Below are 72,089 nucleotides of genomic sequence, written 5' to 3' on the forward strand. Positions count from 1 at the left end.
AATATGAATTAACCGAGTAGTATCTACCATTATTTAATTCATTCATAATAGCTTAGTACGAACAGATTTATTATGGTTTAAAAATTTATATATATAAGATATACATATAAATCTTTCGGTGGAAATGAGTTAATACTTCATAACTCGCTAATACAATATACCCGTTGTTGATTCGTAATGATTTCCACGGTGATTCCTGAACTCACGGAGTTTGTGATGTTACAGGTGCTGCTGATTCTGACGATGCTGACGGCACTGACTGTGCTGGTGAGGCTAAGGGTACTGTTGATGCTGTTGGTAAAACAAGTCTAACTTGTACCTTACGCACAATTCTTATCAGGGTTTCTACTCTTCCTTCTATCATTTTGGTTCACTCATCTGATTTATGTTTAGGGCTAGACTAAATAATCTCTAAGACTTTAGAGATTACATAATCGCTACATAATGTTTCTCCAATGAAGTTATAGATTAATACTTCATCGGTTTTTGTTGTTGGTACTCCTTGGTATCTATGGTGCGTGTGATGTTGATATCCGAGGTACAGATTGTGATGTTGAGCGTGTGATGGGGATGTTGTTGTTGGTGGTGGTAATGGTACTGTTGATGTTGACGATGGTGGTACTGTTGATGCCGGTGCCGCTGATGGTGTTTGTAACCTTTGCACCATATTCTCCAAAGCCAGTACCCAGCGCGAAGCTCGTTGACTTCTTCTATTACACCGGGGTGGTTGTCGGTTCGAACGAGCGGATGAATAAAATCTAGAATCTGAGATAGTATATAATCATGACGAGATACTCTGGAAATGAGAGAGAAAATGGTATTACGAACAGGTTCGCCAGTAAGTGCTTTAGGTTCTTCGCCAAGAGGGGAATATGGTGGATGGAAGGGATCGCCTTCTTCTTGTATCCAATGACTAAGTAGGCTACGAACTCATCCCCAATTCATCCAGAATAGATGATGGCTAATAGGTTGATCCATTCCGGTCACACTGCTTTTGAAGCTTGAGTGGAATTCCATATCGGAATCCGAGGGACTTGAACTAGTAGCGAGTTCCATTTCGTATGATTGAATAAAGGATTTTTCGATATGAAATGATTTTCCGGCTATCGGGTGGTATTCTAATTATATAGAATATCCATATATATAGAACAAAAGATCTCATAGATTACGGAGGAATTAATGGAATATGTCAGGCAAAGTTTACAGTAACAGATACGCTAAGATATGAATTGGCAGATACGCTAAGATATGAATTTTGTCTATACACTATTCATGCAATCAATGCAGTAAGATGTGTCTAGACTAAGAATGATAAGCAGGTAATTTCCTAAGGATGATAAGCAGGTAATTTTCGGCAAAAATAACAAGTAAAACTTTTGACATGCAGACCAGGTTCAAGTCCAGACTCATTAATGTAACCTAACAACTACTAGGTCGAAGTCCAGACTCACTAATGCATCCTAACAACTACCTGTTAGACACACTAATGCAGACCTGGTTCGCTAAGACCACCGCTCTGATACCACATGTGATGACCCGTCCCAAACCATAAGGACGAATACGATAACATATGATTACATTGCGAGGTATTGACTTCTATATGATACATTTTTACAAACATTGCATTCATTTTTTTTTTAAAACAAACTTTCATTTCATCGAAAGTTGACGGGTATGCATACCATTTCATAATATCCAAATTATAAATGACCTAATCTGTCATTTACTTAATAATAATCTCTATTGTACTTCAACGACTCGAATGCAACGTCTTTTGAAATATGTCATGAATGACTCCAAGTAATATCTTTAAAATGAGCAAATGCACAGTGGAATATTTCTTTCAAACCTGAGAATAAACATGCTTTCAAGTGTCAACCAAAAGGTTGGTGAGTTCATTAGTTTATCATAATCGATCATTTTCATAATTTTAATAGACCACAAGATTTTCATTTTTCAATTCTCATAAATACACATCTCATATCAGGCATTTCGCAAACTGCATAGAGATAAAAATCATTCATATGGTGAACACCTGGTAACCGACATTAACAAGATGCATATAGAATATCCTCATCATTCCGGGACACCCATTGAAATGTCCCGTTCTTATTGATTAAAAACGTTCCATATTAATTGATTTCGTTGCGAGGTTTTGACCTCTATATGAGACGTTTTTCAAAGACTGCATTCATTTTTAAAACAAACCATAACCTTTATTTCATAGATAAAGGTTTTAAAAAGCTTTACGTAGATTATCAAATAATGATAATCAAAAAAATCCTGTTTACACACGACCATTACATAATGGTTTACAATACAAATATGTTACAACAAAATAAGTTTCTTGAATGCAGTTTTTACACAATATCATACAAGCATGGACTCCAAATCTCGTCCTTATTTAAGTATGCGACAGCGGAAGCTCTTAATAATCACCTGAGAATAAACATGCTTAAAACGTCAACAAAAATGTTGGTGAGTTATAGGTTTAACCTATATATATCAAATCATAATAATAGACCACAAGATTTCATATTTCAATACACATCCCATACATAGAGATAAAAATCATTCATATGGTGAACACCTGGTAACCGACATTAACAAGATGCATATATAAGAATATCCCCATCATTCCGGGACACCCTTCGGATATGATATAAATTTCGAAGTACTAAAGCATCTGGTACTTTGGATGGGGTTTGTTAGGCCCAATAGATCTATCTTTAGGATTCGCGTCAATTAGGGTGTCTGTTCCCTAATTCTTAGATTACCAGACTTAATAAAAAGGGGCATATTCGATTTCGATAATTCAACCATAGAATGTAGTTTCACGTACTTGTGTCTATTTTGTAAATCATTTATAAAACCTGCATGTATTCTCATCCCAAAAATATTAGATTTTAAAAGTGGGACTATAACTCACTTTCACAGATTTTTACTTCGTCGGGAAGTAAGACTTGGCCACTGGTTGATTCACGAACCTATAACAATATATACATATATATCAAAGTATGTTCAAAATATATTTACAACACTTTTAATATATTTTGATGTTTTAAGTTTATTAATTCAGCTGTCCTCGTTAGTAACCTACAACTAGTTGTCCACAGTTAGATGTACAGAAATAAATCGATAAATATTATCTTGAATCAATCCACGACCCAGTGTATACATATCTCAGTATTGATCACAACTCAAACTATATATATTTTGGAATCAACCTCAACCCTGTATAGCTAACTCCAACATTCACATATAGAGTGTCTATGGTTGTTCCGAAATATATATAGATGTGTCGACATGATAGGTCGAAACATTGTATACGTGTCTATGGTATCTCAAGATTACATAATATACAATACAAGTTGATTAAGTTATGGTTGGAATAGATTTGTTACCAATTTTCACGTAGCTAAAATGAGAAAAATTATCCAATCTTGTTTTACCCATAACTTCTTCATTTTAAATCCGTTTTGAGTGAATCAAATTGCTATGGTTTCATATTGAACTCTATTTTATGAATCTAAACAGAAAAAGTATAGGTTTATAGTCGGAAAAATAAGTTACAAGTCGTTTTTGTAAAGGTAGTCATTTCAGTCGAAAGAACGACGTCTAGATGACCATTTTAGAAAACATACTTCCACCTTGAGTTTAACCATAATTTTTGGATATAGTTTCATGTTCATAATAAAAATCATTTTCTCAGAATAACAACTTTTAAATCAAAGTTTATCATAGTTTTTAATTAACTAACCCAAAACAGCCCGCGGTGTTACTACGACGGCGTAAATCCGGTTTTACGGTGTTTTTCGTGTTTCCAGGTTTTAAATCATTAAGTTAGCATATCATATAGATATAGAACATGTGTTTAGTTGATTTTAAAATTCAAGTTAGAAGGATTAACTTTTGTTTGCGAACAAGTTTAGAATTAACTAAACTATGTTCTAGTGATTACAAGTTTAAACCTTCGAATAAGATAGCTTTATATGTATGAATCGAATGATGTTATGAACATCATTACTACCTTAAGTTCCTTGGATAAACCTACTGGAAAAGAGAAAGATAGATCTAGCTTCAACGGATCCTTGGATGGCTCGAAGTTCTTGAAGCAGAATCATGACACGAAAACAAGTTCAAGTAAGATCATCACTTGAAATAAGATTGTTATAGTTATAGAAATTGAACCAAAGTTTGAATATGACTATTACCTTGTATTAGAATGATAACCTACTGTAAGAAACAAAGATTTCTTGAGGTTGGATGATCACCTTACAAGATTGGAAGTGAGCTAGCAAACTTGAAAGTATTCTTGATTTTATGTAACTAGAACTTGTAAAATATATGAAGAACACTTAGAACTTGAAGATAGAACTTGAGAGAGATCAATTAGATGAAGAAAATTGAAGAATGAAAGTGTTTGTAGGTGTTTTTGGTCGTTGGTGTATGGATTAGATATAAAGGATATGTAATTTTGTTTTCATGTAAATAAGTCATGAATGATTACTCATATTTTTGTAATTTTATGAGATATTTCATGCTAGTTGCCAAATGATGGTTCCCACATGTGTTAGGTGACTCACATGGGCTGCTAAGAGCTGATCATTGGAGTGTATATACCAATAGTACATACATCTAAAAGCTGTGTATTGTACGAGTACGAATACGGGTGCATACGAGTAGAATTGTTGATGAAACTGAACGAGGATGTAATTGTAAGCGTTTTTGTTAAGTAGAAGTATTTTGATAAGTGTCTTGAAGTCTTTCAAAAGTGTATGAATACATATTAAAACACAACATGTATATACATTTTAACTGAGTCGTTAAGTCATCGATAGTCGTTACATGTAAATGTTGTTTTGAAACCTTTAGGTTAACGATCTTGTTGAATGTTGTTAACCCATTGTTTATTATAACAAATGAGATGTTAAATTGTTATATTATCGTGATATTATGATATATAATATATCTCAGTATGATGTATATACAGTTAAATGTCGTTACAACGATAATCATTACATATATGTCTCGTTTCGAAATCATTAAGTTAGTAGTCTTATTTTTACATATGTATTTCATTGTTAATACACTTAATAATATATTTACTTATAATTTAACATAATTAACCAAGTGTATCAATATCTTAATATGATTCATATGTACCTAGTAAGACGTTGTTATAACGATAATCGTTATATATATCGTTTTCGAGTTTCTTAAATTAATAGTCTCATTTTTATGTATATAACTCATTGTTAAAATACCTAATGAGATACATACATATAATAAAAACATGTTAACTATATATATAACCATATATATGTCATCGTATAGTTTTTACAAGTTTTAACGTTCGTGAATCACCGGTCAACTTGGGTGGTCAATTGTCTATATGAAACATATTTCAATTAATCAAGTCTTAACAAGTTTGATTGCTTAACATGTTGGAAACATTTAATCATGTAAATATCAATCTCAATTAATAAATATAAACATGGAAAAGTCCGGGTCACTACAGTACCTACCCGTTAAATAAATTTCGTCCCGAAATTTTAAGCTGTTGAAGGTGTTGACGAATCTTCTGGAAATAGATGCGGGTATTTCTTCTTCATCTGATCTTCACGCTCCCAGGTGAACTCGGGTCCTCTACGAGCATTCCATCGAACCTTAACAATTGGTATCTTGTTTTGCTTAAGTCTTTTAACCTCACGATCCATTATTTCGACGGGTTCTTCGATGAATTGAAGTTTTTCGTTGATTTGGATTTCATCTAACGGAATAGTGAGATCTTCTTTAGCAAAACATTTCTTCAAATTCGAGACGTGGAAAGTGTTATGTACAGCTGCGAGTTGTTGAGGTAACTCAAGTCGGTAAGCTACTGGTCCAACACGATCAATAATCTTGAATGGTCCAATATACCTTGGATTTAATTTCCCTCGTTTACCAAATCGAACAACGCCTTTCCAAGGTGCAACTTTAAGCATGACCATCTCTCCAATTTCAAATTCTATATCTTTTCTTTTAATGTCAGCGTAGCTCTTTTGTCGCCTTTGGGCGGTTTTCAACCGTTGTTGAATTTGGATGATCTTCTCGGTAGTTTCTTGTATAATCTCTGGACCCGTAATCTGTCTATCCCCCACTTCACTCCAACAAATCGGAGACCTGCACTTTCTACCATAAAGTGCTTTAAACGGCGCCATCTCAATGCTTGAATGGTAGCTGTTGTTGTAGGAAAATTCTGCTAACGGTAGATGTCGATCCCAACTATTTCCGAAATCAATAACACATGCTCGTAGCATGTCTTCAAGCGTTTGTATCGTCCTTTCGCTCTGCCCATCAGTTTGTGGATGATAGGCAGTACTCATGTCTAGACGAGTTCCTAATGCTTGCTGTAATGTCTGCCAGAATCTTGAAATAAATCTGCCATCCCTATCAGAGATAATAGAGATTGGTATTCCATGTCTGGAGACGACTTCCTTCAAATACAGTCGTGCTAACTTCTCCATCTTGTCATCTTCTCTTATTGGCAGGAAGTGTGCTGATTTGGTGAGACGATCAACTATTACCCAAATAGTATCAAAACCACTTGCAGTCCTTGGCAATTTAGTGATGAAATCCATGGTAATGTTTTCCCATTTCCATTCTGGGATTTCTGGTTGTTGAAGTAGACCTGATGGTTTCTGATGCTCAGCTTTGACCTTAGAACACGTCAAACATTCTCCTACGTATTTAGCAACATCGGCTTTCATACCCGGCCACCAAAAATATTTCTTGAGATCCTTGTACATCTTCCCCGTTCCAGGATGTATTGAGTATCTGGTTTTATGAGCTTCTCTAAGTACCATTTCTCTCATATCTCCAAATTTTGGTACCCAAATCCTTTCAGCCCAATACCGGGTTCTGTCTTCCCGAATATTAAGATGCTTCTCCGATCCTTTGGGTATTTCATCCTTTAAATTTCCCTCTTTTAAAACTCCTTGTTGTGCCTCCTTTATTTGAGTAGTAAGGTTATTATGAATCATTATATTCATAGATTTTACTCGAATGGGTTCTCTGTCCTTCCTGCTCAAGGCATCGGCTACCACATTTGCCTTCCCCGGGTGGTAACGAATCTCAAAGTCGTAATCATTCAACAATTCAATCCACCTACGCTGCCTCATATTCAGTTGTTTCTGATTAAATATGTGTTGAAGACTTTTGTGGTCGGTATATATAATACTTTTGACCCCATATAAGTAGTGCCTCCAAGTCTTTAATGCAAAAACAACCGCGCCTAATTCCAAATCATGCGTCGTATAATTTTGCTCGTGAATCTTCAATTGTCTAGAGGCATAAGCAATCACCTTCGTTCGTTGCATTAATACACAACCGAGACCTTGCTTTGATGCGTCACTATAAATCACAAAATCATCATTCCCTTCAGGCAATGACAATATAGGTGCCGTAGTTAGCTTCTTCTTCAATAACTGAAACGCTTTCTCTTGTTCATCCTTCCATTCAAATTTCTTCCCTTTATGCGTTAATGCAGTCAAGGGTTTTGCTATTCTGGAAAAGTCTTGGATGAACCTTCTGTAGTAACCAGCTAGTCCTAAAAACTGGCGTATGTGTTTCGGAGTTTTCGGGGTTTCCCACTTTTCAACAGTTTCTATCTTTGCCGGATCCACCTTAATACCTTCTTTGTTCACTATGTGACCGAGGAATTGAACTTCTTCCAACCAAAATGCACACTTTGAAAACTTAGCGTACAATTCTTCCTTCCTCAATACTTCTAACACCTTTCTCAAATGTTCACCATGTTCTTGGTCATTCTTTGAGTAAATAAGTATGTCATCAATGAAAACAATGACAAACTTGTCAAGGTATGGTCCACACACTCGGTTCATAAGGTCCATGAACATAGCTGGTGCATTAGTTAAACCAAACGGCATGACCATAAACTCGTAATGACCGTAACGTGTTCTGAAAGCAGTCTTTGGAATATCATCTTCTTTCACCCGCATTTGATGATACCCGAAACGTAAGTCAATCTTTGAATAAACAGACGAGCCTTGTAGTTGATCAAATAAGTCTTCGATTCTCGGTAGTGGGTAGCGGTTCTTGATGGTAAGTTTGTTCAACTCTCGGTAGTCGATACACAACCTGAATGTACCATCTTTCTTCTTGACAAACAAAACAGGAGCTCCCCACGGTGATGTGCTTGGTCGAATGAAACCACGCTCTAAAAGTTCTTGTAATTGGCTTTGCAGTTCTTTCATCTCGCTGGGTGCGAGTCTGTAAGGAGCACGAGCTATTGGTGCAGCTCCTGGTACAAGATCTATTTGAAATTCAATGGATCGATGTGGGGGTAATCCCGGTAATTCTTTCGGAAATACATCGGGAAATTCTTTTGTAATGGGAACATCATTGATGCTCTTTTCTTCAGTTTGTACTTTCTCGACGTGTGCTAGAACAGCATAGCAACCTTTTCTTATTAGTTTTTATGCCTTCAAATTACTAATAAGATGTAGCTTCGTGTTGCCCTTTTCTCCGTACACCATTAAGGGTTTTCCTTTTTCTCGTATAATGCGAATTGCATTTTTGTAACAGACGATCTCTGCTTTCACTTCTTTCAACCAGTCCATACCGATTATCACATCAAAACTTCCTAACTCTACTGGTATCAAATCAATCTTAAATGTTTCGCTAACCAGTTTAATTTCTCGATTCCGACATATATTATCTGCTGAAATTAATTTACCATTTGCTAATTCGAGTAAAAATTTACTATCCAAAGGCGTCAATGGACAACTTAATTTAGCACAAAAATCTCTACTCATATAGCTTCTATCCGCACCCGAATCAAATAAAACGTAAGCAGATTTATTGTCAATAAGAAACGTACCCGTAACAAGCTCCGGGTCTTCCTGTGCCTCTGCCGCATTAATATTGAAAACTCTTCCGCGGCCTTGTCCATTCGTGTTCTCCTGGTTCGGGCAATTTCTAATAATGTGGCCCGGTTTTCCACATTTATAACAAACTACATTGGCATAACTTGCTCCGACACTACTTGCTCCACCATTACTCGTTCCGACACCATTTGTTCCTTTCGTTCTATTAACCCCTGGTCCGTAGACCTCACACTTCGCCGCGCTATGACCATTTCTTTTACACTTGTTGCAAAATTTGGTGCAGAACCCCGAGTGATACTTTTCACACCTTTGGCATAGCTGCTTCTGATTGTTGTTGTTGTTGCGGTTATTATTGTTGTTTGGATGATTGTTGTAGTTGCTGTTGCTGTTGTTGTTGTTGTTGTTGATGTTGTTGGGCCGTTTGTTGTAGTTGCGATTGATGTTGCGATTGTTGGGATAATTGTTGCGATTATTGTTGTAATTGCTGTTGTTGTTGTATTGGTGATTCTTATCACCGTTTTCCTCCCACTTTCTTTTGACTTGCTTCACATTGGCCTCTTCAGCAGTCTATTCTTTAATTCTTTCTTCAATCTGGTTCACTAGTTTGTAAGCCATTCTACATGCCTGTTGTATAGAGGCGGGCTCGTGTGAACTTATATCTTCTTGGATTCTTTCCGGTAATCCTTTCACAGATGCGTCGATCTTCTCTTCCTCATCTTTGAATGCTCTCGGACACAATAGGCACAATTCTGTGAATCGTCTTTCGTACGTGGTAATATCAAATCCTTGGGTTCGTAACCCTCTAAGTTCTGTCTTGAGCTTATTGACCTCGGTTCTGGGACGGTACTTCTCGTTCATCAAGTGCTTGAATGCTGACCACGGTAGTGCGTACGCATCGTCTTGTCCCACTTGCTCTAGATAGGTATTCCACCATGTTAACGCAGAACCTGTGAAGGTATACGTAGCGTACTTCACTTTGTCCTCTTCAGTACACTTACTTATGGCAAACACCGATTCGACCTTCTCGGTCCACCGTTTCAATCCGATCGGTCCTTCGGTTCCATCAAATTCCAAAGGTTTGCAGGCAGTGAATTCTTTGTAGGTGCATCCTACACGATTTCCTGTACTGCTAGATCCAAGGTTATTGTTGGTATGTAGCGCAGCCTGTACTGCGGCTATGTTTGAAGCTAGAAAAGTACGGAATTCCTCTTCATTCATATTCACGGTGTGTCGAGTAGTCGGTGCCATTTCCTTCAAAATAGTCAAATGGAACAAGTTAATCATACAGAATATTAAGAGTAGTTAATAGTATTTCGTAGCATAATATGAACTCATTTATAAAAGCTTTTTCTTCATATTAGCGTTTTATAAGTTTAAATTTGGGTAGTACCTACCCGTTAAGTTCATACTTAGTAGCTAATATACAATTCAACTACTACAATTCTATATGAAAAACTGATTATAATAATATTTCGCGTTCAAACTTTTATACAATATTTTACAAACTTACAATACCGCTTATTTTACATAAAGCATGAAATATAGCACACAATAACTTTGATACAAGATAGTTGTGAAGATAATTCTAGCTAGTACACAAGTCGTTCAGCAAAGGCAATAAAGACACGTAATTCATACGTCCAAAAACAAGTCATGCATTCTGGTTTTACTAGGACTACTTCCCATCCTTGGTCTTGTGGAACATAACCGTTATGGCCGTTGATAAGACAGCGTGTTGTAACGTCATCAAAGGGACGAGGGTTACGTAATGTCCAACAGTCCCGTAATAATCTAAAAACCTCATTTCTTACCCCAATTACCGACTCCGTCACTTGTGGAAACGTTTTGTTTAATAGTTGTAGCCCGATGTTCTTGTTCTCACTTTGGTGAGAAGCGAACATTACTAATCCGTAAGCATAACATGCTTCTTTATGTTGCATGTTAGCCGCTTTTTCTAAATCACGAAGTCCAATATTCGGATATATTGAGTCAAAATAATTTCTTAACCCGTTGCGTAAAATAGCATTTGGGTTCCCCGCAATATATGCGTCAAAGTAAACACATCGTAACTTATGGGTTTCCCAATGTGATATCCCCATCTTTCAAACAAAAGTCTCTTATAAACCAAGACATTCTTGGAACGTTCTTCGAATGTCTTACAAACTGATCTCGCCTTAAATAGTTGTGCCGAGGAATTCTGGCCGACTCTAGACAAGATTTCATCAATCATGTCTCCGGGTAGGTCTCTTAAAATATTGGGTTGTCTATCCATTTTGTGTTTTTAAACTGTAAAATAGACAAGAGTTAGATTCATAAAAAAATACTTATTAATACAAGCAATTTTTACATATATCATAAAGCATAAGAACACTATATTACATATATTACACCACACGAATACAACTATCTTATTCCGACTCGCTCGTTTCTTCTTCTTCAGTTTTGGTTCGTTTTGCCAAGTTTCTAGGGATATATGATGTTCCCCTAATACTAACTGTCGTTTTCCACAACGGTTTAGAAAAACCTGGTGGTTTAGAGGTTCCCGGGTCATTGTTACAACTTAAGGACTTCGGGGGTTGACGATACATATAAAGTTCATCGGGGTTGGAATTAGATTTCTCTATTTTTATGCCCTTTCCCTTATTATTTTCTTTTGCCTTTTTAAATTCAGTTGGGGTAATTTCTATAACATCATCGGAATTCTCGTCGGAATCCGATTCATCGGAGAATTGGTAATCCTCCCAATATTTTGCTTCCTTGGCGGAAACACCATTGACCATAATTAACCTTGGTCGGTTGGTTGAGGATTTTCTTTTACTTAACCGTTTTATTATTTCCCCCACCGGTTCTACTTCTTCATCCGGTTCTGATTCTTCTTCCATTTCCGATTCTTCTTCCGGTTCCGACTCTTCTTCCGATTCCTCTTCGGGAACTTGTGAATCAGTCCACGAATCATTCCAATTTACATTTGACTCTTCATTATTATTAGGTGAGTCAATGGAACTTGTTCTAGAGGTAGACATCTATCACATAATATCAAACGCGTTAAGATATTAATATATCACATAATATTCACTTGTTAAAAATATATAGTTTCCAACAAAATTTGTTAAGCAATCATTTTTAAAGTAAACACGGTCGAAGTCCAGACTCAATAATGCATCCTAACAAACTCGATAAGACACACTAATGCAAAATTCTGGTTCTCTAAGACCAACGCTCGGATACCAACTGAAATGTCCCGTTCTTATTGATTAAAAATGTTCCATATTAATTGATTTCGTTGCGAGGTTTTGACCTCTATATGAGACATTTTTCAAAGACTGCATTCATTTTTAAAACAAATCATAACCTTTATTTCATAGATAAAGGTTTTAAAAAGCTTTACGTAGATTATCAAATAATGATAATCAAAAAAATCCTGTTTACACACGACCATTACATAATGGTTTACAATACAAATATGTTACAACAAAATAAGTTTCTTGAATGCAGTTTTTACACAATATCATACAAGCATGGACTCCAAATCTCGTCCTTATTTAAGTATGCGACAGCGGAAGCTCTTAATAATCACCTGAGAATAAACATGCTTAAAACGTCAACAAAAATGTTGGTGAGTTATAGGTTTAACCTATATATATCAAATCATAATAATAGACCACAAGATTTCATATTTCAATACACATCCCATACATAGAGATAAAAATCATTCATATGGTGAACACCTGGTAACCGACATTAACAAGATACATATATAAGAATATCCCCATCATTCCGGGACACCCTTCGGATATGATATAAATTTCGAAGTACTAAAGCATCCGGTACTTTGGATGGGGTTTGTTAGGCCCAATAGATCTATCTTTAGGATTCGCGTCAATTAGGGTGTCTGTTACCTAATTCTTAGATTACCAGACTTAATAAAAAGGGGCATATTCGATTTCGATAATTCAACCATAGATTGTAGTTTCACGTACTTGTGTCTATTTTGTAAATCATTTATAAAACCAGCATGTATTCTCATCCCAAAAATATTAGATTTTAAAAGTGGGACTATAACTCACTTTCACAGATTTTTACTTCGTCGGGAAGTAAGACTTGGCCACTGGTTGATTCACGAACCTATAACAATATATATATATATATATATATATATATATATATATATATATATATATATATATATATATATATATATATATATATATATATATATATATATATATATATATATATATATATATATATATATATATATATCAAAGTATGTTCAAAATATATTTACAACACTTTTAATATATTTTGATGTTTTAAGTTTATTAAGTCAGCTGTCCTCGTTAGTAACCTACAACTAGTTGTCCACAGTTAGATGTACAGAAATAAATCGATAAATATTATCTTGAATCAATCCACGACCCAGTGTATACGTATCTAAGTATTGATCACAACTCAACCCTGTATAGCTAACTCCAACATTCACATATAGAGTGTCTATGGTTGTTCCGAAATATATATAGATGTGTCGACATGATAGGTCGAAACATTGTATACGTGTCTATGGTATCTCAAGATTACATAATATACAATACAAGTTGATTAAGTTATGGTTGGAATAGATTTGTTACCAATTTTCACGTAGCTAAAATGAGAAAAATTATCCAATCTTGTTTTACCCATAACTTCTTCATTTTAAATCCGTTTTGAGTGAATCAAATTGCTATGGTTTCATATTGAACTCTATTTTATGAATATAAATAGAAAAAGTATAGGTTTATAGTCGGAAAAATAAGTTACAAGTCATTTTTGTAAAGGTAGTCATTTCAGTCGAAAGAACGACGTCTAGATGACCATTTTAGAAAACATACTTCCACTTTGAGTTTAACCATAATTTTTGGATATAGTTTCATGTTCATAATAAAAATCATTTTCTCAGAATAACAACTTTTAAATCAAAGTTTATCATAGTTTTTAATTAACTAACCCAAAACAGCCCGCGGTGTTACTACGACGGCGTAAATCCGGTTTTACGGTGTTTTTCGTGTTTCCAGGTTTTAAATCATTAAGTTAGCATATCATATAGATATAGAACATGTGTTTAGTTGATTTTAAAATTCAAGTTAGAAGGATTAACTTTTGTTTGCGAACAAGTTTAGAATTAACTAAACTATGTTCTAGTGATTACAAGTTTAAACCTTCGAATAAGATAGCTTTATATGTATGAATCGAATGATGTTATGAACATCATTACTACCTTAAGTTCCTTGGATAAACCTACTGGAAAAGAGAAAGATGGATCTAGCTTCAACGGATCCTTGGATGGCTCGAAGTTCTTGAAGCAGAATCATGACACGAAAACAAGTTCAAGTAAGATCATCACTTGAAATAAGATTGTTATAGTTATAGAAATTGAACCAAAGTTTGAATATGATTATTACCTTGTATTAGAATGATAACCTACTGTAAGAAACAAAGATTTCTTGAGGTTGGATGATCACCTTACAAGATTGGAAGTGAGCTAGCAAACTTGAAAGTATTCTTGATTTTATGTAACTAGAACTTGTAAAATATATGAAGAACACTTAGAACTTGAAGATAGAACTTGAGAGAGATCAATTAGATGAAGAAAATTGAAGAATGAAAGTGTTTGTAGGTGTTTTTGGTCGTTGGTGTATGGATTAGATATAAAGGATATGTAATTTTGTTTTCATGTAAATAAGTCATGAATGATTACTCATATTTTTGTAATTTTATGAGATATTTCATGTTAGTTGCCAAATGATGGTTCCCACATGTGTTAGGTGACTCACATGGGCTGCTAAGAGCTAATCATTGGAGTGTATATACCAATAGTACATACATCTAAAAGCTGTGTATTGTATGAGTACGGATACGGGTGCATACGAGTAGAATTGTTGATGAAACTGAACGAGGATGTAATTGTAAGTGTTTTTGTTAAGTAGAAGTATTTTGATAAGTGTCTTGAAGTCTTTCAAAAGTGTATGAATACATATTAAAACACTACATGTATATACATTTTAACTGAGTCGTTAAGTCATCGTTAGTCGTTACATGTAAATGTTGTTTTGAAACCTTTAGGTTAACGATCTTGTTGAATGTTGTTAACCCATTGTTTATTATAACAAATGAGATGTTAAATTGTTATATTATCATGATATTATGATATATAATATATCTCAGTATGATGTATATACAGTTAAATGTCGTTACAACGATAATCGTTACATATATGTCTCGTTTCGAAATCATTAAGTTAGTAGTCTTATTTTTACATATGTATTTCATTGTTAATACACTTAATAATATATTTACTTATCATTTAACATAATTAACCAAGTGTATCAATATCTTAATATGATTCATATGTACCTAGTAAGACGTTGTTATAACGATAATCGTTATATATATCGTTTTCGAGTTTCTTAAATTAATAGTCTCATTTTTATGTATATAACTCATTGTTAAAATACCTAATGAGATACATACATATAATAAAAACATGTTAACTATATATATAACCATATATATGTCATCGTATAGTTTTTACAAGTTTTAACGTTCGTGAATCACCGGTCAACTTGGGTGGTCAATTGTCTATATGAAACATATTTCAATTAATCAAGTCTTAACAAGTTTGATTGCTTAACATGTTGGAAACATTTAATCATGTAAATATCAATCTCAATTAATATATATAAACATGGAAAAGTTCGGGTCACTACACCCATCGGACATGATAATTTCGAAGTACTAAAGCATCTGCAACAACGGATGGGGCTTGTTGGGCCCGATAGATCTATCTTTAGGATTCGCGTCAATTAGTAGACTGGTTTACTAATTCTTAGGCTACCAAGTTAAAAGGGGCATATCCGGCTTCAATACATTCAACCATATAATGTAGTTTTAATTACTTGTGTCTATTTCGTAAAACGGTTATAAAAGCAGCGCATGTATTCTCAGTCCCAAAAATATATATTGCAAAAAGGGAGCAAATGAAACTTACACTACTGTATTTCGTAGTAAAAATACATATTACGGCATTGAACAAGTGTAGGGTTGGCCTCGGATTCACGAACCTATATCGGTTATATATATTAAAACACTTAACCACAATCAAACAAGTTTATATATTAATACTTTAAAAATTTTTATGTCATGTTAATAAATAGTTTAATTGTAACTACTTTATATATATTATATATTAAATTTTTATTAAATTTTATTAAATTATTTTTTGTTTGTATGTATGCCTATTTGTGATTAAATGGTTATGTGCTCTATATGATCCATGCTATTTGCCATACTGTTGTGCATTACTGCTATATGTGTTTTCTTTTTTTTGGTTACTATGTATGATTGCATCTAGCTAGGTACACATAACTCTTACAGGTACGTATCATTTACCCTATCTATTTCGTTTTTATGAGCATTTCTGGCCAGAGGTCCTTTTGGAAGCAATCTCTTTTACTCTAGAGTAGAGGGAGGGACGACCTTATCTAGGCGCGGGTTCTATACCCGCGGGTGGAGTAGTGACTTCCTTCTAATCTAGGGTACGAGGAATGATTGTCTACACCAACATCTCCCATACCCCACTTTTGTGGGATTGGGTATTGTTGTTGTTGTTGTTGTTGTTGTATTTTAATGTATATTATTTATTACAAATATAATATAATGTTCTAAAGTTAATATTTACCTCTATGATTATATATACCCAAAAATATATTTATATATGTTATGTAAATTAATTAATGTTAGATAATTATAAATAATAACATTTTAAAGAAAATAACATGTAATATTAATATAGTCATGATACATGTAGTAAAATATATTTTTATATAATTATCTTTTGTTTGTTAAAATAATAACTATAATAATACTAAAATAATGATAATACTAATAATAAAATGTTATATGTTAATTCCTATAATAATAATAATAATGATAATAATGATAATAATAATAATAATAATAATAATAATAATAATAATAATAATAATAATAATAATAATAATAATAATAACAATAATAATAATAATAATAATAATAATAATAATAATAATAATAATAATAATAATAATAATAATAATAATAATAATAATAATAATAATAATAATAATAATAAGATGATAATATTAATAGAATGAATGGATAAGTAACTACCTCGAAGGAGTAGTTCTAAAAAAAATGCCCAAGTCCGGGTTTGAACCCGCGACGTCCCGATAACATCCTTAACCATTTACATACCATAATCATCATCATACTTCATGATCATCAACATCATACATCATATCTCACTCATCATCACAGCATCTTCATCACAACACCATCGTTCACGTACCCATAATCATCAACTTAATTGTATCGTTATCAACAACTAATCTATAAACCGTATCATTATTATACTCTATAAATTGTATCATTATCACGAAATCATGTAACAATACCATATAACATCTCGGCCCAACAAACTCTTGGATCTCAGCCCAAAGCAAGAGAATTAGTTCATTAGTTTAAAAAGTAGCCCAATTAATTAATTAAATAGGCCCATGATCAATTCGAGTTTGTTCAGTTTACAGATTAACCGATTATATCCATGTACAGCTCGTCACACGTTCTCAGACCCTACCATAAACGAGTCATCCGACTAATATATAATCTAATGATTAACATAGTACACTTTAGCTTTAACCTTTAAAAGTTCATGACTTGTAAATTTTAGCTTTAACCATGAAGATAGTAGCATCGGCAGAGAATTTTGTTTGCGATTAAGACTTGACAAAAAAAATAACACGGCCTGCAGTAGCAGCAAAATATAGTAGCAGTTACGTGTAGTACATGGGTTGGTTTGAGGTGACGAATAAGCTGTACTTCAGCAACTATTTCGGTGATGGTAATGGTTGTTTTAAGGTTGTAACAGATGAGAAACAGCAATATATTACCGGCTATAACAGAAACAATGGTTGGTGATGGTTTGTTGTTGTTGTAGCTCAAACAAAAACAGTAACGGAAAAGGAGCTCGGTTATGGTGATTTTAATTTAAGAGAGAGATGAGAGATAGAGGTTATCAATGGTGGTTTATGGCAGTGAAACATGAACAAGAAATTAGAAACGAGTATGTAGCAGTAAATTTGACAAGTTGATGATCGTTACCTATGGTGATGATCTTCAATGGTGTTTGGATCTTTGAACAAGAAATAATGTAAACAAGTAACAATGATGGTTGAATAGTGATAAATAGAGGTGGTGACCGATAGTTGTATGAGGGTGAGGTGACGGTTTGTAATGGTTTCAAGATGGTTATCGTTGATTATAGGTAATCATGGGTTGTGGTTAAGGTATTGTTCATGGTGGCGATGAGTGGTGATGAGGGTTTCGATGGTTAGTAATTAGAGCCAAAGAAGAATAGGAGAAGAATAATAAGTGTGGTTATGTATTCATAATCATCTATCATGTAAATATATTAGAGAATGAGAGGTATGATTCAAAAAGCAAACATTGAAATAGTAATATAATTGAACACCCGTGATATATAATTGTATGTATATATATGTAATGAAAAGAGTTGAAAAGAATTTAAAAGAAAAGCATCATATAACAACCCGTGGATATAATTTGGATGTTTGCTACCGACAGTTTTCACGGACTGTGTATCGTGCGAAATCAGTGGCGGATAAAAGTGTTCAGAAAAATTCCATATTTTTAAATTAACTATATTTATTTATTTTGGTCATTATGGTATAAAATTTGATCATTTATTTATTAAATAAAAATTACATCAACTGTCCCTCTCAATTCTAGGTAAAATATAAAGAGTGTTAAAATTTAATAACTAGATCCTAAATGCATTTTTAGTAAGCCTAAAATTTATAGAACTCATTTTTGGATCACCGTTTATTTTAGTTTGAATATTAACTTATCGAGAGATACGAGACAATCATTGTAAATCATGCATTGAAAGTCAAGCAGGAATCTCCACTAACATTTGTCTGGTTCTCGTTAATTGACACTTTCGTTCTTTCATGTAAATCACTTTACCATTTTCCGAATATTGTTAAAAAGAAACGATTTCTCAAATCAACGTGGGCCTCGTAACAGAGACTCGTAATAATAACATGATCTATAAGGGACTTTGTAAATATATTTTAATCTCATCAATAAATATAATAAACTTATATTGAAACAAAACACGTTCATGTAAAGTATTATATATCTAATACTTTGTTAACGTTTTCAATTAATAAGTATATATTATATATACATATCTATATACACATAAATGTTCGTGAATCGTTGGGGTTTGGTCGAGGTTAAATGAATGTATGAACATAGTTTAAAATCCTTGAGATTTAACTTAACAAACTTTGCTTATCGTGTCGGAAACATATAAAGATTAAAGTTTAAATTTGATCGGAAATTTTCGGGTTGTCACATTAAGTATGATAATTATCCAAAGAATATGTTTTGATGATGACACATACATATGCATAAGTGATGATTGACATCTTAATATAGAACACGCAAGATCACTAATCCATACTTTATCTTGCAAACGACCAAGTCAAACATAGGTTAAAGAATGAAATTAAAAGTTCAGCTAAACGCACGGTCGAGGTACGGTCGACCGCATAGTCAACCGTGAAACCCCAAACTGAATTGCAATGCAGTTTTATGAAAACAAGTTGCACGGTCGCCACCACGGTCAACCGCAGTGCGACCACAATTTTCTCTATTACCGTTTTGACCAAAAGTTTGACTAATTCCCGATATCTATAATTCATGAAACCTTTCCCAACATGCTTACAATAGATGCTTCTCTATACTCAATTGAGTTTTGGTCATAAAAACACTAATTGTGATTAATTATGTCTAATGACATCTTAATGAAAAATTAACCAAGATTAGACATAACACATGATTGTTAATACACAACTTGTGATCTTAATTCTTATCTAGATATCCTTAGTATGATCATCAAGTACCAACACACTTAAGCCAATATCACTAGAACAATAATTGTTATTAGAAATGACTTAATGATTAATTAAGACTAAGTGAAGAACAATGCTCTCAAGCTTAAACTAGAAATGACTTGTAATCCTAAAACACACTTAGATACATTTAGGATGGTCACCAAGTCCCAACTAGAGATTGCTCTTCCCTTGTGCATGTGTTAGACATTAATGTGTGCTTACACATTAATCAAGCAATATGTTATATTGCAATTAAACTTGTTAAGAGCTTGAATTAAAAGTTGTGCAAGTATCTATATGATTGATATCTATATGATTGATCCTAGAATAACTATCTTTTGCTATGTGAGTATTACTTACTACTTGACAATATTCTTAATACCCATAAACTTGTCAACTTGATTAATATGTTTGCTATGTGCTCACTAGTTAGGGTTCAAGTAACTAACTTACTCCAATAGATTAAGTGTAAAATGGTTCACAATGAAAGTATAGTCAATTGTCTATTTACTCTAGTCTAAGTAACTAAGTGTGATTGCTTATTCAAGAATGACTTAACCTTAATGTCTCTAGATACTTCATGATTATCTTATAGAGACATTATTCAATTAATCTCTAACAAAACTCAAAAAGAACATGACTTGTGATTAATTGAAACTAGGAAGTTAATGACATAGTGACTAGTCTTTAGAATTGAACCAAGGGCATTAAAGTAACTAACTAAGTCTTGACCAAACTGAGATTTCCCTAAATATCAATCAAGACACTTCTCCAAGAATGTTGGGTTTGCCACTTTTGGAATGATTAGTCACTTTCATGCAATAAGACCAAATCTCACACATTTAATGCATATAGTACTTGTATAGGATGTTTGGTTTCTTTTGCAGGTGCTAGAAGGAGTAAAGGTGCCAAAATGTGGTGTTCAAATTTGAGTCAAACGGCTATACAACGGATACCAATTTTAGACTGGAGCACGCACGGTCGTACCATGGTCGACCGTGCAGGAAACCGTGTGTCAACGGCTATTTTTTGAATCCCACTATAAAAGGCAAACATTTAAGAGCATTTGAAGCTGACCCTCTTGCATATTTTAAAGGCTTATTTCCAGAGATCACAAGGGCTCTAATTACTACTCAATTGTGATCAAGCAAGAGAAGATTCTACTCCGTATAATCTTAGAGATATAGAATTTGGTTGTTGTAAACTTACTAATCAAAATTATTAATCTTGTGAGTTTACTTATTGTGATGTATGTCCTAGTATTGTGTTAGGATCATCATTGCAAAGTGTATAAGTCTTATAACTTCACTTAGTAGAAGCATAGGCTAGCTTAGTGATGTACTTCCTTAAAGGGACTTAGGAAGTTGATTAATCTTATTTGGAGATTAATACTTGTCCAAGGTGAAGACAAGTTGATCTAGGTTAGAGTTGATCTTTCAAAGGGATAGAAAGATTAGGTTTGTTGTCTACCAAAGAAGTTGAAGACTTGTAAATCGGATCTCCACCGGGTTTGGTGAAAAGTGCTTAGTGAAGCAACAAATCCCGATTAGTGTAATAGGGGAGTGGATTAAGGTGGATTAGTTAACATCCACCCGAACCACTATAAATCCTTGTGTCTATGTTCTTTACATTATTTCACTTATCATTTTGAACATATACACTACACACATCAAGTTTGAGTTGAATTGGTTGATCAAAGTTAATCGAATTGGTGATCAATCGAAAAAGTGTTAAAAACATATTAAGTAAATATTCACCCCCCTCTAGTTACTTACAGATTTCAATAGAAACTATAGATAATAAAAAACATAAAATGCAAACAAATAAAAAAATACAAAAATTTAAAATATATAAAACTATTAAAAAACAAAAAAGCATAATATTTACCCTCATGTGCAAAGCACATGACCGAAGACAAGGTTCAGGGACCAACTGTGTAATTTTCCTCTCCGGCACAAAACAGAGCTCAACCACATGCGTGCCAAAAACTCGTTCGCTGGTTACCTTTATTTCAGAGAAGAATATATCATTGAAGAACACAATACAGTACGCGGAAAGTTCAAAAGTGAACGCACGGTTGTTCAAGTTTTGTTGTTTTGTACATGGGCTAGACTTATAAACATACAATGGATGGATATGTTAAATCATGGGCCTCTTAAAAATATAGGCTCTGTGACATGGCACCACTTGCACTTGCCATTAGCGGAGCTCGTAGGTACCCGTATCCGTGTCCGTTTCCATGGTGACGGGTCATGTCAACCTTTATTATTAAGGTCCTGAAAGAGAACCCTTGAGATATTAAACTTTTCGCATTTCCTTGCACCATCAAGATGCTATACACAACAAGATCCGAATTATGCTTTCTATCACCCAATAACTTGAAAAGAGAGTGCATCTTCTACCCGATTGTTGCTGCAAAGACCCTTTAAGATTATTCCATTTTAGATATGGATCGCTGTATCGGTCATGTCATATCCACATCCATATTCACCTATTTTTTCTAAATCCGTATCCATTTAATTTCACTCAATGTATGCTGCTGCTAGAGAAGTTTGAACATAATATTTTGAAAAATCAAACACACACTACCCACCGAACCTTTGAGCTATTTTGAACCCAAAGATAATTAATCTTTATGACTCGGATATAGATGGTCTAACCAGTATTATCGTGACGATTTATAGATTCTCTCTAATTTCCTAAGATATGGGATGGTAACCCTCCAAAAATTCAACCCATGCATATATTTTCTAAAACCTTCACAAACCTTACTATCAGAATATGGCTCCTATAATAACAAACATACAATGAATATGATACGTACCACATGCATAGTTGGACTTGGTACATAGCCTATTCAAAAGGTACAATTATTTATAATTAAAGCATGTGAAAATGCTTCGAATATTTTGGTGGATATTAGCAGCAACATATTCGTCAATGAGCCAAAACTTTAGTTTCACTGCAAGTTTGATTAGAAATTATAAATTATAAGATAAATAAACTTAACACAATTTTTTAGCAGGATAAAAAAATAATCTACTATTTCATCAATCAGCACATTCAATATGCCACTTTCAATCACCACACCTTCTTCTAAACCTTCACCTTCAAAATCCAACCATTTACCCGTTCCACGACTCATATCCATTTCCACCAAATCTTCAATATTTTTCCAACCACACATATCTTTCTGTATTTCATCTGCCAAAAAGTCCTTCTTGTTGACCATTTTGACCATTCTTCATAGCTGCCATTGAAGGCACGTTCATGTCTACCTTCTAAACACAAACTCACAAAATGAAATAAAGCCTTCCTTTTTAGCTTCGCGAACGGGTCCATATATTTGTTCTAGTTCTCGAGTTGATTAAATAGATGGAGACTTATGACATTTTAAGTTTGGCCCTAACAAACTCCTCTAATGCAAACTTTGCATTGTTTATGATTTTTTTTGGTATATTCCAACTCCCATTGTGGTGAGCATCTAGCCATTGATGTGAATTCGAATATGGGGTTGGGAATAAATGTAACAGAATCTTGTAATTCTATCTATTCTGCTAAAAGTTTCATGTTTCTTGCAGACATATATGTGTTGTTTCCTATAAAATAATAAAATAATAACTAAATCATGGCATTACATATTGCCAAACTGACATTACATATTGTTTGATTTTGATACTAGATTTCAACAATATGCCCTAAAAATTGCAAAACGAGTATAGTATAAATCAGGTAATACATAATCATGACATCGATCAATTATGATTATAAAACGATATTAATAAAAGCACCAAAAATATTATGAAAAATGATTTAGGTGTTACTTTGCATTTTAGATACTTTAAATGAGCATTCCAGTTAGAGGCAAGTATAGCGCAGATTGAACCTTTTATCTATTAGAAAGCTATTTTTTGCCACCTCATTAATGCACTATGGCAGATTAGGGTTAACAAATAATCATCATCAGATATTACACAAACAGCAATAAGCCATCGTTGGTCAACGGTCGAGTTAACTCGGTGAACGGCCAAAAAATCGTTGAAAATCGGAACAAATCGAGAAAAATCGGAAAAAAGGTATTTAAAAAATCGGAAAATCGGGGATAAACTCGGTCAACTGAAAGCTGCGATATTTATTTGAATTTAACTTTTAAACCCTTGTACTTACCAAACTAACCCTCTATCTATTTAAATATACACTTTTTACCCTTTATTTTAATTTATTTAATGTTTTCATTAAATAGATACACTTTATACCATATATTTTTTTTTTTTTTTTTTGAAAAGCAATATATATTATATACGAATTATATATAGTTACATTCTAGTTCACGAAACCTACCACGATATATACAAGTGAAATCAAGGTTGTCTACTTATACTACAAACTCGTTTGCAAATCTAGTTTGGCTTGTTGGCCCAGCGTTTACCCCGGATCGAAGTTAACAGGTGATACAAGATTGATTGGGTCAAGAGAGCCAATCTTTGTGAAGTTTTCTCGAACGGTTACCGATCCACTCGAAGGTTTTGACTTGGATCTCACTTATGATTTTTGCCGAACACCAGGAGTCATCGTTGAACACTTTTTGGTTGCTATTTTTCCATAGCATATATGATGTCGTCCACATGATTGCTTGCCAGGTTTTCCAGGATCGCGTTGGTAGGCTGCTGTAGTTTGTGCTTGCAAGTGCCATTTTCAAATCGAACCCAGCTGGCATGTTGATCTTCCACCATTTGTGAATTCCTGTCCAAACTTCATTGGAAAGTTTACACGATAATAAGGCGTGGTCAATTGATTCGGGGGTGTCCTTACAGATTGGACAAAGTAATGAACCCGAATCAATACCCCGCTTTGCTAGTTCCACTTTCACCGCTATTCTACCATTTAGGACCCGCCATACAAAGATTCCAACTTTTTGTGGGATCAAATTGTTGCGAATTGTTGCATTGCCCACGTTTGTTCTTGGAAGAATGATGCTGTCGATTTTGTTTGCCATAGCCTTTGAGGAGTACACGTTGCGACTGTTGAGAGAACACTTCCATGAGGATTAACCCGAACCAATCGAACCATGTTGAGAGATCAGATTTGTGATTGCTTCTACTTCCCCGTTTAGTCTGCCCGTGAGTTGTCTGCACCACGACCATCGAAAGGCCCAAATCCCGTCTGTTTTTGAAACCCTGTCAGCTACGGTACACGTTTGATTGGAATCAAGTCTGAATAGTTGAGGGAACCGTAGCCTAAGTAAGCTGTTACCGACCCATTGCTCATCCCATAAACTAATGTCTTCGCCTGACCCAATATCATGTGTAAAGACGTCTTCAAGGTTGATGCCGTTCTTGAGGAAATCGTGACCCAGATTGATGATGTTTCTCCATGTTGTGACCTATCTCGAAACAATATTCTGATTAGAAGTACCCAGCCCCCAGTCCCTCCCGTAAATACTCTTAATAACATTGACCCAAAGTGAGTTGCTTTCGGTGCGGAAACGCCACCATCATTTCTCCAAAAGTGCCCAATTTTTGGATTTGAGAGAACAAATATTAAGCCCGCCCTCGTTGTAAGGTAATAGTATAGTATCCCATTTCACCCAAGAAAGTTTAGTATCAATCCCCGACCCGCCCCAAAAAAACTTACGGCGCATATTCTCGAGAAGATGGACGACCGATGAGGGTGCACGAAACAACGAGAAGAAATAAAGAGGAAGACTACTAAGGATTGATTTAATGAGCGTTAACCTACCCCCGAACGACATTGTTCTAGCTTTCCAAGAAGACAATCTTTTTTGAAATTTCTCAAGAATCGGGTTCCATGCTTCTTTTTTGTGCATTTTTTGACCGATTGGCATCCCAAGATAGGTGAAGGGAAGGCACCCAGAAAGACATCCAATGTTGCTAGCCATATCATCCACCAATGTTTTAGCCACCCCTACGCCATATAAGATGATTTTCTTAAAGTTGATACGAAGGCCAGAGAGTTTCTCAAAACACAGTAGCGTTTTATGAACATTTTTGATATTGCGCTTATTCCAATCTCCAAAAAAGATAGTGTCGTCCGCAAATTGGAGATGTGAGATCAACACATTGTTTTCCCCAAGTTCTACCCCACGTATGATTTTATCCCGAACCGCAATCTTAGTTAGGATGTTCAAACCCTCGCTAGCAATGATGAAAAGGAACGGGGAGAGCGGGTCACCTTGACGAACGCCTTTTTGAGTATTAAATTCATGTGTAGGTGAGCCGTTTACAAGAACCGAGATCGAGGTTGATTGAAAACATGCCTCAATCCACCTCCTCCACTTGTGCCCGAATCCCATTTTTGTCATTATGTCCAAGAGAAACTTCCAACGAACGCAATCGAACGCTTTTTCGAAATCAGCCTTAAAGATGAAGCACTCGGATTTTTTATTTTTGACATGATCTACAAGTTCATTGGTGATAAGAATGCTATCGAGGATCGATCTATCTTTAACGAAGGCACCTTGTTCCATATTAATCAAGTCACCAATTACACCCCGAAGCCTATTTGCTAAGATTTTTGCGATTATCTTGTAGTAACTCCCTATGAGGCTAATAGGCCGATAATCCCGAAGATGTATTGGATCATGGATTTTGGGAATGAGTGTGATGAAAGAGGCGTTGCAACCTTTAGATATCTCGCCGTGTTCCCAAAACCAGAGAAGTGCATCCATCAGATTATCTTTGATTAGCCACCAATATTTCCTGTAGAAGTTGAAGTTAAACCCGTCGGGTCCGGGTGCTTTTGATGGTCCACAATCTTTAAATGCGTTCCATACCTCGTCTTCGGTGAACTTTGTCTCAAGAGTTGAAGCTTGCTCGTCACTGATACGTTTTGTGTCGAAACCGTCAAAGGAGAACCCCCTGATGTCATGATCTTCATAAAAGGATTTGAAGTAATTATGAATCTCATGTTTGATTGCAATCGGATCTTCACTCCAGGAACCGTTGATGTGTAATCCACGTAAGTTATTCTTATTATTTCGACGTTTAATAATCGAGTGGAAAAATTTTGTGTTTTCGTCCCCTTCGATTGCCCATTTTACGCGTGCCTTTTGCCTTAACATATTTCTTTTACAACGATCCAAGTCAACGCACTGCCCTCTTTTCGCTAACCACTCTGATCTCTCTTCGTTGGACAAGATTCCTTGTTCAGCTTTAACTTCAAATTCGTTACATTCCGCATTCAGTTGACCGAGGGTTTCATCAATTTTACCAAAACTATTTTTGCTCCACTCCCGCAGTTTCTCTTTTACCTGTTTTAATTTTAGACGAAAAACCACATCTTTTCGGTGACCTGCCACAGGGGTGTTCCATGCCACGATAATAAGTTTTTCAGTCTCTGCGTTTTCGATCCAGGTGTCAAAGATTCGAATGGGCTTTGGCCCAAAGTCTGAGTGTCCATTTTTAAGAAGTAAGGGAGAGTGATCAGAAAGATTTCTATCAAGTGCCATAACGTGCAGATCATCCCACATGCTTGCGAATTTATCTGAAATAAGGAAACGGTCAAGCTTGCTCAGTTGCACACCATCGTCACTGATTCTTGTGAAGCGTTTACCGGTAAGAGGAATTTCAATGAGTCCATTGTTGTTGATGAATTCATTAAACATAGTGGCTCTTCTCGCAATAAAATTGGTATTTTCACGCTCATCATCGGATCGAACCTCATTGAAATCACCACAGATAACCCAAGCAACATTTTGAAATTTCAAAAGATCTTCTAATGATTGCCATAGTCTACATTTTTTCCTGTCACTGTGGGGACCATATACATTGACAACCACAATTTCATTATCATAATTCGAGAGTTTACCTTTGATGGCGACAAAGAACTCGTTCTCCACAGCGTGGTCAACCACGAAAACATTAGAATCCCACATGAGAAGAATACCACCTGACCTTCCAATTGCATTTTTAACTACATATTTAACACTTTGAGATCCCCACAATTGTTCAACCCATCTGTCTTTGGTCGAATTAAATTTGATTTCTTGAAAGGCTGCTACAATTGGGTTGTTGGTCTTAATCATATGCTTGACCCAATTGAATTTACCATCTTGTTTAAAACCACGAATATTAAGGGATAGAATCTTCATTTTGAACACAATTAATCGAACACGAGAGAGGGAAACTTACAGGTCTTGCTCATCTGTGAATCCTAGCAATTTGGCGAATTCACAGAGATTAACACTGTCTTCTGAAGGAACAGGAATAACGTCGTCCGGGTCGTCTAATTTCCTTGATTTGGACATTGAAAAATCCCAGAGAGAAGATACACGTGGTCTCTTGCAACCGATGTTGGCCTGGAGGTTCGAATTGATATTCTTTCTAGCAGTGGCTTTGGCTTTATTAATCCGAGATGAATTTTTCCAATTTCGAATGTTTTTCCACGTATCCTCAATGGAGTCTTGCTCGTTCACGGTTTTTGATGCTATGTTTGAAAAGTTTGTCGGATTATCAGATTGTCTTCGGTGGTGGTTAGGTTTGGGGGTCGCGGAGAAGACAAACTTATCGGTGGGGTGATTGGTTTGAACAGGTTTGGGAGGTGATACACCGTTGAGATCCAATGGGTTAATTGGTGGGTCACAGTTAACAGGCCCACTAACCGTAGGATTGAGGCCCAAGTTGGTAGCTACTGGCTCAATAGTAACAGGCCTGGAAACCGTGTTAAAATTGGGCTTGTCCAGGGAATGATTAGGTATTAGTGGGTTGATGGGAATCGAAGTATCTGTAGGATGGGTAGAATTCGAAACGCTAGGTTTATTAATGCTGCCATCAATTGGGTTTCGTGTATCCTCATTATTACTGGTGTCACGTTTTGTTGGGTTGGGTTTCGTGTTAGGGTTGGGTGAACGTGTAAAAGACTCTTCGGTTTCCAACCTCCTTGTGTGTATTTTCGAGGTCGACTATTTGGTTGCTTCTGCCTGAGAATTTTCCGGTGACTTATCTTGTTCTCGTGCCTGAAACTCATCTTCTTCCGACGAATAACAATCTTCTTCATCCGAAACCTCCATATCTTCTGAATTAGACGATAGATGTTCATCGTTTGAGTTGTCAGTCGTATCCAGATCCATCTTGATTATTTCATTAACATCTTCAAAAGCCTTAACATAAAAACCACATATCTTATGGTCGACAAGGACTGTATCGTTTACAATTTCAGTGGATTTAACTCTGACCAGGACCTTCCCCATAATGAGGTTTTGATCACCCTCAAGCTTACAATTGGACATCTCAATCACATCTCCCCACCATCCACCAATTTTTTCAAACATAGTCTCGTTCCAACAGATAGGTGGAACGCCCATGATATTGATCCACGTTAATCTACCAGGATAGAAAAAGGATTGAGTCCATCTTCTTAAATTCTTTATCCATTTCTTTATCCCATGGTGTTCATTCTTGAGAATATTGTTCACAGCATTTTGGGAGTTGAGTATGAGCATGATTTCAAGTCCTCCCAAATATTTGATTTGCACATCTATTAAACCTTCAATATCGCAGAGTCGTCTGATTTGTTGTAGAATATGGTAGTTGTCCACGTTACCAATCATCGCCACATTTTTGAGTCCCTCGTTGTCTTTTTCATTCACCATCGAAACCATCCTAATTTTCTCATCGTCGCTGTTTTTGTAGTTTTTGGTTCCTGTTGCATCTTCCCAAAACTTGACCAGTTGGTAATGTGATTGGCTTGCATGTTGTTTTGTTTTATAAGATTCTGCAGGTGTGGGATTTGATTTTTTAAAGTTGTCATTGGTGTTGTCCACAACTTTCACAGGATCCACTTTTGGTATTTCTCTCCAGACCTTCTTTTCTTTTGTGCTTTTGGAAACATTCATCTTCCAAACGATCTCATCTTTAGGGTTTCCAGCAGTTTCAGAATGAGATCTGCTCTTAACATGGTCATTATTATTTTTGTTGTTGGTGTTGCTACTTCGTTCACGCGCTAAGTAAGCTTTTAGACCCCAACCTAATAATTGAATTCTGTTTAACCTTGCCATTAACTCAGGTATGTTGTTAACACCTTCAAATCTGACAAACCCAAATCGATGCCCGTTTTGAAGTCGTTTTCGAGCAATGTATACATCACGAACGATTCCAAATCTGCCAAAACTATTCCATAACTCAGCTACACCCCATGTCTCCGGGAAGTTGTAGAACATAAATGACGTTAACGGAGTTTTGTTGACGTTCATTGATCGATCACTGTAGTAGTTGCCTCTTCTAGCTCCTCGTTGTTTCTTCCATCCCACATCGCCGCCAGCACCTTCCGTCGAAATATCCGCCGTTTGCACTCTCTCTCTAGTTTTTTCTCTCTCACACATTCTCTCTCTTCTCTCCTTTGTTTTTGATTGAGATCAATAAATTTTATACCATATATTTTACAATTTATTATATATGTACTCCGTATTTATTTAAAGGTCAACGTTAGTCAATATCCTAGTTCTCACCCCCGAGAACTCCCCGATTTGCCGAGAACTCCATCAAAAGTCTCTCCTCTAGAAGCGATTTTTTCAAACTTGCGCTTCATGTTTGATTAGAAACTTGATTTTAGTATAACTGACCCACTAATGGATAAATGGTTAAATCTGAATTGTACTTTTAACAACATTCTCCTAATCCTAATGTAACTGAGCCATGTTTACAAATTAACAAGAAGCTAGACCCAAAAGTACATAAATTGAGTATGGTTACCGTTGCTTGTTAAGGTGGTTGTGCTGTTGGATGTTATACAAGTATACAACTATCATCCATACTTGGGCTTGCCCAAGGCTGACACTGATGTTCCATTCCACCTTTATAATGTTCAGTGTTGCTGTTACATTCTGCTACTTCAACTCCCTGATAACAGAATACGATCTATGTAAAGATTTCATTGTTTATATGATTTATGTTTTCAGTCAATACTATGTTAATTGTACATTGTAGTACTCATGGTTGCTAGAATCGCTACTCGGAGAGTACTCGGCCGTGACTTCTGAAGGAGTAATAGGCAACTCGGAGAGTAATCGGATAGGACCTTTTATACATTTAAATTAATAGATTTCAATATTATATGTGTAAATATACAAGAAATCAATAAACATTAACATAATTGTCCATAAACATAATCTTCATTTGTTCAAAAAATCTAAAATTCTAACATAAATTCGTATTAACATGTTGACCAATATTGACTTTGACTGGTCTCTACTGAATAAATCCAATTTTGACCAACTAAATCGGATTTTGCTCAAAATTAACCTGTCTTATTTCAGTAGAAAGTTCATAGAACCACAACTTTTTTTTTTTTTTTTTAAAAGGCTAAGAGATTTTTATTTATTAAGATAATGAAGATAGGCAGGGGGCACACCGAAGCCCTCAAGCAACAGACTTTAAACAACCTAAACTACCACAAAACCACCCTACCAAACCACAACGCCAACAAAAAAAGAGCAAACCATTGGACCAAACCGAAGCACTACTAGCAACAACAATACCATTTAGTAGACCACCTTCGGCCCCATATATAATATTGATGTAATGACTTTAAGCCACAACGTGTCTTTTTCTTTTTTAAAACGCCACCACTATTTGCATAATAGACCCACATTCTTTCCCTTTAGGCTGCCAACCCAGAGACCTCCACACGCCTTTGGGCACAACACGAGATTCCAACTGACCCATGTAACACGATGACGTTCAACGGAATACCAAAAGAACTAGTTGCGAATTGATTCAAGAGATCTAATAAAACCAACTGGGGTACCGATCTCTTGGTTGACCAGTACGGTTTCGGTTCCAAGTATTTCAACATTTCGGTTTCGAATTTTTCTGTACTGGTACCGATCTCTTGGTTGAGAGGGTTCATGTTTGATTAGAAACCTGATTTTAGTATAAATGGCCCTCTATTAGTCGGATACAGAAGCTTCCATACTTGGGTTTACACAAGACTGATACTCATGTTCTGTTCCAATTTCATAGTTTTCATTGTTGATGTTACATTGCTATTTTAACTCCCTGGAAAAAACAAAATAAAATCTATGTAAAGATTTCATTGTAGTAATCATGGTTTCGAGAATCACTAATGGACTAATGGGGGAGTACTCGGTCGTGACTTTTGAAGGAGTAGTAGGAAACACAAGGAGTAATCGGATTGGACCTAATATACATTTAAATAATAGATTTCAAAATTATATTATATGTATATTATACAAGAAATCCATAAACATTAACATAGTTGTCTATAAACATAATCTTCATTTCTTCAAAAAATCTATACATCTAACTTAACTTCATATTAAAAAGTTGAGCAATATTGACTTTGACCAGTCTCGACTGAATAAATCAATTTTGACCAACTAAAACTAAATGAGATTTTAACCCATCGACCGACGTTGACCAACTAATTCCTAAATTATGGAAAATCGGCAAGGCCGGTTCCTAAAACGGAGTACTCGGTCGTATTATAACATGAGCAAAAGCATTAGTCTCTTGAAAGAAGTACGCAACTATAATTCCTTCTACATAATACTGCAAAGAAACGTCTAAATTCAAAATTAATACAGATGTCTCCTCACCTAACCAGAACAAGGTTAAACTCGCTACTCGAGGAGTACTCGGTCCGGACATTTTAAGGAGTGCTCGGGAGTTACTTTGATGTTGATTAAATTTGAAATTGACTGATTTTGACCGAATTTTCTGAGTAACCCCGAGGTGTGAGCAATTTTCCGTGTGATCCCGAGTTTTGGCCGAGTTTGACCTAGTCTGACCGAGTACTTGCCCGAGTTCTGCAACACTGAACCACATAACTTCTCTGGTTTGGATGGCCAATCCTCCTGAAAGAAACCCTAAATTGTAGCACAAAACTTGAAAAAATGTAGAATATATCCACAAGAATAAAAGGCATTCATATCATCAACAAGGGGATTTAAAAAGCATTTTGGTATAGGATAAGACAAAGATCAGGGTTCCTAAGCAGAATCAAAACCACATGCTTATTACTCATTTTTTCTTGCATATGCAACAATATATTGTAAAGTACTTTCTCAACAATATTTTTGAGGCGCACACATAAAGCTAAGGCAAACAGTTATGGGCAAGAGATTCTTCAACAACAAAGATATTTCCTTCAGTTTTTGTTCCAAAGCATCAATATCAATCTTGGGTGTATCCAGTTATCATCCTGAAACTTCAAACGACTCTTGACCGATGGTTGACCCAAAGGCTCGGATTCAGACACTGATTTCTTAATAGGGGAAGTAAATGTAAACTACACAACATCCATGCCATTTTTCCTATCAACAGACCCCCAATTTGAAGCTCTCTATAGTTATATTACATTTTACAGACCTCTCTTTTTCCTTCATCTGTAATTTATTACTAGTAGAACCATCAAAATTGATATCACCATCAGATGGCCTTTTCCTGCGATATAAGGAAATAAGAAATAAGAAAACAAATACTAAAGAATATGAACTCCCTGAATCAAGAAGCAGCCAGCAATTGACAACTGTTTAACGATTAATTAGTTTTTACACATGAACTATGCAAACTCAGGCTGCCACCACATAATATTGAATCTTAAAAAGTTTCATTCAGCCTCATAAGTCCCAACTCTATCATCATATTTTATAACCTATATATATATATATATATATATATATATATATATATATATATATATATATATATATATATATATATATATATATATATATATATATATATATATATATAGGTTATATATATAGGGGCAGGATCAATGGGGAAGTAACCAATCGGGGGGAAGCGGGGGAAGCAAAAAAAAAAAAAAATTTCGCTTTTTTTGGAATTTTTTTTCCAGTATCAAGATCATACAAAAATATGAACATTTAGAAGAGACACTTCGTGATGAATGTTATTATTTAGGCGGGAAAACGATCGACAAAAATAACATTCAAGATAATATTGTTCGTGAAGAATATAAACGTTTTTTTTTTCATGTTTTGTGAAGTAAAATTTAGCCCGATTTAGAGTTTAGGGTTTAGGGTTTGGTGTTTTGGGTTTATTCCATAAACCCTAAACCTTAAACTCTAAACCCTAAACTCTAAACCATTCGTGTTAAAAACTCAATCTAAATCCTAAATCTAAACCCTAAATCTAAACCCTAAACCCTAAATTTCTAAACCCTAATATCTAAACCCTATAAACCCTAATATCTAAACCCCAATAGCTAAAACTTCAACATACGCTCGAAAAACACGATAATTGTTATATATTACTTCTTCGAGCGTTTTCCCGCCAAAATAAAAACATTTATCACAAAGTGTCTCTACTAAATGTTCATATTTTCATCCCATCTATAATGTTCGTGAACAAAGTTTTTTCAAAAAACGAAAAAAAAAAAAAAAGTTTTTGATTCCCCCCGCTTCCCCCGATTGGTTACTTCCCTCTTGATCCTACCACTATATATATATATATATATATATATATATATATATATATATATATATATATATATATATATATATATATATATATATATTGTCTACCATAGTTAGTTCACAATACGTTCATAATATTTAGAACTACGCTTCTTGATAACTTACAACAATGAAGCAATTACATACATACAAAGAAGCTGGTTAGCTACACATCATTCAACCAAGACAAATATAAAAATACTTAAAAGTTGTGAAGCGAGCAACTTTATCCAACGACCTTTTCCAATCATTTCCCTGGCCAAATGTTCCTAATGAGGTTATCACTAATGAGGTTATTCATAAGTTTCCATCAAGTATTTTGGTACTAGTCGACGTATCAAATCAAGCAACGTATTCTTCAATGAACCGTTTGCTATATGATTCACTATGAGTGTTAAGGTCGTAACATCAAGTGAGTAACTCCTTTCTTCCATTTCATGTAAAAGCATCTCTACATCATCATTGTATTGATTTTTCAGATATCCTTGAAGAAGAACTCTGTACGTAACATCATTCGGCTGACAACCACTCTCACCCATTTTTAGAAACAACTTCTTTGCATCACTTAATAGACCTTCCTTGCAAAGAGAACTAATCATCACATTATATGTTTGAATATTAGGTTTCAAGCCTTTATTTTTTAGATCTTCAAACAGAACCCTTGAGATATCAAACTTCTCGCATTTGCTTGCACCATCAATCAGAATACTATACACAACAATATCTGAATTAAGCTTGCTATTACCCATTAACTTGAACAAAGAGAATGCGTCTTCTACCTGATTGTTGCTGCAAAGACCCTTTAAGATTATTCCATATGTTAGATCATCAGGAAATTGACCTTGAGCAAGCATCTCATCAAAGAGTTTGCGAGCAGCCGAACAACGCCCAACACTAAACAATCCTTGTATCATGGTGTTGTAAGTGACTATATCACGTTTCAAACCTATTCTTGCCATTTCAGAAAACATATCCATGGCCTTGTCTATCATCATATTCTTACAATACCCATTTATTAAGCTATTGTAAGTGACAACATTAGGGACCAGACGGTTAAGTGTCATTGAATCAAAAGTTGTTTTGGCTTTGCTCATTTCACCTCGTAAACAGTAACCATCAATAAGTGAATTGTATGTTACTACGTCAGGTGCCTTTCCCCTCTTAATCATGATGTTGATAACAGCTTGTGCCTCATCTACTTTACCATCTTTGCAAAATGCATCAACTAGATTACTGTAGGTTTGCACATCTAAAGAGATCCTTTCATCGTCCATTTCTTTTAGTGTGTTGCAAACCTCATCCCAACGACCTAAGTTACAAAGACCATGGATTAAAGAATTGTATGTGATGACATCTGGTAGAATCCCTTTGTGAAACACCATCTGTTTGAAAAGATCAAAAGCATCATCAATCATCTTGTCTTTGCAAAGACTGTCAATGATGGTGCTATATGCAACGACATCAGCTTTATGACTTTTTTCATTCATTAGCCTAAGCAAACGAATAGCAGTAACATTGTTTCCAATCTTACAAAGTCCCTTAATCATAGTGCTATACGTAACTACATTAGGCTCACAGATATTTTGTTTAATAAGCTTTTTGAAGAATATCTCAGCTTCAAGAATCCTATCTTCTATAACAAGTCCATTTAAGAGTGTATTATATATCAACACATTTGGTACAATGGCTTGTCTGAAGCAAATACCTAGAAGTGCAAAACCGTCATTGGTACGGCGCAAGTGGCAACAACACGTGATTGAAATACTAACAGTGTAATTATCAAGAGGAACACCAATTGAAGACATGCGTTTGAAAAGATCAAGTGAAGAAGAATAATGTTTCATTCTGGTGACAGCAGTCAACAACTGAGTGAATTTAACCACAGATGGCAGAGGTTTTCTCTGAGTCATTTCATCAAACAGTTTGTAAGCATCATTCAAGTTGGTAACTTTTTGAAACCTAGATAGAGGGCGATCATCACAATCATAATCATTATGAATTGAAGAAGAATTGGAGTGGAGAGAAGCTGCTAAGAATGTACTATAAGGAGGAGGAGGAGGGTCAAATCGAAGACCTAATTGATAGGAATATGGAAAAGGGGTTTCATAGAAAGTGTTGGTAGGAGAAAGATTACCTGTGAGCTTGATGAAAGAATTAACAGCAGAAGCAACATAATTTCTGCTATTCGTCGCCATTTCGGGCACAAGAACGGAGCTCAACCACCTTCGAGCGAAAAACTCGTTGTCTCTAGAAAGGTAATTAGCTGGGTACCTTTTATTCACAATTTTACGGCACAGAAAAAATAAATAAATAAAAAAACTGCGTGCCCACTACGAGTACTTTTTTTTTTTTAAAGCCTAGTGCACACTACTAAAATCTCTTACTCCGTATTATATATATTTGTTAGAGTTGTTAAATTAGAAAATGTACACTTCCGTGAAACAAATAAAAAATATTACGGAGTAAATAAATGGTTAATGTTATAATGGAAGCGAATCTGTAATATTTAAAGCACGCTTTTTATAAAGTTGTGTTTGTTATAATTCAATAGGCTTATAACTACCTTTAATGGTTATAAGAACAAAGAGAGAAAAAGAGAGAAGAATGAGAGAAGAAATATTGATATTGATATTTCAGGAGAAACGGTACACCTTAAATGGTTACCATACATGTCTATTTATAGTATAAAATATTACTATGCAAGAAATATAATAATAATAAAATTAACATCCAATCTAGATATTTTATAACACAATCTAGATATTTTATAACACTCCCCCTTGGATGACAATTTTATTAGAGAATAACTAGTACTGCCTCGTTAAAAACCTTGTTAAAGAAAACTCATTGGGATAAAAACTTTAGCTAAGGGAAAAAGAGTGCAGCATAAAGTTGACTCCCCCTCAAGTAGGCAACGCCTGAGTTGTTACATCTTCTGAACATGCATCATGCCAATATTATGAACGTGTGTTCTGAAAATAGCAGTTAGCAGTGCTTTGGTATAAAGATCAGCAGAGTTGTTGATTGAACGTATTTCATTTTAATCTGGTTGTCTTTTACGATATCTTGAGTATATGAGAAAAATCTGAGGTTTTCATCTGAAACTGTATCATCTAAATCTTTTATGTACAAGTTTGGCCCTCGTGATTTGTCTACAGTCTCCTTCATGGTTTGTTCAAACCGTTGTTTCAGTTCCTATTTCCTTTCAGTCTTTTTCTGAGCCTTACCAATATACCATTCTTTTCCATCAAACTTATGACCGTTAAGACCGTTTATAGTTTTAGCGCCTCGTCAGCATTTATGTTTTGTTCTGTCATTTTTGATACTCTTCTTTCATTTGTATTATGTAAGCTGTATTATCTTCATAGATAGTTGTTACGCTTTTATAGCGTTCTAGTCCACAAGAATCAATAATGATTTGTATCATTGATCTTAACTAAAACCATTCCCGAGTAGCTTCATGTAATGCAATCACTTCGGCATGATTTGATGATGTTGCAACAAGTGTTTGTTTTGAGAACGTCATGATATTGCGGTGCCTCCATTTAGGAATACATATCCAGTTTGAGATTTAGCTTTATGTAGATCGGATAAATAATCTGCATCTGTATAACCAAACAAATCTTGTTTCGAGTTGTTAGAATAAAATAATTATAAATCAGTAGTTCCCCGAAGGTATCAAACTATTTGTTTGATCCCATTCCAATGTCTTTTGGTAGGGGCTGAGCTGAACCTTGTCAACAAATTAACTGCAAAAGAAATGTCAGATCTTGTATAATCTATAAGATACATAAGAACCTCAATTGCACTAAAATATAGAACTTCCAATCTGTTAAAATTTTCATGATCTTCGCAGGGATGAAATAGATCAGTGTCAATATTGAGTGATCTAACAACAATGAGTTTGTCTTTAAAAAAAAATGTTTTAAAATCTTTTCGGTATAAGTTGTTTGATGTACAAGTAAACCATTAGGCATATGCTCAATTTGCAATCCAAGGTAATACTTGGTTTTTTCAAGATCTTTCATTTCAAAATAATTCTTTAGAAGTTGAATGATTTCATAGATCTCTTTATTTGTTCATATGATGTTAAGAACATTGACATAAACAACTACGATCTCATATCCGAACATTGTTTTTATAAAACATACGTGCAAAATAAGTTTATATTTATACCCTTTTTTTTATCAAGTATTCATTTAATCGGTTATACCACATACGTCCCGTTTGTATAAACCCACTTAGAAATCTTTGTGATTTAATGGAATATATTCCCTTGGGTTTTACATTAGATGCTTATGATACCTTAACCCTTTAGGTATATTCATATATATCACTATTAAGTGATACATACAGATAAGTAGTAACAACATTCATGAGATGCATTTAAATAACTACCAGGTTGATTAAGTATCTAATAAGTAATTGTATCCATTACAGGAGGATAATTTTTCCTCCTAATTCATTTCTGGTCTTTGTGGGAAATATTGAGTTACAAGTCTAGTTTTGCCTTGTAACTTCATTTGCACATTTCTTTTCGGATAAAAATTCATTTGTATCCCATACGTTTCACATCTTTAAAAGTGATAACGATTGATCCGAAAACTTTTCTTTTATCGAGCGATTCTAATTCAGCTCTTATTGCTCCTTTCCATTGAGCTCAATCATGTCCATTTTGTATATTCAATGACAGATTTTAGTTCCAGATCATCATCTTTATTCATGATGTCATTGTAACATTATATGAAAATATCTCATAGAGATTTTAGTTTCATTTCGGTTCCATAATATTGCATAATTTATCGCAATTTTAGTATTTACATTTATCAATATCCTCTGCAGAAGGAATATTGATTTGTGGTTCTTCTTGAACACTTTCTCTTATGTAACATCCCGCTTTTTTTTTCGTTTAACTATTTAAGTTCCGTTATATGTTTATAACACATCCCGTTAATATGCGTTGAATTATCTCGTTTAGGTAATTCCCGCACCCGGTTTAAAGTTGAGGGACCAAACTTGCCAAAGGTTGAAACATTTGACTAGGTCAAAGAGTCAACCCCTTTTCATCCATTCATTTCACCTCCTCTTCCTCTTTTTACTACTTTCAAATCCTCTCAACATTCAAACACAAATTCATCATCTAAATCCGGAATAAGGAGCTAGCAACAAAACAAAATACATATTCGTGATCCTCTCTTCATCCTCTTCGATTTGATACCAACTTCATCACTTTTGGGTAACATTTCTAAAACACTAGATTTCTTTAAATTCGTGTTCTTGACTTAAAAGTATGTTAATTAGTGTCTATGGCTCATTGTGGTGTCGTGTATGTAATTTGTATGCTCGATTTGTTGTTTTTGGTGTAACTAGTTCATTATGAAAATTGCTTGCTAAATCCTTGATTTTGGATGATCAAATGTTGTTAGATTGTTAAAGTGCATGTTTTAAAAGTGTTACTAGCATCATTAGCTTCATGTTGATGTATAGTTTGATTAATGAAACCTCCTAAACTTGATTATGAAATTTGGTGAATTTAGGTTAAGGTTTCATGAACTTAAAATGGGCTTTTAATGATTTGAATGACATGGAATGTTAGTTGTAAGTGTTAGGTTGTGTTGTATGCTTAATTACCTTCGAAACGGCATATTGTTCATGTAATTTGGTTACCGAATTATTAAATGGCATTTATGACTTGTATGCATTGAATGAGGAACATTGATGGCGGTTTTTGGTAGTTGTAAGTGGAATTTTGATTAATGAAAAGTGCTTAGTTATGTTCCTTGTCAAATTACCTTTCCGATGATATAAGATACATATCTTGATTGTTTGCGGGTCATGAAATGTATTGGTTTGTGTTTTGGTTCGTGCACTTAGGAAATACAGCAAACAGGGCCTGGAAACCGATCAGGACGCCGTCCAGATACTGGGGACGCCGTCCCACCTTTTGAACCTGGACGCCGTCTAGTATATCAGGACGCCATCCCACCCATCATTTTGGGACGCCGTCTAGCCATTTGGGACGCCGTCCCATTGTACTAAAACTGGCTGTTTGGGTTGTCATTTGACGAAAAATGTTTGGGATGTTCTAGACCTCCAATTCACTTGCAACTTGTTTTAACATGCTTATATATGAATAACTAGCATAGAAAATTTGTCCGAGACCCGACCCGAACATGTTGACTTTTCCGTTGACTTTGACCCGACCAAGTTTGACTTTTTGTCAAACTTAACCAAATACTTATGCAACCTTTCTAACATGATTATTTACTTGTAACTTGCATGAAACTTGACTAGTTGATTCACATGTTAATATAATCGAGTCGTAACGAGCCATAGGACTAATTGAACATCTTTGACCCTTCGTGACTATCGTTATTGATACAACCTATTTGTTTAGGTCAAGACTAGCATTGTTCTTTGCACACGTTACTTGTCGAAGCACTTTTTGATTCGTGCATACAAGGTGAGATCATAGTCCCACTTTTACTCTTTTTGAACTTACTTTTGGGATGAGAAAACATAAACGTTCTTTTAAACTACGTGAACACAAGTACAGGGAAAACAAACATTCTACATACGAGTTTGAACACAAATCCTCAATTCGATTATCATTAGTTACATCAGATGGTGTAAGCGAGAACTTATGTTATATGGCCATATGGGTTTGACAAACCCTCACTTCGGACGGTTCGCTACCGTCTACGGGTGAAATATATTTTCGGGAAACAGTGTATGTTCTAACACTATTATTACGGGGTTCAACGGACGGAATGTTAAGCTTTGATAATTGAGTGCTCGTGAATATTAACTTTTAGAATGTACTATGACTTTATCGATGTTGCAAATCTTGTGGTTCAACTTACTTTTACTCACTTACTTATTTAAACCTATGATTTCACCAACGTTTTCGTTGACAGATTCTCTATGTTTTTCTCAGGTCCTTGAACTTAGGTGATATATGCTTCCGATCATACTTTTTGATACTTGCATTGGATGTCGAGTATACTTGCATACGTGGAGCGTCTTTTTGACTACTTTTAATCGTGTCGCACGTGTTTCATACAAACTTTAAACATTGTTATGTACTTGTTATGGAAACTACTTTTGTAAACTTTGAAACACCCTTATTTATGAAATGAATGTGACATACTTTTCGGTCAAACTTTGTTATAAAGACTTACGACCATGTAATGGGACCATACGTAGATGACGCCGTCATTTGACGATTTGTCGGGGTCGCTACAAGTGGTATCAGAGCTTTGGTTGTAGGGATTTATAGTTCATTGGTGTCAACCCCGAGTCATAGGGTACATTGGTGAGTCTAGACTACAACCGGCATATAGACTTGACATAGGAATTATTTGACAAATTGTGCATTTATACTCTAACTCTTCTACTCATATCTACTCTTATTCTATCTAAATCTTGCGTTATATAATTTAATTGACACGCCACCTTGACTATATGATGTAATGTCGAATGCACATATGAATTAGGGTAATATAATTCCCGGAAATTATATTACGGTGACTCATATGAACATACCGACATTATGACATAAAGAATTTAAGGCGGGTCAAGGATAATTTTCTCTCTATCTTTATCCCATATCACGGTTAGTATTATTTAGAATACTAACCAACGGTATTCTTTTGTTTTAAAGGAACAATGGCTCCTCGCCGTGTACGACGCAATGAAACTCCCGAACAAGCCTTACAACGCATGATAGCCACCGCCGTGGATGCGGCCATGGCCGGTCACTCGTCTAACAACAACAATAACACCAACCACAACAACAATAACCAAGGAGCCGGTAACTCTAGCGAAGGGTGCTCCTACAAAGCTTTCATGGGGTGCAAACCTCACACTTATGATGGAACCGGGGGACCGGTTGTGCTTACTCGTTGGTTTGAACAAACCGAGGCCGTCTTTAGCATAAGCGGTTGTCGGGATCAAGACAAGGTCAAATACTCCACCCACACTTTCTCCGGAATTGCTCTAACATGGTGGAACACCTATGTTCAATCGGTGGGTACCGATGAAGCTCATGCCCTCTCTTGGGCCGATCTAAGGGAAAAGATGATTGTTGAATATTTTCCGCGCGAAGAAACCCGAAAGCTTGAGGAAGAACTAAGAGCTTTGAAAGCGGTCGGAAACGATCTTAAAGCTTATAATCAACGCTTCGCCGAACTATCCTTGATGTGTCCTAATCTTGTTAACCCCGAATCTCAAAGGATTGAGCTCTACATGCTCGGTCTTCCAAAAAGCATCAAACAAGGGGTGATGTCATCCAAACCCACTACTCATCAAGCCGCTATGAACATGGCTCGCCAACTAATTGAAACGGTTGACGAAATCGTAGTGCCGGCTCCTAAGGCCGAGGACAAGTCGGGTGGCAACAAAAGGAAATGGGAAGCCACTCCATCAACCAACTACAACAACAACACCTTCACCAAAAAGCCTTTCAACAACGACGGCAAGAAGGGTTATGTCAGAAACTTACCTTTTTGCAACAAATGCCACAAGCATCATCACGGCGAATGTAACAAGCTAGTTTGTCACCGTTGCCAAGGTGTTGGTCATAGGGCCAACAATTGCACAAGCGCCGTGTGACGCCCCGTACTAAATCATCATGTACGGACCATCATCAACAGGATCATTACAAGGTTAAGTACTATATGCGTTTTCAAAACAGAGTTTGCATTCATTAATAAAAGTGACGTCATAACATACGTCAATTGTTTTACAAATCAAAGTATGCTTCACTAAGTAGAAGCATTAAATAAGTGTACGTGACCATAATGGTCGTTACATAACATAAGTTCATAAGTAAAAAGTTTGAATGCAAGATAAGTAGTCATGCGAATACAACTCTAGGCAGTGGGTTCTACAGCACAACAAGTATGATAGCGGAAGCGACTTCAAGCACCTGAGAAAATACATGCTTAAAAAGGTCAACACAAAGGTTGGTGAGCTATAGTTTAAGTATAACAGTAATGTAAGTAGGCCACGAGATTTCAGTGCTACAACGAGCGTTTCAAAAGTATGTAAAAGTATATGCTTAACCGTGGGCACCCGGTAACTAACTTAACGTTTAATGTACCCCCTTAAAGTGCACTTGGCAAGTGCGTATAACCTCGAAGTATTAAACACTCTTTAAATGCTAGCGCTACTAGCCCGAGTGGGGATGTCAAACCCTATGGATCCATATCTAAGATTCGCGTTCACGGTTCAAAAACCAATGATTAAACGTTACCGAGCTAAAGGGAATGTTTCTGCCGTTATATAACCCACACATATATAAGTTTAAGTACTCGTGCCTAGTATGTAAAACATAAAATCCGCATGTATTCTCAGTTCCCAAAATAAGTTAAAGTAAAAAGGGAATGCTATAACTCACAATGATTAGTAGTAATGGTAAGGTAGTAGTCGGAAAGTGGTGTGCAAGTAACGGTCCAAACGTCCTCAACCTAAGTCAAATAGCACTAAGTCAATAAGTCGTCTCAAAAGGTTTACAAGTACGTAATTAAGGTCATAAGGGTCATCATCAATCATCATTAAACAAAAGGTAACAAGTAAGACTCGTTTATGAAAGTCGTTTAAAACAAAGGCTGACTTCGGCCAGTCACCACAGCCTCTACCCTTACTGAATTAAGGTGAGACCAGTGGTCATGGCTCCGTCTATGAGTCCCTTAAGTGTGGTAAAATTTACAGAAGCAAACTCGTCTTGGTTTGACCGTGGCGACGGTCTAAGTGCGAGTAGGTCAGAAATTTCTGCACAACATTAAAGGACATGGTAACGATCGGAGGGCCATAAATCCTAAACCGTAACTCGGATTAAGACGAGTCCTATATGAAAAGTTATCTACTCGAAAAGTTCTATCTAAAAATCAAGGTTAGAACAGCCCAGGTCTACTGGTCTGTTCCAGAAGCATCAGGTCAGTAGGTTTTGGACAGAACAGTGGGTTTTGGAGAGTTCCGGTTGTCTCGGTGCTTGATGTTCATCACGGTTCTCATTCTTGATGCGTATAGCTTCAAGTGTACAACTCGTTGATGTGTTAACATCATTTTGACCAAGGTTTGTCCATCATAACTCAAGTGCAAGTGTTGTAAGTGTTTGATGAACCAAGGTTACATCAAGGCTTAGTTTCAACACTTACATGAACTTTAGAAGTAAAAACAAGTTATAAACTTAAATCAACAACTAGTAAAGTGTATGTAAGCTTTATAGCTTTTGTTTATGACAATTTAAGAAGACCATAAGCTAGATAACTTAGATCTTTCAAAGGTATTTGAAGTTGTAACTTGTAAGTTACACTTCTATGTTCTTGAAACTCATAAGTTAACTTTTAAGTTCAAGAAGATTATGAGATCAAGTCTAACTTGTAGTTCTTGACCAAATAAACTAACAACATGTAAATAAGGTGCATAAAATGAAGTAAATAGCTAAGTAAACAAGAAAAGGTTCATGGTTGTTCATACTTTAAAGATTCAAACCAAAGTTTGATCTTTAGAAAGTAAACTTTAAAGTTTACTTCATGAGCTTCAAGTATGTCTTTAATCAACACATGGAACTTGTAACTTTTGAAACAATTGAAGTAGAATCATCAACTAGTGAGTTTATGTTCTTGTGTTTTTGAAAATACAAGATAATAGAAGAATCAAAACTAGAGAGTTAGATTCTTGAAGCATGTAAGTAAATAACAACAACAAGGTAAGTAAGTAATAATAACAAACAAGTAATCAAAGACTAGTAGCAAGTAAACAAAAGAATGATGATGATGAATGTAGATTTTGGTTTTAAACAAAAATAAAAGAAGAAGAAGTTGTTGATAATACTTACAAGTAAAGAGAGAGAAAAAAGAGAGAAAGTAAGTTGTAAGTTTGAAGAGTTTTGTGTGTGTGTTTTTGAGAGAGGATTCTAATAAGTGTAGTAATGCAAAATTGAAACAAAAACACTCCTAAAGAGGAGCTTGGCCGTTGGTTTGGAGCCAAGGAGGGGGAGAGGGAAAGTTCATCATGTAATTGCAAGTAAAGCCTTCAAAAGTTGGTTAAAAGGGTGGTTTTCATGGGGATAACAAGCTAACAAGATTCTAATTGTTAAAACTAACTAGTTACTTGCTAAATGATACTTACAAGTATTAACATGGGCTAGTTAATCCATAATATAAGTAGGGTGGGCTTAGAAGCCCAAGTCAAGAGTCCATTATACTAATAAAGCCCAAGTGCAAGTAGTTTAACAATTAAATCCAATTAAAGCCCAAGTACTTAACTAATCACCTTAGTTAATTAAAATGATTAATAAAATTAATCATGGATGTAAATAATATCTTAAAATATTATTCGTGCAAGTTCCGGGTGTCACAAAGACGTTTCGGGCATTTAAAGTTCAAGTACGGGCAATTAAAGCAACATGTAAATGTAATAACATACATTCGTTTAATCAAGCGTATTAATAATAATAATTATTAATAATAAATAACGTTGGAAAAACCAGGGTCGTTACATTACCCACCTGTTAAAGAAAATTTCGTCCCGAAATTTTAAGCTGAATCTGAAGGTGATGGAGGAGGTGGGAAAAGGTGAGGATACTTCTATCTCATGCGGTCCTCTCGTTCCCAAGTAAACTCAGGTCCTCGTTTGGAATTCCATCGAACTCAGACGATCGGAATCCTATTGTGTTTCAACTCCTTGACTTCTTTTTCCATGATTTCAACGGGCTCTTCCACAAAGTGGAGTTTGTCATCGATAGTAAGTTCCTCCAATGGTATGATAAGTTCAGGTGGAGCAAGACACTTCTTCAAGTTTGATACATGGAAGGTAGGATGAACTGAGCTCAATTGTGCTGGAAGATCAAGACGATAAGCAACGGGTCCAACACGTTCCAAAATTTCAAATGGACCAATGTACCGCGGGTTTAACTTTCCGCGTTTCCCAAAACGAATCACACCCTTCCAAGGTGCAACCTTCAACATAACACGATCACCAACGTTGAATTCAAAGTCTTTACGTTTAAGATCAGCATAACTCTTTTGGCGATCACGGGCTACCTTGAGTCTGTTTTGAATCTGAGCAATCTTTTCCGAGGTTTCATGGACTATCTCGGGCCCGGTGAGTTGCACTTCACCTAGCTCGGCCCAACAAAGAGGAGAACGGCACTTGCGGCCATACAACGCTTCAAAAGGTGCAGCTTTAATGCTCGAGTGATAACTGTTGTTGTACGAGAATTCGGTGAGTGGCAAATGCCTTTCCCAGGCCTTTCCAAAATCAATAACACATGCACGTAGCATGTCCTCCAAGGTTTGAATTGTTCGTTCACTTTGCCCGTCAGTCTGAGGGTGATATGCAGTGCTCATGTCGAGACGAGTTCCCATGGCTTCTTGTAGAGAACGCCAAAATCTAGAAGCAAAACGAGGGTCGCGATCGGAGATGATTGATATAGGTATACCGTGTCGTGATACGACCTCTTTGATATAAAGTTGAGCAAGCCTCTCCATTGTATCGGTCTCTTTCATTGCTAAGAAGTGTGCAGATTTTGTAAGACGATCAACAATAACCCAAATGGTATCATATCCGCCCACCGTCTTTGGTAGCTTGGTGATAAAGTCCATAGTTATCATCTCCCACTTCCATTGTGGGATTTCCGGTTGTTGAAGTAACCCAGAAGGTTTTTGATGCTCGGCTTTAACTTTTGAGCAAGTCAAACACTTACTAACATAAGATGCAACATCTTTCTTGAGATTGGGCCACCAATACTGTTCTTTAATATCATGATACATCTTGCCCGCTCCGGGATGAATCGAATATCTAGACTTTTGAGCTTCATCAAGTACGAGGCTTCGTAGATCTCCATAACGTGGTACCCAAATTCTTCCGGCATAACATCGGAGTCCGGATTCCCTAACTTCGAATTTAGAGACGAGAATGTTCAAATACTCATACCGCAAGTTCTTCTCTATGAGAGCCTGTTCTTGGGCTGCTCGGATTTGGTTCTGGAGATTGGAATGAATCGTGATGTTCAATGCTCGAACACGAAGAGGTGCCGATCTCTCCTTTCGGCTTAATGCGTCAGCAACAACGTTGGCTTTACCCGGATGGTAGCGAAGTTCACACTTGTAATCATTTAGTGTCTCAATCCACCTTCGTTGTCTCATATTCAAGTGTTTCTGATCGAATATATGTTGGAGACTCTTGTGATCGGTGAAGATAGTGCATTTAGTTTCATACAGATAGTGTCTCCACAATTTGAGCGTGAAGACAACGGCTCCAAGTTCAAGATCATGAGTAGTGTAATTTCGTTCGTGGATCTTAAGTTGACGAGAAGCATAGGCGATGACCTTCGTGCGTTGCATCAGTACGCAACCATAACCAGTTTTCGAGGCGTCGCAGTAAACAACAAAATCGTCATTACCCTCAGGGAGTGATAAGATAGGCGCGGTGGTTAACTTCTCTTTCAAAAATTGAAATGCCTTCTCTTGTTTGTCTCCCCAAACAAATTTCTTTCCTTTGTGAGTGAGTGCGGTTAACGGACGTGAAATCAGAGAGAAACCTTCGATAAACCTTCGGTAGTAACCGGCAAGACCCAAAAATTGGCGGATGTGAGTCGGAGTAGTGGGGGTCTCCCACTTGCTGATCGCTTCTATCTTGGCGGGATCAACTTTGATGCCCTGGTCACTCACAACATGACCCAAAAACTGAACTTCCTTCAACCAGAATTCACACTTAGAAAACTTCGCGTAGAGTTGCTCTCGTCTCAAGAGCTCAAGTACTAATCGGAGATGATGCTCGTGTTCTTCCTCGCTCTTAGAGTAGATGAGGATATCATCAATGAAGACTATAACAAACTTGTCCAAGTACGGCTTGCAAACACGGTTCATAAGGTCCATAAATACAGCAGGTGCATTGGTTAGACCGAATGGCATTACAAGAAACTCATAATGACCATAGCGGGTTCTAAATGCAGTTTTCATCACGTCGCTTTCTTTCACCCTCAACTGGTGATAGCCCGATCGCAAATCGATCTTTGAGTAAACACACGATCCTTGCAGTTGGTCAAAAAGATCGTCAATCCGTGGAAGAGGATACCGATTCTTGATTGTTAATTTGTTAAGCTCACGGTAGTCGATACACATTCGGAAGGATCCATCCTTCTTCTTCACAAACAATACAGGTGCGCCCCACGGCGAAGAACTTGGTTGAATAAACCCTCGATCAAGTAACTCTTGTAGTTGGCTTTGCAATTCTTGCATCTCGGAAGGTGCAAGTCTATAGGGTGCGCGAGCTACAGGTGCAGCTCCTGGCACTAAGTCAATCTGAAACTCTACTGCCCTCGGTGGCGGTAATCCAGGCAGTTCTTCGGGAAAGACATCGGAAAACTCGTTCACAATACGCACATCTTCCACTTTCTTCTCCTCGGTTCCTACGGTTTTCACATGAGCTAGGACAGCAAGGCGTCCCTTCTTCATTATCTTTTGCGCTTTCACGCAACTAATGAGGTTCAGTTGTGAGGTACATCTCTCGCCATAAATGGTTAGTGGCTCACCGTCTCCTTGGGGTATACGAAGAGCTTTGTCTCCACAAATAATCTCGGCTCTAATCTTAGTCAACCAATCCATACCAATAATAACATCAAAACTTCCCAACTTAATGGGAATCAAGTCTATCTCAAAGTCTACACCGGCTATGTTGATAATAGCCCCTCGGCCAATTTGGTCCACTTTTTCAAGTTTTCCGTTGGCTACCTCGACAAGCATACTTTCCTTTAAGGGAACTAACGACCAATCTAACTTATCACAAAAATGTATACACACATAGCTCCTATCGGCACCAGTATCGAATAGGACAGAAGCTAAAAGATTGTTGATTTTGAATATACCTGTCACCAAGTCGGGGTTGTCGCGAGCGTCCCTTGCATTAACATTGAAGGCTCTAGCACGTGGTGGTCTGCCATCCTTACGCTTGTTAGGACACTCGTTTCTGAAATGGCCCGTCTTTCCACATTCATAACACTTCTTAGGCCCATTGTTGTTGTGGTTTGGCTTCACATTCAAAGTGGTAACCTTGCAATCCTTGCCAACATGTCCAGATCGTTGGCACTTCTCACAGATAACATTGCAATACCCAGTGTGGTGCTTGTAGCACCTATTGCATTGTGGTAAGGTTCCTTTGTAGTTCGGATTGGTGCGGTTGTTGTTGTTGGGGTTGGTGTTGTTGTTGTGCATGTTGTTGTTTTGCCTGAACCCTTCATGCCGTTTTACCGGGTTTTGATCATAGTTCCTACCCCTGTTGTTGTTGTGGTTGTTGTCCCATTTCCTCTTTTCACCACTAACAGTTTCAAACTTAGCCTTCTCCGGCTCGTCAAGGATGATTTGATTCAAGAGAGTATGCGCCATGCGCATTGCTTCGGGAACACTTGGTGGCTTGGATGAGGTAACATTACCCTTGATGGACTTAGGAAGTCCCGAGAAGTATTTCTCCAAACGCTTAAATTCGGGGGTGACCATGGTTGGACACATAAAAGCCAATTCCAAAAACCTACGGTTGTAGCTGTTAAGGTCGTTCCCTACGGTTTTCAATTGCATAAATTCGATTTCCATCTTTTGAATCTCGGTTCTCGGACAGTATTCATCGATCATAGCACATTTAAATTCTTCCCAAGGCGTAGCATACGCCTCATCAATTCCTTGCGCTTGGGCCATGGTATTCCACCATGTAAGCGCGCCATCAGAAAGTGTGCAAGATGCAAATTTCGTTTTGTTAGCCTCAGAACAATTACTAACCCTGAATACCGATTCCAACTTTTCGAACCATCTGGTGAGACCGACGGGTCCCTCAGTGCCATTGAAGTAGTGTGGCTTGCAGCTTTGAAATTCCTTGTAAGTACACCCATCTCGAACGACAGGTGGATTGAAAGGCGGTGGTGGTGGAGCTTGGGGTTGTCTTTCAGCTAGTGCAGCAGCGACTCGCTCGTTAATCATTTCCTCAATTTGTGCCGCGGTGGGGATAGATCTCCCGTTGGCCATGATGTTCTATACAATCATTTTGACTCAAGTCAAAATCCATTATGCAAATAATAATAGTACATTATATAACAACCAACATGAAAACAGCACAACACATGTTGATTAAATAACGCAAGTAGATATAAGTACCACAAAACCATGAGATGATAACGTAAATAGAACACTTGCGCAAGAAGTAAGCAACACAAATTCCATTCATTAATGATAATAAGTTCATACATTACAATAAGTTCGTACATTACATAAGTGAAATATGAAATTACAAAAGAAATTACAATACAGAATCTAGTACTAAGTCCTACGGCGATGGTGGGTACAAGATGTCCAAAACATGAGCCAACTGCTCCTCGAGCTCAGTAACTCGAGTCTGGAGAATCTCAATCTCCCGCCTCATTTCCTCATTAGAGGAAGATGGTAGGGCAGGTGGTGCTGGCGGTGCAGGTGAAGCCGGTGGTGCTGAAGTGGATGGTCCGGCTCTGGGTGGAGACGGTAATATCTGTGGGTCGGCGGGGTACGGCACCAGCCGTTTACGAGCAGTGATCCTACGACGCCGACCATAAGCGTCAGTGACAGTACGACCAGGAATTATGCCAGCGAAGCGATACCGCTTCTTCGGCGGGGTAGAAGGTGCCTGAATCGGTCGGTCAGCGGGATCCTCCTCATCACTGGAGTCGTCAGATGAGGTGTCGTCTGAAGAAGCATCGGTGGAAGAACCGTCGTCTGAATCATGCGGTGGTGGCGCGGGTGGCTCAACATATCCGAAAGCGGCCAACATCTGTCGGTGTCGGCCTGGCGTAATCACGGCTAAGCGGCCGTCGGCAGTGCGTCGGCAAGGTGTACGCCAGTGATTACGGAAGGGACCTTCCCCGAACTCCGCGGGGATCTCCATGCCACCAATGCGAGCCAGTTGCCTCGGGGGTCTGGAAGAAGACGCCGGGATAGGCACACTAGAGCTAGCTCCAGAACTAGAGGCGCCGGGGTCGCCAGTGGGTGTCGGGGCCAGAATGTCGGCAGCAGCAGCAGCAACAGGTGCAGCAGTGGGTGGAACAACGGGGCCTGAGCCGCTCGGGATGTCAGCAGGTGGAACGTCCGACATCTGAACAAGGAAAAATAAATTTTCCATGTCAGTATGTCATAAAGCAAGCAAATAATAGGCCAACAGTTTAAATCATGTATAACAATAAGTAGCATGGCAATATCAGTAATCGTACGAAACTAGCATGCAATCGAAAGCAAGTAATAGCATGCAGTAGTGAAATCACGTAGTAGCATACGGCATATAGCAGTAACAGTAAGCAGCAGCATGCAGTAAGTTCAGCGGAAACAAGTAAACTAACAAGTTGTAGATTAGTCCTATTTGTGAATCCTACTCGGGTCGGTCTTAGACTCACTAATGCATCCTAATTCCCTACAACCTGGCTCTGATACCAAATGTGACGCCCCGTACTAAATCATCATGTACGGACCATCATCAACAGGATCATTACAAGGTTAAGTACTATATGCGTTTTCAAAACAGAGTTTGCATTCATTAATAAAAGTGACGTCATAACATACGTCAATTGTTTTACAAATCAAAGTATGCTTCACTAAGTAGAAGCATTAAATAAGTGTACGTGACCATAATGGTCGTTACATAACATAAGTTCATAAGTAAAAAGTTTGAATGCAAGATAAGTAGTCATGCAAATACAACTCTAGGCAGCGGGTTCTACAGCACAACAAGTATGATAGCGGAAGCGACTTCAATCACCTGAGAAAATACATGCTTAAAAAGGTCAACACAAAGGTTGGTGAGCTATAGTTTAAGTATAACAGTAATGTAAGTAGGCCACGAGATTTCAGTGCTACAACGAGCGTTTCAAAAGTATGTAAAAGTATATGCTTAACCGTGGGCACCCGGTAACTAACTTAACGTTTAATGTACCCCCTTAAAGTGCACTTGGCAAGTGCGTATAACCTCGAAGTATTAAACACTCGTTAAATGCTAGCGCTACTAGCCCGAGTGGGGATGTCAAACCCTATGGATCCATATCTAAGATTCGCGTTCACGGTTCAAAAACCAATGATTAAACGTTACCGAGCTAAAGGGAATGTTTCTGCCGTTATATAACCCACACATATATAAGTTTAAGTACTCATGCCTAGTATGTAAAACATAAAATCCGCATGTATTCTCAGTTCCCAAAATAAGTTAAAGTAAAAAGGGAATGCTATAACTCACAATGATTAGTAGTAATGGTAAGGTAGTAGTCGGAAAGTGGTGTGCAAGTAACGGTCCAAACGTCCTCAACCTAAGTCAAATAGCACTAAGTCAATAAGTCGTCTCAAAAGGTTTACAAGTACGTAATTAAGGTCATAAGGGTCATCATCAATCATCATTAAACAAAAGGTAACAAGTAAGACTCGTTTATGAAAGTCGTTTAAAACAAAGGCTGACTTCGGCCAGTCACCACAGCCTCTACCCTTACTGAATTAAGGTGAGACCAGTGGTCATGGCTCCGTCTATGAGTCCCTTAAGTGTGGTAAAATTTACAGAAGCAAACTCGTCTTGGTTTGACCGTGGCGACGGTCTAAGTGCGAGTAGGTCAGAAATTTCTGCACAACGTTAAAGGACATGGTAACGATCGGAGGGCCATAAATCCTAAACCGTAACTCGGATTAAGACGAGTCCTATATGAAAAGTTATCTACTCGAAAATTTCTATCTAAAAATCAAGGTTAGAACAGCCCAGGTCTACTGGTCTGTTCCAGAAGCATCAGGTCAGTAGGTTTTGGACAGAACAGTGGGTTTTGGAGAGTTCCGGTTGTCTCGGTGCTTGATGTTCATCACGGTTCTCATTCTTGATGCGTATAGCTTCAAGTGTACAACTCGTTGATGTGTTAACATCATTTTGACCAAGGTTTGTCCATCATAACTCAAGTGCAAGTGTTGTAAGTGTTTGATGAACCAAGGTTACATCAAGGCTTAGTTTCAACACTTACATGAACTTTAGAAGTAAAAACAAGTTATAAACTTAAATCAACAACTAGTAAAGTGTATGTAAGCTTTATAGATTTTGTTTATGACAATTTAAGAAGACCATAAGCTAGATAACTTAGATCTTTCAAAGGTATTTGAAGTTGTAACTTGTAAGTTACACTTCTATGTTCTTGAAACTCATAAGTTAACTTTTAAGTTCAAGAAGATTATGAGATCAAGTCTAACTTGTAGTTCTTGACCAAATAAACTAACAACATGTAAATAAGGTGCATAAAATGAAGTAAATAGCTAAGTAAACAAGAAAAGGTTCATGGTTGTTCATACTTTAAAGATTCAAACCAAAGTTTGATCTTTAGAAAGTAAACTTTAAAGTTTACTTCATGAGCTTCAAGTATGTCTTTAATCAACACATGGAACTTGTAACTTTTGAAACAATTGAAGTAAAATCATCAACTAGTGAGTTTATGTTCTTGTGTTTTTGAAAATACAAGATAATAGAAGAATCAAAACTAGAGAGTTAGATTCTTGAAGCATGTAAGTAAATAACAACAACAAGGTAAGTAAGTAATAATAACAAACAAGTAATCAAAGACTAGTAGCAAGTAAACAAAAGAATGATAATGATGAATGTAGATTTTGGTTTTAAACAAAAAGAAAAGAAGAAGAAGTTGTTGATAATACTTACAAGTAAAGAGAGAAAAAAAAGAGAGAAAGTAAGTTGTAAGTTTGAAGAGTTTTGTGTGTGTGTTTTTGAGAGAGGATTCTAATAAGTGTAGTAATGCAAAATTGAAACAAAAACACTCCTAAAGAGGAGCTTGGCCGTTGGTTTGGAGCCAAGGAGGGGGAGAGGGAAAGTTCATCATGTAATTGCAAGTAAAGCCTTCAAAAGTTGGTTAAAAGGGTGGTTTTCATGGGGATAACAAGCTAACAAGATTCTAATTGTTAAAACTAACTAGTTACTTGCTAAATGATACTTACAAGTATTAACATGGGCTAGTTAATCCATAATATAAGTAGGGTGGGCTTAGAAGCCCAAGTCAAGAGTCCATTATACTAATAAAGCCCAAGTGCAAGTAGTTTAACAATTAAATCCAATTAAAGCCCAAGTACTTAACTAATCACCTTAGTTAATTAAAATGATTAATAAAATTAATCATGGATGTAAATAATATCTTAAAATATTATTCGTGCAAGTTCCGGGTGTCACAAAGACGTTTCGGGCATTTAAAGTTCAAGTACGGGCAATTAAAGCAACATGTAAATGTAATAACATACATTCGTTTAATCAAGCGTATTAATAATAATAATTATTAATAAATAACGTTGGAAAAACCAGGGTCGTTACACGCCGCCCCCGTTGCTCGAAAGGGGCCCAATCCTCCAAAAACGGTCACTTGTTACGAATGTGGCCAAACGGGCCATTATAAGAACGAATGCCCGAAAAAGAAAGCCAACCCCAACAACCGAGGCCGAGCCTTTAACATCAACACCGAGGAAGCCCGAGATGACAATGAACTAGTCACGGGTACGTTTCTTCTCAACAACTCTTATGTTACTTGCTTATTCGATTCGGGTGCCGATAAATGTTTTGTGTCTAAGACTTTGGCTCCTACCCTTTGCACTCCACCACACCCTTTAGATACTACTTATTCCATCGAAGTGGCCGACGGAAAACTCTTAAGTGCCGACACATATTACCGGGGGTGTACTTTGAACATTTTGGGTAAGGAATTTGAAATTGACTTGATACCCATGGAATTAGGGAGTTTTGATGTAATAATCGGTATGAATTGGATGGTCAAAAATAAATCTCACATTCTTTGCGATCTTCACGCAATCCGAATTCCTATCGAGAATGGTGAACCATTGATTGTCTATGGCGACAAAAATTGCACCGGACTCAATCTCGTTTCGTGCCTTAAAGTTCGAAAGCTACTTCGCAAGGGTTGTTTCGCGATTCTTGCTCACGTTAAGAAAGTCGAGGCCGACGAAAAGCGCATCGAAGATGTGCCAATTGTTAGTGACTTTTCCGATGTATTTCCCGACGAATTACCGGGTCTTCCACCTCATCGACTGGTTGAATTTCAAATCGATCTTACTCCAGGAGCCGCACCCGTAGCGCGTGCACCATATAGACTCGCTCCATCCGAATTGCAAGAATTACAAAGTCAAATCCAAGAGTTACTTGACCGTGGTTTCATTCAACCTAGCCATTCACCATGGGGCGCTCCGATTTTGTTCGTCAAGAAGAAAGACGGATCCCTACGAATGTGCATTGATTATCGTGAACTAAACAAATTGACGGTTAAGAACCGATATCCCCTTCCTCGCATCGATGATCTCTTTGATCAACTACAAGGTTCTCGTGTATATTCCAAAATCGATCTCCGTTCGGGTTATCATCAACTAAGGGTTAAGGGGGAAGACATCTCCAAAACCGCTTTCCGGACTCGTTATGGTAGTTATGAATTCCTTGTCATGCCTTTCGGTCTCACTAACGCACCGGCGGTGTTCATGGATCTCATGAACCGCGTGTGCAAACCTTACCTCGACAAATTCGTTATCGTGCTCATTGACGATATTTTGGTCTATTCTAAAAGCGAAGAGGAACACAAAGAACATCTCCGACTCGTGCTCGAGCTCTTGAGAAAAGAGCAACTATATGCCAAGTTCTCCAAGTGTGAATTTTGGTTAAAGGAAGTTCAATTTCTTGGTCATGTTGTAAGTGATCAAGGCATTAAAGTCGATCCCGCAAAAATCGAAGCCATTAGTAAATGGAAGACTCCTACTACTCCTACTCAAATTCGTCAATTCTTGGGTCTCGCCGGATACTATCGTAAATTCATCAAGGACTTCTCCCTAATCGCTCGTCCTTTAACCGCGTTAACTCACAAGGAACGAAAATTCGTTTGGTCATCCGAACAAGAAACCGCTTTTCAAATCTTGAAAACTAAGCTAACCACCGCTCCTATCTTGTCACTTCCCGAAGGCAATGATGATTTTGTTGTATATTGTGATGCCTCGAAAAACGGTTATGGATGCGTATTAATGCAACGAAAGAAAGTCATTGCTTATGCCTCTCGACAACTCAAGGTTCACGAACGAAACTACACGACACATGATCTTGAACTCGGTGCCGTCATCTTTGCACTTAAGCTATGGAGACATCATCTTCTTGGTACCAAGAGTACTATCTTTACCGATCACAAAAGTCTCCAACATATCTTCGATCAAAAGCAACTAAACATGAGACAACGAAGGTGGATTGAGACCTTGAACGATTATAATTGCGAGCTTCGTTACCACCCCGGGAAGGCAAATGTAGTGGCCGATACCTTAAGTCGAAAGGAAAGAGCGGTGCCTCTTCGTGTCCGAGCTTTGAATATCACCATCCACTCCAACCTTAATAGTCAAATTCGGGTAGCCCAAGATGAAGCTCTTAAGGACAACAACATCGCACGCGAACTTTTAAACATTCTCGTCTCCCGATTCGAAGTTAAGGAGACCGGACTTCGATATTACGCCGGAAAAATTTGGGTGCCTAGATATGGCGATCTACGAAACCTCATCCTAGACGAAGCCCACAAATCGCGATACTCGATTCATCCCGGCGCCAATAAGATGTATCATGACCTTAAAGAACAATATTGGTGGCCGAACATCAAAAAGGAGGTTGCTAGATACGTCGCCAATTGTTTGACTTGCGCTAAAGTCAAAGCCGAACACCAAAGACCGTCTGGGTTACTTCAACAACCCGAGATCCCGCAATGGAAGTGGGAAAGGATCACGATGGATTTTATCACCAAACTACCGAAAACGTCGGGCGGTTATGATACAATTTGGGTCATTGTTGATCGTCTCACCAAATCCGCGCACTTTCTCGCCATGAAAGAAACCGACAAAATGGAGAAACTTGCACGACTTTACATTAAAGAGATTGTAGCCCGACACGGAGTACCGTTATCGATTATCTCCGACCGAGATGGTCGTTTCGTTTCTAGATTTTGGCGTACGTTACAAGAAGCATTGGGAACGCGTTTGGACATGAGCACCGCATATCATCCCCAAACCGATGGGCAAAGTGAACGTACAATACAAACCTTAGAGGATATGTTACGAGCCTGCGTTGTTGATTTTGGAAAAGCTTGGGACAATCACTTACCTCTCGCCGAATTCTCTTACAATAATAGTTATCACGCGAGTATTAAGGCCGCACCTTTTGAAGCGTTATATGGTCGAAAATGTCGCTCTCCTCTTTGTTGGGCCGAAGTGGGTGACGTGCAAATTTCCGGGCCCGAACTCATTCACAAAACAACCGAAAAGATTCTTCAAATCCGAGATAGGCTTCGGACGGCCCGGAGTCGTCAAAAATGCTATACCGACAAAAGACGCAAAGACCTCGAATTTCAAGTCGGTGACCGCGTCATGTTAAAAGTCGCACCTTGGAAAGGTGTCATCCGTTTTGGGAAACGTGGGAAACTAAATCCGCGGTACGTTGGTCCTTTCGAAATCTTAGAGCGTATTGGAACCGTTGCTTATCGTTTAAACCTTCCGCCTCAACTAAGCTCCGTCCATCCTACTTTTCATGTATCTAACTTGAAGAAGTGTCTCGCCGAGCCCGATATCGTCGTCCCTCTCGAGGAACTTACTATTAATGACAAACTCCATTTTGTGGAGGAACCGGTTGAAATTGTGGACTACGTCGAGAAGGAATTAAAACAAAGCCGGATCCCGATTGTTAAGGTCCGTTGGAACGCCAAAAGGGGACCCGAGTTTACTTGGGAAAGAGAAGATCAAATGAGAAAGAAACACCCTCATCTATTCCCGGTCCCGGAAACGTCAGATTCCGAGGAAGAAACAACGACTACTACGCCTACCTAAATTTCGGGACGAAATTTCTTTTAAGGTGTAGGTAATGTAACATCCCGCTTTTTTTTTTTCCGTTTAACTATTTAAGTTCCGTTATATGTTTATAACACATCCCGTTAATATGCGTTGAATTATCTCGTTTAGGTAATTCCCGCACCCGGTTTAAAGTTGAGGGACCAAACTTGCCAAAGGTTGAAACATTTGACTAGGTCAAAGAGTCAACCCCTTTTCATCCATTCATTTCACCTCCTCTTCCTCTTTTTACTACTTTCAAATCCTCTCAACATTCAAACACAAATTCATCATCTAAATCCGGAATAAGGAGCTAGCAACAAAACAAAATACATATTCGTGATCCTCTCTTCATCCTCTTCGATTTGATACCAACTTCATCACTTTTGGGTAACATTTCTAAAACACTAGATTTCTTTAAATTCGTGTTCTTGACTTAAAAGTATGTTAATTAGTGTCTATGGCTCATTGTGGTGTCGTGTATGTAATTTGTATGCTCGATTTGTTGTTTTTGGTGTAACTAGTTCATTATGAAAATTGCTTGCTAAATCCTTGATTTTGGATGATCAAATGTTGTTAGATTGTTAAAGTGCATGTTTTAAAAGTGTTACTAGCATCATTAGCTTCATGTTGATGTATAGTTTGATTAATGAAACCTCCTAAACTTGATTATGAAATTTGGTGAATTTAGGTTAAGGTTTCATGAACTTAAAATGGGCTTTTAATGATTTGAATGACATGAAATGTTAGTTGTAAGTGTTAGGTTGTGTTGTATGCTTAATTACCTTCGAAACGGCATATTGTTCATGTAATTTGGTTACCGAATCATTAAATGGCATTTATGACTTGTATGCATTGAATGAGGAACATTGATGGCGGTTTTTGGTAGTTGTAAGTGGAATTTTGATTAATGAAAAGTGCTTAGTTATGTTCCTTGTCAAATTACCTTTCCGATGATATAAGATACATATCTTGATTGTTTGCGGGTCATGAAATGTATTGGTTTGTGTTTTGGTTCGTGCACTTAGGAAATACAGCAAACAGGGCCTGGAAACCGATCAGGACGCCGTCCAGATACTGGGGACGCCGTCCCACCTTTTGAACCTGGACGCTGTCTAGTATATCAGGACGCCGTCCCACCCTTCATTTTGGGACGTCGTCTAGCCATTTGGGACGCCGTCCCATTGTACTAAAACTGGCTGTTTGGGTTGTCATTTGACGAAAAATGTTTGGGATGTTCTAGACCTCCAATTCACTTGCAACTTGTTTTAACATGCTTATATATGAATAACTAGCATAGAAAATTTGTCCGAGACCCGACCCGAACATGTTGACTTTTCCGTTGACTTTGACCCGACCAAGTTTGACTTTTTGTCAAACTTAACCAAATACTTATGCAACCTTTCTAACATGATTATTTACTTGTAACTTGCATGAAACTTGACTAGTTGATTCACATGTTAATATAATCGAGTCGTAACGAGCCATAGGACTAATTGAACATCTTTGACCCTTCGTGACTATCGTTATTGATACAACCTATTTGTTTAGGTCAAGACTAGCATTGTTCTTTGCACACGTTACTTGTCGAAGCACTTTTTGGTTCGTGCATACAAGGTGAGATCATAGTCCCACTTTTACTCTTTTTGAACTTACTTTTGGGATGAGAAAACATAAACGTTCTTTTAAACTACGTGAACACAAGTACAGGGAAAACAAACATTCTACATACGAGTTTGAACACAAATCCTCAATTCGATTATCATTAGTTACATCAGATGGTGTAAGCGAGAACTTATGTTATATGGCCATATGGGTTTGACAAACCCTCACTTCGGACGGTTCGCTACCGTCTACGGGTGAAACATATTTTCGGGAAACAGTGTATGTTCTAACACTATTATTACGGGGTTCAACGGACGGAATGTTAAGCTTTGATAATTGAGTGCTCGTGAATATTAACTTTTAGAATGTACTATGACTTTATCGATGTTGCAAATCTTGTGGTTCAACTTACTTTTACTCACTTACTTATTTAAACCTATGATTTCACCAACGTTTTCGTTGATAGATTCTCTATGTTTTTCTCAGGTCCTTGAACTTAGGTGATATATGCTTCCGCTCATACTTTTTGATACTTGCATTGGATGTCGAGTATACTTGCATACGTGGAGCGTCTTTTTGACTACTTTTAATCGTGTCGCACGTGTTTCATACAAACTTTAAACATTGTTATGTACTTGTTATGGAAACTACTTTTGTAAACTTTGAAACACCCTTATTTATGAAATGAATGCGACATACTTTTCGGTCAAACTTTGTTATAAAGACTTACGACCATGTAATGGGACCATACGTAGATGACGCCGTCATTTGACGATTTGTCGGGGTCGCTACATCTTACCTCATTATCAGCTGATTTTCTTTTTCGAGGATTTTTATCTTCGGAACCAATTGATCTTCCACGTTTGATGCGTGGCAAAGACTCAACAGTGACATTATTGCCAGCTTTTGGAATTTCAGTTCGAGCTGGAGCATTTATCGCTGGTATATATGATTTAGTCACTTTTTTATATCTGTAAATGCATAAAGTAATTAATTTGCAAGTTCTTGCATATGCATTATTTTTGAACTTTCGTTTCACATTCTTTTGTGCGAGTTCAATATACCTTAATTGATGTTCACATTATGAAGCATCATTTTATTTTTTATTTTTATTTCTCCCCCTAATCTAGGGAACAATGTTTTATTAAAATGACAATCAGCAAAACGTGCTGTAAAAACATCACCCATCATGGGTTCAATATATCTTATGATTGAAGATGTTTTATATCCAAAATATATTATCATCTTTCTTTGAAGAACCATTTTATTGTGTTGTGGTGATACAATTGGAACATACACTGCACAACCAATATTTTAAGGTAGAAAATATTTGGCTCTTGGCCAAAATCAAGTATTAAGTGAAAATATTTACGACTTCCACATGGTATAATGCGAATTAATGTCGCAGCATGTAAATTTACATGTCCACATATAAATATTGAGAGATTTGTACTCATTATCAATTGTCTAGTTATTAGCTGTAAGCGTTTATCTATTGATTCAGCTAAACCAATTTTGTGTATGCACATGAGCAACTGGATGTTCAACAACAATCCCTGTAGATATATAATGATCATTAAATGCTTGAGATGTTAACTCACCAGCATTATCAAGCCTCATCCTTTTAATGGTGTAATCAGAATAATGTGTTCTCAATTTAATAATTTGTGCAAGAAACTTTGCAAATGCCATATTACGGCTTGATAACATACAAATATGAGACCATCCGCTAGATGCGTCTATTAGAACCATGAAATATCAAAATGGTTCACATGATGGATGAATTGGTTCATATATCTTACCTTGAATTCTTTCAAGAAACATTTGTGATTCTTTTTCACAATATACTTTTCATTAATCACCATATGTGCTTTCCATTAATCACCATATGTTTTTTTTTTTTTTTTATAAATCACCATATGTGTTTTTTTTTTTTTATCATATATCCTTTTCACCATATACGCTTTTAATCATATGCGCTGTGTTTTTCACCATATGCGCTTTTAATCATATGCGATTTTCATCATATGCGTTGTGCTTTTCATCATATTCGCTTTTTATCATATGCGCTTATCATATGCGATGCGCTTTTTATCATATGCGCTTTTTTATGTGAATAGTAAATTAATTAATTTCGTTTTACTATTCATATTGATTTAGATTTACTATTTTGTTAATTGAGTAATATATATATACATCATATACTTGTGACTCCGAAAGCTCAAATGAATTTGACCATATAGTTATACGTTGTACATTGCACATTAATTTTCAGTAGAAGCTTTAGATGCATATTATTTTCAGTAGAAGCTTTAGATGCACTTTTTTTTTTTTAATCACCAAATACCACAAACACTTTGTTTGCGTTTGTTCATAGTCATCAATGAAAACCATTTTCTTTAATTTTATTTTATACAATAAAATTAACGCATCATTATTCTTTTCAAAAACAATAATCTATTGTTATTGTTCACTTATGCCATGTTTAACAACAAAAGTCAACAACCTCTGTCTTGTTTGTTGTGGCAACCAAAAACAACCTTTGCTTTTGTTACCGAGAATCCAAGACCAAAAAACAATTAATTTTTAATTAATCTTTTATCAAAACCATAAATGATTTTATTGATCTACGTTGATATGGCCATAAAGAATTGACGGCTGGCCTACTTTTGTAAGTGTATTTCGGCTATCATCCCGAAAACGCACAACGACCTTTTTTTTTTTTTTTTTTATGAACTATTTGTTTCATATCTAGCTTAGGCAATTATTGTGAACATTTGGTCCCTATAAGAGCATTTATTTTTTAGACTTTTAGTTGATTTGTACTTGTCACAATTAGGGATAGCACCCGCGGGTCGTGGATGCGGATCCATTGGATCCATCACCCGTACCCGCAGATTTTTTTTAAGAGACATCCAATTGAACCCTTGTTCGTTGAAACAATTTGACTATATTTTTACTCCCCATTATTAAACGGGCCATTTTGATGCACACTCTTAAAAAAATAATTTGTTTTTTAAGTTTTATTATTCAACCTCCTTTTTTCAACGGTCACGTTTTTAACAAAACATTTGACAAGTTTGGAAAAAAGTTTTTTATTGATTATCATCAAAAGTTTTCTATTGTCACTCTACTGGATGGAATTATGGCATACAACCAAAATTGCAACCCAACACTACATAAGAACAAAAAAGGTTGTTTTTAATTAACATATGTATATGTGTTAAACTCGGAATAATAATAACTTATTTTAGAAAATTAACATAAGACATGTTGAAACATTTTTGTCACATTTAGCTCATCAAGTCTAATACTTATCATTGATAGATTTTATTACGTCTAGGAGATGTTTACTTTTTTCTTGTATTAAGTCCTACTTTCATTTACCGTTGTTTGAAAAAAAGTTTTTTTTTTTTACTTTGCTTTCCCCCTTTCTGTAAAACTCATTTAAACACTTTCTTTATTTTTATTTTTTTAAAAAAAACTTCCTTTTTTTTACGTTACCCGTAAATTATAAATATATAAAAAAAAACTTTTTATTTAAATTTTTTTTTCTAGTTTTTAAAAGGCCACTTGACCAATTTTTTAATTCTTTCACAACACCTGATATCGTGATCGTGACCTTTCACCAAAGCAAGAGATATTCTTGATAAACTAAACACGGACTCGTGTTTGAAATTGTCGGCCACAAAAAAATTCATTTGATAAAAGTATTTTTTTTTTTTTTAGTTATAGAAGGAGACCACTTCATTTTCAATACTTCATTTTTGACAAAAAAAACTATTCCACTTTACCATCCCTTTTTTTTCTTACTTTAACTTTTAAGATATACTTTTAATAAAAATACAAACTACTTTTTCTTATTTTAACTTTTAAGATTTACTTTTAATAAAAATACAAACTACTTTTTGTATTTTAACTTTTAAGATTTACTTTTAATAAAAGTACAAACTACTTTTTCTTATTTTAACTTTTAAGATTTGCTTTTAATAAAAATACAAACTATTTTTTTATTTTAACTTTTAAAATTATAAATTTAAGAATAAACATTAGTATGCATGAAATAAATAATGATTAATTGCATAAGTAATCATAAATGTTAGATAACATATAAAGACCCCGTCGTATTCGTATTGATCGGAATTAATCTCGACCCATGGTACCGTGTTGTCAAATGACGTGTTGCGTACATAAAGTACCGTGTTGTCAAATGACGTGTTGCGTACAATCATGAGGTCTTATTAACATAAATATAAATGTTAGTGAAGTTAATAAGAGTTAGATTACAGAAAATATAATTCAGGTGGTATAACCGACCATATATAACTTAAATAACATAAATATAAATGTTAGTGAAGTTAGTAAAAGTTAGATTACAGAAATATAATTCACGTGGTATAACCGACCATATATAACTTAAATAACATAAATATAAATGTTAGTAGTCCAAAATTTGATATATTCGAGTCTGAAAATTATTAATAATTTCATACCTTGATTAGTGATTCGTGATCGTTTGAGATATCTTTTAATTACACTAAGCTTTTCGTGCTGATAACGTGTTATAATTCAGTAGGCTTATAACTACCTTTAATGGTTATAAGAACAAAGAGAGAAAAAGAGAGAAGAAGTAGAGAAGAAATATTGATATTGATATTTCAGGAGAAACGGTACACTTTAAATGGTTACCATACATGTCTATTTATAGTATAAAATATTACTATGCAAGAAATATAATAATAATAAAATTAACATCCAATCTAGATATTTTATAACACAATCTAGATATTTTATAACAGTGTTACTTGTGTAAGTATTTTTCTTTTTTCGATTTAGAACTTTTATATAATCTTATTACGGAGTAGTATTAAGTATGAGATGTTAATGGTAAATAAAAATACCAAACAGATTCGTCTCATTACTTTAATAGTTCTTGTTCAAGATATAAGAAAAAACGAAACTTTATAAACGTTAAACTGTTTAAAACATATAAAAAGATAATTTGCGATTAATTATTAGATAAACGTTATGAAAAGAAAAAAAAAAGTTAATTTGCGATTAATTATTAGATAAACGTTCATGAATATTATTTATGAGAAATATATAATTCAAAACACAATACAATTCGTGTATCACTTATTGTCTTATTATTATGTCAAATTGATGAATCGTTACTTCATAAATTTTATTCATAAAGTTAAAAAATGAGCACAGCTATTATTCCTTGACCCTCTTTCCGAGATCAACTAGTACTTATAGAAATAGAAAGTACTTACATAAATCTTGAACGCACGGTTGTTTAAGTTTTGTTGTTTTGTACGTGGGCTAGACTTATAAACATACTACAACAACAACAACAATAACAACAACAAAAACCAACACTAGATAAGTGGTTAATGGGGAGGTGAGATGGAGACAATCTTTTCCCTATCCGAGAATAAAGACAAGTCATTTCTCCGCCCAGAGTGAAAACACTCTCAAAAGTAGAGAAAGTCATCTCTCTCTATTCGACGGATAGAGAGATTGTTTCCGAGTGGACCTCCGGCCAATAAGTAGGAAATTTTTTTTTTAAAAAAGAAAAATTAAATTTAAAAATAAAATTGAGACACCATGAAAATGGTAAAATCAAATTTTCATGAATTTTAAATCTTGCCTGAAATTTACTTTAGGCTCTAAGAGTCAGTCAGTCAAGTCGCCAATAAATCGAGGTTGACTATCGACTCAATAACTAGAAGCCAGAAGACTTGTATTAAAACATGGGCCTCTCAAAAATATGGATCATGTGCCATGATGAAATGTCCCGTTCATATTGATTATAAACGTTCCATATTAATTGATTTCGTTGCGAGGTTTTGACCTCTATATGAGACGTTTTTCAAAGACTGCATTCATTTTTAAAACAACCATAACCTTTATTTTATCAATAAATTTTTTAAAAACATTACGTAGATTATCAAATAATGATAATCTAAAATATACTGTTTACACACGACCATTACATAATGGTTTACAATAGAAATATATTACATCGACATATGTTTCTTGAATGCAGTTTTTACATAATATCATACAAACATGGACTCCAAATCTTGTCCTTATTTTAGTATGCAACAGCGGAAGCTCTTAGTATTCACCTGAGAATAAACATGCTTTAAACGTCAACAAAAATGTTGGTGAGTTATAGGTTTAACCTATATATATCAAATCGTAACAATAGACCACAAGATTTCATATTTCAATACACATCCCATACATAGAGATAAAAATCATTCATATGGTGAACACCTGGTAACCGACATTAACAAGATGCATATATAAGAATATCCCCATCATTCCGGGACACCCTTCGGATATGATATAAATTTCGAAGTAGTAAAGCATCCGGTACTTTGGATGGGGTTTGTTAGGCCCAATAGATCTATCTTTAGGATTCGCGTCAATTAGGGTGTATGTTCCCTAATTCTTAGATTACCAGACTTAATAAAAAGGGGCATATTCAATTTCGATAATTCAACCATAGAATGTAGTTTCACGTACTTGTGTCTATTTTGTAAATCATTTATAAAACCTGCATGTATTCTCATCCCAAAAATATTAGATTTTAAAAGTGAGACTATAACTCACTTTCACAGATATTTCCTTCCTCGGAAATAAGACTTGGCCACGGATCGATTCACGAACCTATACAAATATATATACATATATATCAAAGTATGATCAAAATATAATTACAACCATTTTTATTATGTTTTAAAGATTTGAGTGTATTAAGTCAGCTGTCCTCGTTAGTAACCTACAACTAGTTGTCCACAGTTAGATGTACAGAAATAAATCGATATATATTATCTTGAATCAATCCACGACCCAGTGTATACAAGTCTCAGGCTAGATCACAACTCAAAGTATATATATTTTTGGAATCAACCTCAACCCTGTATAGCTAACTCCAACATTACTGCATATAGAGTGTCTATGGTTGTTCCAAATAATATATATACATGGGGGTCGATATGATATGTCAAAACATTTGCATACGTATCTATGGTATCCCAAGATTACATAATATATTAGAATACATGTATAATATAATATAAGTTAGCTAGGATATGATTTGTATAGATTTGTTAAACACTTCCCTTAGCTAAAAAGATCAAAAATATCCAATCTTGTTTTACCCATAACTTATTCATTTTAAATCCGTTTTGAGTGAATCAAATTGCTATAGTTTCATATTGAACTCTAATTTAAGAATCAAAATAGAAAAAGTATAGGTTTATAGTCGGAAATTTAAGTTACATGTCAATTACTAAAGAGGTAGTCATTTCCATCGAAAGAACGACATCTTGATGACCATTTTGAAAAACATACTTTCACTTTGAGTTTAACCAAGATTTTTGGATATAGTTTCATGTTCATATGAAAAATCATTTTCCTAGAAGAACAAATTTTAAATTAAAGTTTATCATAGTTTTTAATTATTCAAACAAAACAGCCCCCGGTTTTACTACAGCGGCGTATATCCGATTTTATGGTTGTAGAAATTGAATCAAAGTTTGAATATGAATATTACCTTGAATTAGAAAGATAACCTACTGTAAATAACAAAGGTTCCTTGATCTTATATGATTACTTGGAATGGATTAGAAAGCTTGGAAGTAGACTTGCAATCTTGGAAGTATTCTTGATTTTTATGAAACTATACTTATGGAATTTATGAAGAACACTTAGAACTTGAAGATGGAACTTGATAGAGATCAATTAGATGAATAAAATTGAATAATGAAAGTGTTTGTAGGTGTTTTTGGTCGTTGGTATATGGATTAGATATAAAGAATATGTAATTTTGTTTTCATGTAAATAAGTCATGAATGATTACTAATATTTTGTAATTTTATGAGATATTTCATGCTAGTTGCCAAATGATGGTTTCCAAATGTGTTAGGTGACTCACATGGGCTTCTAAGAGCTGATCATTGGAGTGTATATACCAATAGTACATACATCGAAAAGCTGTGTATTGTACGAGTACGAATACGGGTGCATACGAGTAGAATTGTTGATGAAACTGAACGAGGATGTAATTGTAAGCATTTTTGTTAAGTAGAAGTACTTTGATATGTGTCTTGAAGTCTTTCAAAAGTGTAAGAATACATATCAAAACACAACATGTATATACATTCTAATGGAGTCGTTAAGTCTTCGTTAGTCGTTACATGTATGTGTTGTTTTGAAATTTTTAAGTTAACGATCTCAATTAATGTTGTTAACCCAATGTTTATTATATCAAATGAGATGTTAAATTATTATATTATCATGATATTATGATGTATGAATATCTCTTGATATGATATATACATTAAAATATCGTTACAACGATAATCGTTACATATAAGTCTCGTTTCGTAATTCTTGAGTTAGTAGTCTTGTTTTTACATATGTAGTTCATTGTTAACACACTTAATGATATATTTAAATATCATTTTATCATGTTAAATATAGTGTATCAATGTCTTAATATGATACATATGTATTTAGTAGACGTTATCATAACGATAATCGTTATATATATCATTTCGAGTTTCTTAACTTAGTAATCTCATTTCTAATGTATATCACACATTGTTAATATACTTAGTGAGATACTTACTCATCATAATTTTATGTCAACCATATATATATGTCTATATATACCACAACATGTAGTTTTTACAATTTTGTAACGTTCGTGAATCGCCGGTCAACTTGGGTGATCAATTGTCTATATGAAACTTATTTCATTTAATCAAGTCTTAACAAGTTTTATTGCTTAACACGTTGGAAACATTTAGTCATGTAAATATCAATCTCAATTAATATATATAAACATGGAAAAGTTCGGGTCACTACACATGACACCACTTGAACTTGCCTTTTTATCAGGCATACTTGCAAGTATCCGTGTCCGTGATGCACAGGTAAATTAAAATGAGTACACTCGCAGGGACAGGTCAAGTAACCTTTACTCGTATTATTTAGGTCGCCAAAGAGAACCCTTATGATATAAAACGTCTCGCATTTGCTTGCACCATCAATGATGATGTTATACCCAACAAAATACAAATTAAGCGTGCTATTACCAAATAACCAAAACAAATGCATCTTCTACCCGACTGTTGCAAGACCATTTAAGATTATTCCATTAGGTAGATATGGATCGTCGGATTGGTGATGTCACATCCACATCTATATTCATTTAATTTTTCTCATTTTATATCCATTTAATTTCGATCAATGTATGTTGCTAGTGAAGTCTGAACATAAGACATATTTTGAAAAATCAGAACACACCACCACTCTACCACTGAGCGTATGAACTCTTTTGAACCCGGAGAAAATTGAATCTTTTTTACTCGGATATAGATGGTCTAACCAATATTATTGTGACGATTTATATATTCTATCTAATTTCTAAGATGTGGGATGTTAATCCTACAAAAATTCAAACCTAGGTATATATTTTATAAAACCTTCACCACACATTATTAGGCATGAGCAAATTTCCCAAAATACCAAAATCTAATCGGTAACGGTATCGAAAACCGAAAGGTATTCGGAATCGGTTCTTGGTTTTGTGAAAATTCGGTTTCAGTAAATTCGGTATCAGTACCGGTACCGGTTCGGTATGGGGAAACTGTTTTAGTACTCATGGTTGCGAGAATCGCTACTCGGGGAGTACTCGGTCTTGACTTTTGAAGGAGTAATAGGCAACTCGGAGAGTAATTGGATTGGACCTTTTATACATTTAAATTAATAGATTTCAATATTATATGTGTAAATATACAAGAAATTCATAAACATTAACATTAACATAATTGTCCATAAACATAATCTTCAATTGTTCAAAAAATCTAAAATTCTAACTTCAATTCATATTAACATGTTGACCAATATTGACTTTGACTGGTCTCGACCGAATCAATCCAATTTTGACCAAATAAATCTCGCTTTGACCATTGACCAACGTTGACCAATCAATTACTCAGATTTTGGAAAATCGCTATGTCGGTTCCTAAAAAGGAGTACTCGGCATTTATCGAGGAGTTTTACAACACTGGTAGTAGTACTGTAACTCTAGCAAAAGCATTAGTGTATTGACATAAGCATGCAACTAAAGTAGTAATATTCTATTTTCTAAAGGAAGGGCGTCTTATGAACTATTGGCAATTGAGACCTATACTCTCAAATTTGGGTCTATTGGGTCAAGGTTTTGGGTAAAATAGGTCTTGAAAAAAACATGGCAATGTAAACCCCAAATCGTAAAAAAAGGTCCGAGAGGTTTTCGTCCAACCAATTGGGTCCTATACAAAATATAAAGAAATATGTCTAATGAGTATCAATTCCTAAAGCTCAATAAATAGTGATAGGTCTAATGGGTATTGTAAATGGGTCAAACAGGTCGAGCATAAAGTTCATAATTAGTTTCATCCGTCAAACATTTATGAAAGCATTCATGGTTATATTATTGTGTTAACCGTTTTTTCTACATATTTAGCATGTTTATAAGTTTATTTAATAAGTAAGTATTTGTGTAAAATGTTTTATTAATTATTAATTCTTTGTCATAGTTACTAATTGGAATCGATATTGGCTCTTTCCGATTCTCAAGGATTAGCTAAAGGTTGTACGTGGGTAGTGCAACGTTTATTTAGGTAGTGGAAATGTGTAGTTGGTTATTTCCTATTTTATTGGTATAGTTTAGTCTGTAGGCTATTTATAGTCATCAAGTAAAATGAATGAAAGTAACGGACGTTTAGTTTCTTCTCTTGTTCCCTACTGCTAATTGCAGTTTGTATGTTTGTTCTGTTTGTTCCTTTCTCTTTTAATACGAACTAGTGAGTTAGTAAGGACATGTGTCCCAACAATTGGTATCAGAGCGAGGTTTGTAGCTTCAGCTAGGTCATGTTGCTCGTGAGAAGAAACTAGACAGGGGACAAGAAATCATGATAGTCCATGGCCATAGTTTGTTTTCTTAGGTGGTGAGAAGAGTTTCTTGGAGCAGTGATCAGGAAAGTTGGAGTTGTCAAAATTTGTCCGTGATAAGAGACTAACCGGTGAAGTACAAGAAAACGTGATAGCGTGTTCAACTTGTTTTCTTGGGCAGTGTAAAAGGCTCTTGGAACAAGTTTGTCAAAAGGAGCGTGTAAAAAGGGAATCAAGAAACTGGAGGGTGTCCATGTGGTTTATGAAAACACACGTTAGACCATCTTTATCCCTGAAGGGCGTGTTGGCGTGTTGCTGGGTGGGGGTGGGGTGCTTGATGAGCATGCTGTCAGACTGCTGTGTAATGGGTGGCGTGTTGCTGGGTAGGGATGGAGTATTTTTTATTTCTTTTTTATTTTTAATGTATTGATTATCAAAATAAGCCCAATAAACCATAAAATTATCGAAAAAACAAACAATCCAGCCCAACTAGAATCCATATATCAAAACTGTTATAATAATAATAATAATATAGATATGGATAGTCAATTTTGGTGTATACATATAGTCAATTTTGGTACACAAAGTATGTATTTTTATATTGAGATTTTAGGCTATAAATACTCATGAATGCAAGCATTAAACTTGCACCATTTCACACACTTACAAAGTGTTTCTTTCTTTCTCCATTATCATCTTTGTTCTTACACTTCATTACTAGTATTCTTAATCAAGAATCAAATCACTAAAGGTAGTTATAAGCCTACCGAATTATAACACGTTATCAGCACGATAATCTTAATACTAAATATGGTTGGCTCTGCCACCAAAATGATATATGGTCGGTTATACCACCAAAATGATATATGGTCGGTTATAGCACCAAAATGATATATGGTCGGTTATACCACCAGAATGATATAGGTCGGTTATACCACCTGAAAAAATATATGGTCGACACTGTCGCCAAATTTTCATTTATGTTTACTAATATTTATATTTTTGTTATATAACATTTATTTATGATTGCTTACACATGGTCGACACTGTCACCTACTTATCATTTATGTTATATTAAATTTATGTTTAATGTTTATATACTTATGAATATAAATTGACTCTAATTTATCATGATGTTTGTTTTAATTTTTGATAATAGAAAATGTCGAATCTGGAAAAGCTTAAATTTACTCCTTTAGAATCAACTGGAAACAACTACATGCCATGGGTTATAAAAGTAAAAATGCATCTTAAATCAATGGGCATTCTTGAAACCATAAATGAAAACAACACTTGT

The 72,089-nt window shown here is 35.8% G+C and overlaps 2 protein-coding genes across 5 annotated transcripts; both read right to left on the reverse strand.

Moving 5' to 3' along the window:
- Positions 1-24,353: 24,353 nt before the first annotated feature.
- On the reverse strand, positions 24,354-24,881 carry LOC139901694 (uncharacterized). The gene has a single exon (XM_071884373.1). The coding sequence runs from the start codon at positions 24,879-24,881 to the stop codon at positions 24,354-24,356; it is 528 nt and encodes a 175-aa protein (XP_071740474.1).
- A 7,867-nt stretch (positions 24,882-32,748) lies between these two features.
- Positions 32,749-36,602, reverse strand: LOC139902869 (uncharacterized). 4 transcript variants are annotated; one of them, XR_011777759.1, is made up of 2 exons: positions 36,478-36,602; positions 32,749-33,306 (listed from the first exon to the last, which is right to left on the reverse strand). XR_011777759.1 is itself a non-coding variant. In XM_071885537.1 (2 exons), the coding sequence occupies exon 1, from the start codon at positions 36,251-36,253 to the stop codon at positions 34,637-34,639; it is 1,617 nt and encodes a 538-aa protein (XP_071741638.1). In that variant the 5' UTR covers positions 36,254-36,458; the 3' UTR covers positions 32,749-33,306; positions 34,582-34,636. The 4 variants fall into 4 exon arrangements, 3 of the variants coding, with proteins under 3 accessions (XP_071741638.1, XP_071741637.1, XP_071741636.1); XM_071885537.1 differs by lacking the exon at positions 36,478-36,602 and adding an exon at positions 34,582-36,458; XM_071885536.1 differs by lacking the exon at positions 36,478-36,602 and adding an exon at positions 34,491-36,386.
- Between the last annotated feature and the right edge of the window lie 35,487 nt (positions 36,603-72,089).

This window comes from Rutidosis leptorrhynchoides, chromosome 3 (genome assembly GCF_046630445.1).
Source record: "Rutidosis leptorrhynchoides isolate AG116_Rl617_1_P2 chromosome 3, CSIRO_AGI_Rlap_v1, whole genome shotgun sequence".
Lineage (NCBI taxonomy): Eukaryota > Viridiplantae > Streptophyta > Magnoliopsida > Asterales > Asteraceae > Rutidosis > Rutidosis leptorrhynchoides.

Bases quoted from the DNA above. Each gene is read 5' to 3' on its own strand.
- LOC139902869 (XM_071885537.1), bottom strand. From the start codon at position 36,253: ATGACTCAGAGAAAACCTCTGCCATCTGTGGTTAAATTCACTCAGTTG.
- LOC139901694 (XM_071884373.1), bottom strand. From the start codon at position 24,881: ATGGCAAACAAAATCGACAGCATCATTCTTCCAAGAACAAACGTGGGC.